At 44.3% G+C, this 63,001-nt stretch overlaps 2 protein-coding genes across 12 annotated transcripts; one reads left to right on the top strand and one right to left on the bottom strand.

Moving 5' to 3' along the window:
* Window positions 1-28,262: 28,262 nt before the first annotated feature.
* C3ar1 (complement C3a receptor 1) lies at window positions 28,263-36,383 on the top strand. The gene is made up of 2 exons (XM_076567927.1): window positions 28,263-28,458; window positions 34,599-36,383. The coding sequence occupies exon 2, from the start codon at window positions 34,607-34,609 to the stop codon at window positions 36,053-36,055; it is 1,449 nt and encodes a 482-aa protein (XP_076424042.1). The 5' UTR covers window positions 28,263-28,458; window positions 34,599-34,606; the 3' UTR covers window positions 36,056-36,383.
* A 6,470-nt stretch (window positions 36,384-42,853) lies between these two features.
* Window positions 42,854-62,205, bottom strand: Foxj2 (forkhead box J2). 11 transcript variants are annotated; one of them, XM_076567925.1, is made up of 13 exons: window positions 62,068-62,205; window positions 61,712-61,906; window positions 61,474-61,548; window positions 54,670-55,016; window positions 51,339-51,413; window positions 49,809-49,877; window positions 49,516-49,656; window positions 48,829-49,033; window positions 46,585-47,004; window positions 46,067-46,168; window positions 45,035-45,244; window positions 44,631-44,729; window positions 42,854-43,173 (listed from the first exon to the last, which is right to left on the bottom strand). In XM_076567925.1, exons 3-13 carry the CDS (start codon window positions 61,481-61,483, stop codon window positions 43,085-43,087), a joined length of 1,767 nt encoding a protein of 588 aa, XP_076424040.1. In that variant the 5' UTR covers window positions 61,484-61,548; window positions 61,712-61,906; window positions 62,068-62,205; the 3' UTR covers window positions 42,854-43,084. The 11 variants fall into 11 exon arrangements, with proteins under 11 accessions (XP_076424040.1, XP_042129986.2, XP_076424039.1 ...); XM_042274052.2 differs by having other exon boundaries at window positions 46,549-47,004; window positions 61,474-61,662; window positions 61,807-61,906; XM_076567924.1 differs by having other exon boundaries at window positions 61,474-61,662; window positions 61,807-61,906.
* Window positions 62,206-63,001: the final 796 nt, after the last annotated feature.

Raw genomic sequence — 63,001 nt, 5'->3', positions numbered from 1 at the left:
AGGAAAGACAAAGAATCTGCTGGAGAAGGACAGAGGAGCTAGCCATCTTAAGAACTGAAAGGAAGCGCTCTCAGGGTAAGAGGACTCCAGGATTGGCAGAGTCATGGGGAATTTAAACTCCCCATCTCAGGAGCAACAAAATGTACAGTTGCTAAAATGCTTGTCAAAAGCAAAGGTAGTAACTGCACCGTTTTTCAGGATAGAAACAGAACGGCTCCCGAGACAGGAAATAAATCAAGGGAAAAGACCTTTCTCAATAGAGAAAGGGGAAAGAAAGAAAATAAAAAAGGGAATCTTCTCAATAGAAAAAGGGGAAAGAAAGAAAATAAAAAAGGGAATCTTCCCAACAGAGAAGAGGGAAGTAAAGAAAAGAAAAGAAAATTTCCCTATAGAAAAGGGAGAAATGCTTAATCAAGAAAAAAAAGATTTTCCTGGTAAATGGGAGGAAAATATGGAAACTAGGCCTAAACATGAAAAGGTCCCATAAAAGAAAAACAAAGGAAAGAAAAAAAGCCTCTTTCCAGCAAAAATAGAAGAAGAAGAAAAGAAGGCTCTTTCTAACATAAGAAATTGAGAATAGCTAAAACTCTGAGCTCTTTCTGCTTGCCAGCACAGAGCAGTGGCATCTGAATTACAAAGAATTAATAGGTAGCCTCACAACTGCAGCCTGAACAAGCACAGCAAGCCCAGAGCATAGAATTTTGTTGTCAGTCTGCTTAACTTTGGTTTAAATGTTTTTTTTTTATTTTTCCCTCAGAGTGGGAATAACTCAATATTAAAGATCCCATGGGAAATGTTTTTTGTTTTTCCCTAATGATGGGAATAACTCATTTTTTGAAAAATATATTTATGTATATAGTATTCTGTCTGCATATATGCCTGCACACCATGAGAGGGCGCCAGATCTTATTACTGATGGTTGTGAGCCACCATGTGGTTGCTGGAAACTGAACTCAGGACCTCTGGGAGAGCATGGAAGAGCAGTCAGTGCTCTTAACTGCTGAGCCATCTATCTCTCCAGCCCCAGAACAACTCATTAGTAGTAGGAGAAAGAAAAAGTTTAAATAGGCTCAACTTCTGGTGAAGAACGGTTGCTGTCAGGACATGGAATGCTAAGCTGATGCTGTTGAATTTCCACAGATGTTAACCATTCAGTGCATAAAGGATGTTCTCTTCTTTAGATTGCCTAATAAACGTTTGGATGAATGTTTGATTCTCATGGTAGATAAAATGAAGGAACAGGATTCACAAGTTTCAACTTTATATTGAGTATGCTCTTCTCTGATTATCATTACTGAGAATTTGGCTCCGCTCTTCAAGTTGCTTCCGAGAAATTCTTGGTTAAAGTCTTAAAAATGTAACACCTGAAACAGATTGAGTTGTTAGCTTATTAAATAGTGTGGTTGCTAGGACAAAAAAAAAACATAGAAAATCATCTCTTACTGATAAAGAACTTACAAATTTTTTTTCCACCAAATAAAATACAGGTAAATTGTTTGACCCACACTTAAAAATTGGCAAGTTGCATTAATGTGTTACTTGGGATCTATAAAAAAGGATCTTCTATCTAAGAGTTTGTAAAAATACTCCAGAGTATTGCCTAAAGTTACCTCTTAAAATCCTATATTTATTGTCTTTAATACTTTCACAGATGGCTTATGTAAAAAAGACTATGCAGATAAAGGCTGGAGATAGAATTGCTCAGTTGTTGTTACTCCCATATTTAAAAGGCAAAGCCGCTCCAGTGAGCAGGACAGGAGGTCTGGAAGTACTGGGGGAAAGGTCAGTCATTGATGATGAAAGACCAAAATTAAAAATAAAGTTAAAAGGGATTGAGATTGAAGGATTGTTGGATTCTGATGCTGATGTATCTATAAGTTCACAAGAATCCTGGGATCCCAACTGGCCTTTACAAGAAGTCTCCATTCGATACTGATGTATCTGTAATTTCACAAGAATCCTGGGATCCCAACTGGCCTTGTCTCCATTCAATTTGTAGGCATAGTGTAGTCGGCAATACCTTATCTCAAGTAAAACAAGAATGTAGAATGGATTAAATGTCTAGGGCCGGAAGGACAGGAAGGGATATCAAGGCTTTATGTGGCTGATATAGCCATGAATTTATGGGAGAGAGATTTGTTACAACAATGGGGAGCTCAAATTAATATTCCTACAATTTCAGAAACAGTTCGTAAAATGATGTTAAAAATGGGGTATGTTCCTGGACAAGGTATTGAAAAGAATTATAAGGGAAAGTCACAAGTTATGCGGGTTGTACAAAGGCAAGATAGGGCAGGAACTGGCTGTCCAAATGTGGAGGAGGGGCCACTGCCAGTAGCCCAACTGCTCTGCCTTTAAGATGGCTAACTGAGAAGCCTGTATGGGTAGAGCAGTGGCTTTTAACTAAAGAAAACTTGCGGGCACTTGAAGAACTCGTAAAGGAACAGTTAGACACTAAGTACATCATGGAAACACATGTATTTGTAATAAAAAAAGAAATGTGGAAAAATTGAAAATGTTGACTAGTCTAAGAGCTATTAATAAGATAATTCAACCTATGGGATCTTTACAGCCTGGGATTCCTTTACCTTCTTTATTACCTAAAAAATTAGCCTATTACAGTTATTAATTTACAAGATTGCTTCTTTACTATCCCTTTACAAGAACAGGATATAGAAATTTTTGCTTTTGCAATTCCTACTTATAATAATGCTCAACCAGTAAGGAGATATCATTGAAATGTCCTTCCATAGGAAATGCTAAATAGCCCAACTTTATGTCAATATTTTGTAAATAAACCACTGAAAATGGCTCGTAAACAGTTTCCTTAGTCTATTATTTATCATTATGTAGATGGTATTTTATTGGCTGTTTCTGATACAGATACTTTTTTTTTTTTTTTTTTTTTTTTTTTTGGTTTTTCGAGACAGGGTTTCTCTGTGTAGCTTTGCGCCTTTCCTGGAGCTCACTTGGTAGCCCAGGCTGGCCTCGAACTCACAGAGATCCGCCTGGCTCTGCCTCCCGAGTGCTGGGATTAAAGGCGTGCGCCACCACCGCCCGGCCTGATACAGATACTTTAGAAAAAAAGTTTAATATGGTACAGAAAATTTTACCCTGTAGGGGATTACAAATTTCTCCTGAAAAAAAAAATAGAAAGAGAAGATTCTCTTAGCTATTTAGGCTATAAATTAAGTAAACTGAGAATTCAGCCACAAAAGGTACAAATTAGGAGAGATCAATTACATACTCTTAATGGTTTTCAAAAATTATTAGGTGATATTAACTGGTTTCAGCCTACAATTGGATTGTCTACTCAAGAATTAACTAATTTGTTTCAAATTTTGCAAGGTGACTCAGATTTAAACAGTCCAAGACAGTTAACAGCTGAGGCTGAAGAAGAATTAGCCCTGGTAGAACGAAAATTGCAAAATGCCTATGTGGATAGATTAGACCTCACAAAGAGGTATATTTTAGTAATTTTACCTTCAAATCATTCCCCTACTGGGACTCCCCTACTGGACTCATTATGAAGAGAGAGTATTATATTTTGGAATGGATTTTCTTGGCTCACAAACAGAGTAAAAAAATTTAAAACGTATAGAGAAAAAGTTTCTGAGCTAATCATAAAGGGAAGATTAAGACTTGGTCAATTGTCAGGTATGGATCCAGCTGAGATTATGGAACCCTATACCAATACTGAAATTAGGCAATTGTGGGAGATTAATGATGATTGGCAAAGAGCTTGTAGTAATTTCTTAGGAGAAATTAACAACAAATATCGAAAAAGTAAGCAAATTCAGTTTATAAAAACTGAATGGATTCTTCCTCTCATAATAAAAAAGGCACCTATTTCTGGAGCTCTTACATTCTATAATGATGCAAATAAACTAGGAATGTCTGGTTATAAGGCAGGGAACATCAGGAAGATTGTTCAAAAATCAGAGCTGTATGCCATTCTGATGGTCTTATTAGACTTTAAGGAACCCCTCAACATAATTACTGACTCTCAACATGCTGAAAGGGTTGTATTGCATATAGTGACTGCTGAATTTATTCCTGATAATTCAGAATTAACTTTATTGTTTGTACAACTACATCAGACAATCCGAGAAAGATATTGCCCATTTTACATTACCCATATTCGATCCCACACTGGGTTGCCTGGGCCACTAGCAAGAGGAAATATGGAAATTGATCAATTATTGATAGGATCTGTGTTGGAAGCCTCAGAATTTCAGAAGAAACACCATGCTAATAGTATTCTATTACTTGGGGACAAGCTAAGGAAATTATAAAAACTGCCCTTCTTGTTCTTTCTATAATCAAGTTCCTTTACCTGAAGGAACTAATCCCAAAGGTGCACAAAGGAATGAAATTTAGCAAATGGATATATTTCATTTAGTAGATTTTGAAAAATTAAAATATGTTCATCATACCATTGATGTATACTCAGGATTCCAATGGGCATCTGCCTTAAGTTCTAAAAAGGCAGATCCTATCATTACACATTTATTAGAAACAATGGCTGTAATGGGCATACCCGCACAAATTGATTGAATTGACTGATAATGCTCTAGCTTATGTTTCTAGTAAAACAAAATAATTTTTTATGAGTTATAACATAAAATCTGTTACCAGGATACCATACAATCCTACAGGACAAGCAACTGTTGAAAGATCTAATCACACTCTAAAAGAGATGCTTGCCAAAGAGAAGGGGATATGAGGACCCCCAAGGATAGACTACATAATGCCTTACTAACTTTAATATTTTTTAAAATGCTAATGAAACAGGAACAACATTGAGTTATGGAAAGAATTGCTGAATCGAGTCAGCCCACATATTATAAATGATTTAACATCAAAATAGTCCAGGGAAAGTGCTAAATTAGGGCCAAAGTTATCTTATGTTTCCACAGGAGATAATTAAATGTGGATCCCATCAAATTGATAAAAATCCCAGTATGAGCAAGAGACATCTCCAAGATGCTGCAGATGCAGGGATGCCTCTGCCAAAGTTAAGACACAGGAGACCTTTGCAACAAACAATTAACCCTCCCACCTGGGGACAGCTAAGGAGTTTGTGTGACTCACAAGCCTCTGAATGCTACAAACTTATTTGTTGACACTCTTTCTGTGGTAACAGTGCAGGTAAAAGGGATGGATCGTAATTATTGGGCTTATATCCCCAATCCTCCAATTAACTTAGCAGTAAGTTAGGAAGATATGAATATTCCTGTAACGGCTAATGAATCTTCTAAGCTACCTGGTCCTTATGACAATTGAGGTCTTGCTTAGCCAATGGAGGAGGGTAAAGTGATTGACAATTACACTGTTGGAGTACAAGGAATTCTGATTTGGATGGGAAATGGAATTCGATGCCTAAACATAACCTCTCAAGTATGGCTATCCATAGTCAATACTACCCAAGATTATCGTAATAAGTTTTATATGCTTCATGCATCTGGTTTTAAAGGACAGGAGATCAATGCTACTAATTCCATAAATGTACCATTCTGTGAGATATGGGTTACTAACAAGGAATCTGACCGAGTACATTGGCAACAGTGTAAGAGTGAGAAACCTCGAGTGCTAATTAATATCTCCAAAGGAGACGTCATAGAATGCAGCCCTACAGCTCCTCTCAAGAAAAATATTCTCACTCAGAGTTAAGTTGGAAACAGTATAATTTAAATGGAACTGTGGAAATCAATGCTTCTGTTAATGAACCTATTCGGTGGCATGAAGTTGGAATGGCAAGTCCTCTCCTACAATTTGGCGATTCAATTCTGACTCACTTGTTGAAACTGGCAAATGCCTTCCACCCTCTTAAAAATTAAATATTAAGGATGATAAGTACACTCTGTCTTTTAGACTAAATCAAAGCCATCCTTCTATGGAATGTGTACCATTTCCTTACTTGCAACTTTAAGGGCCTGTACAATGGCACCCAAATAATTACAGCAAAACTTGTGAACTCTGTACCCTTCAGTCCTGTGTTAACTCTACTATGTTTTTAAATTTGACCTTTAAAAGTTTATGCATTCTTAGAGCAAGGCCAGCAATCTGGATACCAGTGAAGTTGTCAAGGCCATGGCAAGACTGTCCTGTGATGGTCCTGGTACAGAAGCTCACAGAAAGAATATTAAAAAGAACATGTCAAATGGCTGGACTGGTGGTTGCAGTTATTATGGATATCGTTGCATTGACAGCTCCAGCAGCAACATCTGGAGTGGTGTTTCACAAAGAAATCCAAACCGCTGAATTCATTAGAGACTGGCATAGACATTCAGAAGAACTTTGGACTGGACAAAAAAAGATTGATAATGAGGTAGTAAATAAATCAGCTGGATTAAGGGAAACTGTTGTATTGTTAGGGAATCAGAAATTTTGAAGGAGCAGATAAAATTAAAATGTGATTGGAATGATTCTTCTTATTGTATCACACCTTTAAGATTTAATGAAAGCAGTATGACTGGGAAAAGGTTAAGGTGCATTTGTTAGGTCACCCTAATTCTTCTCAAATGGTTTATAATTTACAGACAGGAATTAAAGAGACTTTTGTGGAAAAGTTACCTGATATGACAGGAATGGGCATTATGGAAAGTCTTGCAGATACCATAGCCTCATTCAATCCTATGAATCAATTTAATAGATTTCTTATCCTGGCAGGTGTTGCTCTTGTTCTAGCAATAGTAACTTTATTGGCCTTACACTGTGTTTTGGTCTACTTATGTAAGATTGTAAGACAGATAGATAGAAAAAAGGCTGTGTATGCTGTGAAACTGCATAACCTTCAAGATAATTGATTTTTGTATATAGAAAGGGGGATCTGTGGCTGCATTCTCATTGGGCTATACCTGGCCTGGCTCCAGAGAGTAGCACCTAGCCCTAATCCATCTTTTGTTTAGCAGACACCTCTTGTTTCTCTTGTCACCCTATGTGTCTCTTTTCTCAGAGTCTCCCAAGGATACAAAGGCCTATGCAAAACTTGGTTCAGGAAACCTGGAAAACTCTGGTACCTGGTGAGTAGAGGAATTTGCACTTGGCATTGTATTTGTGGGAGCTTCTTTCAGGTTGTTCTGAACATATGGAAATCAACTGGCTAAACTGTAAATACAGAGAAATAAAAATGCCCTGGGCAAAGGGAAAGTGTTTCAGTCCTTAGAGACTGGATCCCCCATGCAGCAGAGAAAGGCTAGATTCATTCTAAAGGCACCTCTGAGTCTTCTTTCCACAGATCCGAGTGAACCCACATACCTGTGCTGTGACACTTTGAGACATGAGTTTAAAGCTAGTCTGAGCCACATAGATTGATGCAAAAAGGAAAAAAAATGGATCTGGGGATGCAGCTCAGTGGTAGAGCACTTGTCTGGCAAAGCCTTTGGCTCAATCCCAAGGGGAGAGGTGTGGGATTTAAATCAATATTCAACTCATTTACTTCATTCTAACGTTAAAATAGTAACCAAAAAAGAAAAAAAAGAAAGAAGAGAGAGAGAGAGAGAGAGAGAGAGAGAGAGAGACAGAGAAATCACCGAACATAGGGAAAACAGAACAGAGGTTGAACAAGAGGAATCTCTCTTTTCTCATTCTGTTCTCATAAGTAAACAAATGTCTTTTCCACAGCTTATTAGGTGCCACCATTTTGCAATTTTGTAGGTTTTGTTGGTAACTTAGCATTCCTTAGCATAAGAAGGCTTGACTGCTGGGCGGTGGTGGCGCACGCCTTTAATCCCAGCGCTCGGGAGACAGAGGCAGGCAGATCGCTGTGAGTTCGAGGCCAGCCTGGGCTACCAAGTGAGCTCCAGGAAAGGCGCAAAGCTACGCAGAGAAACCCTGTCTCGAAAAACCAAAAAAAAAAAAGAAAAAAAAAAAAAGAAAAAGAAAAAAAGAAGGCTTGACTGTGCCTCACACAGAGAATGCGTGTGTTAGATAAAATTCATTCATGGATGAACTATGGCACTGTTAGTAAAAAGTTCAGTATTTGGGCTGAAGAGACGGCTGCTGTGGGAATTCTGCCATTCAGTCCATTGACCAGTTAGATGGAGCGTTTTTGGCCTTATGGGTGTGGTTTTCTCTGAAGATACATGACCCCTTAAAAATGGTGGAGCAAGGGTCACACACTCTCGGTGGTTGAAGGAGAGTGTGGCTTGCAGTTTGATTCCATCATCCTTGGGCACAAGAGCGGGACAGCAGCAGCTGAATCAGTGGCGTCTCAGCTCTGTTCTGTGTCATGAGGGTCCCTTATAGATTTTTATTCCTTAATAAATCTTGCCTGATCTAAGACTCCAGGATCCCGAATTACATGGCTGTTGTGCGATATTTCTTTACACTACATGAAGATGTGTCTGTGTTTTGCCTCACCTACGTAAGGCACCTGATTGGTTTAATAAAGAGCTGAATGGCCAATAGCAATGTAGGAGAGAATAGCCGGGACTTCTAGGCAGAGAGAGGGACTCAGGGGTCAGAATCTGGCATGGCAGGAGACGCCAGCAAGACATGGAGGGAGTTGGACATACAGAATGGAGGAAAGGTAGATTGATAGCAATGTAGATTAATAGAAACAGGTTAATTTATGTTATAAGAGTTGGTTGGGAACAAGCATAAGCTAAAGACCAAGCTTTCATAATTAATAATAAGTCTCTGTGTCATTGTTTGGGGTCTGGCAGTCCAAGAAAGTCCTATGAGATGGACTCTCACCACATTTGGTGTCCAACGCAACCCACAAAAGGCCTGAAAAAGCTGAAAAAAGTTCTGAACACAGAGCTGGACACACGGCTTCCCAGTAACCGAAGTCTTTCATGCAGTCCTGGTGCTTGTGACATACAGAGGCACGGATCCTTTAAGGTGCCCTGCTTTGCACTACTAAATTGGGGGACTAATTAAAAACAGCTGCTGTGCAGCGCAAACTCAGCAAACTGCTAGAGGTGGGGTTGGTAAATGCAGCTCTGGAGCCAGCACCCACCTGCATGAGGTTAGGTTCTTAGGGAACGGATCGGGGAGGGGCCAGCCACCAGAACCTTGTGCTAAGTGGAAGTGGAGCTGCGTGACCTGTGGTCTAGCTGTTTAAGGTTTGGCAGTCAGAGAAAGCTGCAGGTGCAAAGAAAGTCAGGTCCAGACTGAAAAAAAACCTCTGAAAAGGTACAGTGTGCTTGAAAATGTGCTTAGATGCTAAAGAAAGGAAAGAAAATGGGTATAGACAGTCATAAATTGTTTAGAAATAATAAAGTCTTTTTTTTAAAAATATTTTTTAAAGTTTTAAAAAATATGCCATGTGGGGCTGGAGGGATGGCTCAGAGGTTAAGAGCACTGACTGCTCTTCCAGAGGTCCTGAGTTCAGTTCCCAGCAACCACATGGTGGCTCACAACCATCTGTAATGAGATCTGGTGCCCTCTTCTGTATACATAATAAATAAAAATCTTAAAAAAAAAAAAAAAAAAAAAAAAAAAAAAAAAAAAAATATGCCATGTAAGGATGGGTGTCTGGATTCTATATGGTGTTTTGATGACTTTGAACTTTGAATGCTGATGAGCAAAGGGAAAATGCTGCTAAGATACATTGGATAATTTAAAAACTGCCAAATTATACTAGCCTATATATTTTAAGGATGTCTTAACCTCAGAATGGAAGTCAGAAAGTGTGTTTCATTGGGGCGGGGGGGCGGGGAGGGGGGAGATTATGCTTTTGTTTCCAAGGGAAACAAAAAGCTATGGATTTCTTCAAAATTAATAAATATCAGATTTGACCAAGGGAGACCTCCTGAAAATCTTAGCTACAGACATGAAGGAAAAAAGAAAAACTACAAGACAGGTGATGTATATGCTGATCCCTCTACTATGGGAACAGTTCTGAGACTGGATGAGACATGATAAACCTTGTTGACTACAGAGTCCTCATGACTTATTACTACATGCCATCCTTTCATATGGTATGGATAGAGATTTATATTACAGTTTGGTTATGCACTCCAAATGGATTTATAAAGTTGACAGATGTCTTTTACCTACTCAAACATAGAACAGAAAATCATCTTTAACCAACTTGTGCATACTGTACATTCCATACTTGTGTTAATGCAGACATGTACATTATCTTTTAAAGTTTACGTGTTTTAAGAAAAAAAGGATCAGATACCAATAAAGACAAGTAGCCCAGGTGATCCAGCCTCTCAGAATTCCTCTGTTGCAGTGTCCTCAAAAATCTACATCCAAAACAACTTCAAAGCAGCTAGCTGAGATGGTCTAGCCTCACAGACTATCTAGCCAAGACTTCAGATAAGCTCTACACTTTCCCATCACACAGAGACTAGACAACAAATGATACAGCTAGCTCTCCCAGGACTTTATCATTATCAATTTTCTCAGAGTCCTCTAAAGATGCTGTTACCCGCAGACGACAGGAAGTAATTTTAAGAACAGGACACCCACATTCTCAAGCGGTGGGGTAGATGGTTTTTGGTCATTTGAAGGGTTATGGATGTTTGTCATTGTTTAGAGGGGTTGGTTGCAAGCTGTTACTGGTCATGGTCAGGGGAAAAAATAAGCAAAGTTGGTTACATTCAGGGATCTCCTTCTAAAAGGAAAAAAAGGGGGGGATATAGGAATGATAGGATAAAAGGGTAGATTGTTGAATCTACTTTTAAACTAAAAAGCAACTATTAATCTCAAATATTTTAGTGGTATGGATTTTTGTATATTGATACAAATTTTAAGGGGTTTTTTTGTTGTTAGAACATACCTGTATATGTGTTTCTGTTCTTCTTTAAGGTATTGTACCTATGAAGCTCATTTTAAAATATAATGTAAAGTTCTAGTCCTTGAAAGCTATGTAGGATAATAAGAAATGCAGGTTAGTAGTAAGTCATCTATAACAATCAAATTTGTGGCTATGTTAGATATATTTTCAAGGTCAAACAGACATATTTTAGATAAATAGATAGTCTTCAAACATTTCAGAGACCTACAGAATATAGCACTTAAAAATGTCTTGTTTTGTTTTTTCTTTCTTTTTTTTTTTTTTTTTTCCAAGACAGGGTTTCTCTGTGTAGCCCTGGCTGTCCTGGAACTCACTCTGTAGACCAGGCTGGCCTTGAACTCAGAGATCCACCTGCCTCTGCCTCACGAGTGCTGGGATTAAAGGCATGTGCCACCACTACCTGGCTTAAGATGTTTTAATAACAGGTTTTTCATGACAGTGAGACACATCTGTTCCTGGCAGCACCACTCTAGTTCAAAAAAGGATGATGGGCATCGAAGAACCTTCATATGGAGTTTGCTTTGTTAGTCATTGGGCAAGAAACTGTCCTTGCTTTGACTGTTGACAGTATGCTGTCCAAACTGGACAAGCAGGACAAACAGAAATAAACTGCTGGACTTTGCCAAGACAAAGTAGGACAATCTTTTCAAAATTCCTGCTTCACAGAAATGTCTGTCAGATATTCTAGGCCTGTAGGCTGAAGATGGATGCCCCAACATTTGAACATTCTATTTTATAGTCTTTGTGTCTTTATTCATTTGTTACATATTTCTTTTTTTTTTTAAAGATTTATTTATTTATTATGTATACAGAAGAGGGCACCAGATCTCATTACAGATGGCTGTGAGCCACCATGTGGGTTCTGGGAATTGAACTCAGGACCTCTGGAAGAGCAGTTGGTACTCTTAACCTCTGAGCCATCTCTCCAGCCCACGTATTTCTTTTTTAAAAAAAATCTTTTAATTATTTTATTTTACATTATGGGTGTTTTTTGTTTTTTGTTTCTTTGTTTTGTTTTTTGGGTTTTTTTTTTTTTTTTTTTTTTTTTTTTTTTTTTTTTTTGAGACAGGGTTTCTCTGTGTAGTTTTGGTGCCTATCCTGGATCTTACTCTGTAGATCAGGCTGGCCTTGAACTCACAGAAATCCACCTGGCTCTGCCTCCAGAGTGCTGGGATTAAAGGCGTGTGCCACCGCCACCCCACATTATGGGTGTTTTTTGAATGTATGTCTGTGCATCAGTACATGCCTGGCACCCATGGAGGCCAGAAGAGAGTATCTGATTCCCACAGAACTGGAGATACAGAAGGTTGTGAGCAGCCATGTGGGTGCTGGGAATTGAACCTGTATCTTCTGGAAGAGCAGCCAGAGCTCTTAACTGCTAAACCATTTCTCCAGCCAGCTCACTCTTCTGCTTTTAAGACACATTTGCAAGCTGGACATAATGGCACGTGCTTAGAGAGGCGCAGGTGATCTGAAGGCCAAGACCATCCTTGGCTACATAATTCAAGCCCTCCTTGGGCTACACCCAGAGCTTGTCTCAAAAAAAAAAAAAGGAAGAAAGAAAGAATAAAAGAAAGATAGGTTTGCAATTTCTTTGCACAAACTAATTTAGAGAAATAAATGAAGGAGCCAGGTGATAGTGGCACACACCTTTAATCCTAGCACTTGGGAGGCAGAGGTAGGCAGATCTCTGTGAGTTCAAGGCCAGCCTGGTCTATAAAAAGTGGGCTCCTGGACAACCAGGGCAACACAGAGAAACCTTGTCTTGAAAAACAAACAAACAAACAATAATAATAATAATAATAATAATAATAAAAAGAAAGAAAAAAGAATGAAATGAAGAAATTTCTCAGTTTCTTTACTTTCCAAATACACTCTATTAGGAACACACTAAAATGTAGGAGTGGGATCTCAGCATTCAGTCAGAAACAAGAAAAACACAAGTTCAAGGTCATGGACTAGATACTGGAGTCTCTGTCTTGATAAATCAAACAAGCAAGATGAGACACACCACTCGGGTTTTCCCAGACAACAAGCAAGGGCATGGCGGGCTTGCTGTGGACAGCTGTCGGACACATTCCTGTTTCGCAGGTGAGGAAAGGAAAGAGTTAACTGTGCAGCACACAATGTTGCGTGGTCAAGATGCACCTCCAGCCTAGCTTCTCTCCCTACCTAGGATGAGTCCTTGGAAGGTCCTCTCTGCTTCAGCCGGATCACTTTATCTGTACCACTCTGATGCCCAGCTCATCCGGGTGCTTGTGTCTACATTTAAAACATCCCCTCTTTGTTTATTTCTCTGGTCAAATAACAGAATTTTAGATTGCTATATATATGGTACCATCATCCAGTCTAGCTGTTTAATTTTACACCTGAATAATAGTAAAAAGAAAAAAATTCCAGGTCAAACATCCAGCTCAATGACAAGTAGCTATTACCATAACCAGAAGTTAAATCCCATCTCCAAATTCCTAGTCTCAGCTCTTTTCTCTGCCAAGCATCTTCTCTTCCTTGAAAACTTTCCAGTTTTGATCACTTTCCATCTTGTGCCTTGTTAATCAGACATAGCATTTGTGAGTCATCCACAGTTTTTGCACTGTTATATTTAATTTAGAAGATAGATTACTCCATATGAACTAATACATCTAATCACTCATCACACTAAAACTTGTCATATATTTGTTTTAAATTGTCAGAGAAAAAGGGCTACAGAGTCTATAATTTATTTTTTTTTTATTTTGGCTGAATGAAGTCTAATACAGCTGTCTAGCACTGACAATCTAAGATTAATTGGTAATTCATAAAAGGTTTTTAATGTGGTCCGTGTGTGTGTGTGTTCAAATTTTCATTTCTTCCTAAAACATCTGGTCTCTCTGCTCTGGAATTTATATTTAGACATTCAAAAGAGGAGAAACCAGAAGTCAACAACACAAATTCCCCAGACTTACTCACACTTAACCACTAAGCAGACAGAAGGGAGAAACGTCATCAAAAACAGGAACACTTCACTGGACATTCTCAATAATCTGCTTACTGGGGCTGGGGGTGTGGCTTGGCAGTGAAACACTTGCCTAACATGCACAAGACTGTGGGTTTCACCCCCAACACCGCAAAAACAGATATAGTAATTTCTCCCACTCGGGAGACAGAGGCAAGGGGATCTGGAATTCACAGTTATCCTTGGCTACATAGTAAGTTTGAGGCCAGCCTGGGATACGAGTTCTTATCTCAAAACAAAATGAGATTTTCCTGGAGCTGAGGACCGAACCCAGGGCCTTGTGCTTGCTAGGCAAGCGCTCTACCACTGAGCCAAATCCCGAACCCCAAGAAAAAATTTTTAAGCAGGACATAGTAGTATGCACTTAAGATTCCAGTTACTTGCCAGGCAGTGGTGGCGCTCTCCTTTAATCCCCGCACTCGGGAGGCAGAGCCAGGCAGATCTCCATGAGTTCGAGGCCACCTGGGCTACAGAGTGAGTTCCAGGATAGGCTCCAAAACTACACAGAGAAACCCTGTCTCAAAAAACCCAAAAAAAAAAGAAAAGAAAAGAAAAGAAAAGAAAAGAAAAGAAAAGAAAAGAAAAGAAAAGAAAAGAAAAGAAAAGAAAAGAAAGCATTTGGCCGGGCAGTGGTGGCACATGCCTTTAATTCCAGCACTTGGGAGGCAGAGGCAGGCAGATCTTTGTAAGTTCGAGGCCAGCCTGGTCTACAGAGCGAGATCCAGGAAAGGCGCAAAGCTACACAGAGAAACCCTGTCTCAGGAAAAAAAAAAAAAAAAAAAAGATTCCAGTTACTTATTGAGAGCTCCTGGCCAGCCTGGGAAACAGTGAGATCCAGAGTGATAATTAATAATAATAAATTAATAGTTTCTTAATGACTAAAAACATAGCCGGAAGCTCTCAAATTGTTTTAAATTGCTGCATATCTTTTTAAAAATTTATTTATCTTTGTCTTACATGTATGAGTGCTTTGCCTGCATGCATGCATGCATGTGCATCATGTGTGTACAGTGCCGTTGGAGGCCAGGAGAGGGTGATAGATGCCTGGAACAGTAGTTACAGAGATTGTGAGCTGCCATGTGGGTGCTAGAAACTGAACCTGGGTCCTCTGCAAAAGCGACTGAGTGTATATACCCACTAAGCCATGTCTCCAATCCCTCTTGCATAGTCTTTAGAAAGACATAAATCGATAAAGCTACCTCCACTCCAGAAACAATTTTAAGGAGCCATATTTATTAGCTCTTTGTATTATATTCAGACGTCATTTTCAGGCAAACATTCATATCTTAGCGGCAAAGCTGTTCCAGGGCTCTGCAGAAGGCGGAGAGGACATAAAGAAACTCAGGTTCTGTGGGACAGAGACAGATAAATTGCTACTTTACAGCATTGTGGTGTCTAGTGTCTGTCAGTGTCTACCTACCCTTAACACTTAGCTCCAGGCCTATCTCTTCAGCACATCAGCTTACTGTTTATTTCAAGGTCGATTAGTATTCCCCACATCAATGCCCCCGAAGTGTATTGTGCAGCCATAGCAGCCCTTACTGTGTTGTAGATAAGTCATCTCTCAGAGCTTCTGCACCTCCCGCGATAAAGATGGGGGTACCAAAGGCAGAGCCAGACAACACGCTCATGACAATGAAGCAATAGCTTCCTTTTGTTTTTTTGGTGGGTTTAGCTATGTGGCCTGTACTGGAGTCCATTTCACAATTCTCCTGCATCAACCTCCCAAGCATCATTTCTAAGTAGAGAAGATACTCTCATCATTGCTAGTGGGAGTGAAAACCGGTGACCCTGCCGAGGGCCGTGGAAGTATACAGCAGGTGACAGCGAGTGTCGGACAAGTCGACCCACCAGACATAGAACTCCCTGACGGGGAGCCCCACCTGGCAAAGCCGTGGGGTCACTGGCTGTGGAAACCGGCTGTTTTCTGTCTGTAACTTTCCCATGCACCACCATTATACTTCCCCATAAGAACAGCTGCGGGGTGCTTTCCACAGCCCTTTGGTGGTGTGTTTTACATCTCTGGGCACACTTGGAGTTGTGGATGGTCAGGTTATGACTTCTGTTTAAGCTGTATAATTTTGATGTATAGAAACAATTACAAGGATATTTCACATTCCTCGCGGACTGACATGGGATTCTCAGTCACAAAGACAGCCTTTTCCACAGGCAGCTAACTTTAGACTTCAGAGCAGATTCAAAGCAGGCTGGTTGACCCTAGAGACAAATACACGAGGTCATTTTTTCCAGGTGTTGCTTCTCTTATTCCAGGTCAGAGTTTGAAGCAACTTTAGACATAATTTTCTCAGTAATTCACTTTTTGCATGTAGGCCCAGCCTCAGTTCACGCTACAGGCTCAAGGTTCAGCCAACTGTTTACTTACTCTCTGGGACCCCTCACCAACTTAGAGCTACGGGCACGGGTCAGTGTGACATTACTAGCCTAAGAGAAACTACGTGACTTATCTTGTGTTGTGAGAATGGGTAGGGCCTGGAAATATAATTGTTCAGAGTTTGGCCGTGAGAGAGCAGCAGTGGCAGTGTGGAGAGAGACGGCTGTGTAGAGCTGCGTGAGAGCTGCTGCAGAATGTGAGTGAAGTGTGTGTGTGTGTGTGTGTGTGTGTGTGTGTGTGTGTGTGTGTGTGTGTGTGTGTGTGCTGGGTGAGAGATGAAGAACAAGCATGAGAGCAGTGTGAGGTAATGAGTGGGTGAAAGAGTGAGTAAACAATGTAGAAGTGTGTGTGTGTGTGTGTGTGTGTGTGTGTGTGTGTGTGTGTGTGAGTATGAGAGAAAGAACCGTGTGAAAGAGTTCCTGCTCCGGAGAGGAGCTGTGCTTAGAAACTGTGTAAAGTGCTGTATGGTGAGAGAGCTATGTGAATGAGATGTTTAACTGTGGCTGTGTGGAGATTTGTAACTGTGTGGGGACAAGGAAGATGAAGCTGTGTAGAAAAGAGATGTATGTAAAAGAAAGATATGTGGAGATATGTAGCTGACAGAAAGAGTCAGAAACCATCCTTTTTTTTGTTGTTTTTTTTTTTAATTTTTTGAGACAGGGTTTCTCTGTGTAACAATCCTGGCTATCCTGGAACTCACTTTATAGACCAGACTAGCCTTGAACTCACAGAGATCTGCCTGCCTCTGCCTTTCAAGTGCTGGGATTAAAGGCATGGGCCACCACTACCTGGCTTAAGATGACCATTCTTAAGTTGTAGTAAAAGAGAAAGTTATCATCAGAAAGCATGTTTCCTTATTTCATCAGTCATAGATAGATTAAAGCTTATTCCTAATTACCCTCAGATAAAAAAGTTTCCCATTCCTCGGTACTCTGAGGCATTCCTTTTATTGCCCTGAGTTAATCGTGGGAGCTGGTCTCTCATCCTCTGCGTGATGATATTGTAGTGAAAATTTTCATATCTTTCAAAAATTATGGGGCTAGAGAGATGGCTCAGCATTTAACAGTACCTGCTGATCTTGCAAAGGATCTGGATTTGGTTTCCAGCACCCACTTGTAACTTCAGGTCCAGAGGAGCCAACATCCTCTTCCGGCCTGAGGGCAGCAGGCGCAAATATGGTGTGCATATATACATGCCAGCAAAACACTTGCACATATAACTAAAAAAAAAATCAGTCTATCAGTCTTTAAATTTATGCATGCATACTTTCAGGTTAAGCTCTTCCAATTCTAGGAATCTGTTTTTGTTTTTTTTGTTTTTTTAAATATTGGTATAGTCATGTATGTTGATACATTCCTATAATCCCAGCACTTGGGAGCCTGACTCAGGAGGATCAGGAGTTCAAGATCATTCTCAGTTACATACAAGTTTGAGACCAGCTTGGGCCACATAAGACCCTGTCTTGGAGAGGAGAGGAGAGGAGAGGAGAGGAGAGGAGAGGAGAGGAGAGGAGAGGAGAGAAAGAGAGAGAGATTTAAAAATACTTCTTGTTTATAATTGTTTAAAATTTGATAAAAAACAGAATATTATGCCAGACAAGGCACATGCCTTTAATCCCAGTACTCCAGAGGCAGGAAGATCTCTGTGAATTTGGGGCCAGCCTGGTCTACATATCAAGTTCAAGGCCAGCCATGGTGAGATCCTATCTCAAAAACCAAGCCAAGCAGAAAGGTAGGTGGCCTCCATAACATTTGCACCACCATTGCACTGATGGGCATATCTTGCCACACTGGTCATCGTTGCAGTTCACAGCGTTCACGGCAGGGTAAAACTGTCGGTGACCTTCTCCCCACCCCACCCCACAACCTATGCAGTACCTTCCAGTACTGTGAAAGCTAGCCAGCAAGGAGGAAGCTTGCTGGTCAGTACCAACTTGATTTCTCCATGTTCTGTAACCAGCGTGGTGTCTTCAACAAGGGAGTCTTCCCATCAGGCATTGGTGAGCAACTGAGAGCAATGGCAATAGCTCACACCTGCCTGGTACTGCAAAGACGCCCAAGCACCCATAGTTGGGAGCACGTAGCCTCCGGGATTGGACCTATTGCTTTGTTAAACGGACACAGTGTCAAACTGCCCTCTAAATGCGTCCTTACCTAAAGATTAGTGCAACTTTCAGTCCTCATCAGAGAAGTTTCTTTGTGCAATTCACGAAAGTTAGTGCAGAGACTCACACTGGTCAAAGTGCAGAGAAAAAGTGACTGTGGAGCTCAGCTACAAAAGGATATTTATGTCACATCCCCTCCCAAGGCTCAGGGAGACAGGGTGGGAACATTTTAAGAGGGCAAGACCAAAACAGTGCCTTCTGGACAGACGGGACCACTGTACTCATGAGCGCACAGATGCTGTGGCTGCCTGCACGAGACCGGAACAAGATCCCGCAATCAACATTCTAGCAGGGAGTGGGAAGGAGTGCACAGGTCCCCACCCCTAACCAAGAAATTATGGACAGCTGATGGCTTCTGGGAGGTGGGGAGGAGTCAGTTTTCTTTAAGGCTGTCCCTCCTGATAGGTCAACCATACTCCAGTGGATGGCTCCACACCCAGAAATACAGTGACAGCAGAAACTGAAGTCAATGGGTTATTAAATTTAAATTAAAAAAAAACACACCTCATGAAGTTAGGAGAGGGATAGGCAGGTGGGAAAGGATCTGAGAGGAGTTAAGGAGAGGAACTGAGGTGAATGTCATCAAAATATATTGTATGAAATTCTCAAAGACTTATTAAAACAGTAAAATAAACCAAAAAGTTGAATATTCATCAATGGAAGAGTAATCATATAAAACAATATAGAGCAATTTTAAAATACCTTTACTTGGGGTTGGGCATTTAGCTCAGTGGTAGAGCGCTTGCCTAGCAAGCACAAGGCCCTGGGTTCTGTCTCAGCTCAAAAAAAATTTTTTTTTACTTTTATTTTGTGTATCCAGGTGTTTTGCTACATGTGTGTCTATGCACCAGGTGCATGAAGTGCTAACAAAAGAGAAGAGGCCACTGGGCGGTGGTGGCGCACACCTTTAGTCCCAGCACTCGGGAGGCAGAGGCAGGCGGATCTCTGTGAGTTCGAGGACAGGTTCCAAAGCTACACAGAGAAACCCTGTCTTGAAAAACCAAAGAGAGAGAGAGAGAGAGAGAGAGAGAGAGAGAGAGAGAGAGAGAGAGAGAGAGAGAGAGAAGAGGCCATCAGATCCCCTGGAACAGGAAGGAGTTGAGGAGTTGTGAGATGCCATGTGGGCACTAGGACTTGAACCCAGGTCCTCTGTGAGAGTAGCTAGTGCTCTTAACCACTGAGCCATCTCTCCAGGTTTTTAAAGTATGCTTTATCCTGGGAGAAATTGAATTTAGAAACAAGTATATTAGTCACTTTTCTATTGCTGTAATAAAAAAAAAAAAAAAAAAAAAAAAACACCATGACCAAGGCAATTTACAGAAGGAACAGTTTATTTTGGACTCATGGTTCTAGAGGGTTAGAGTCCATGACAGGATGGAGGTGGCAGGTGGCTGAAGCAGCAGCTGAGAGTTCACATTAACCACCAACAGGAGGTGGAGAAAGTAAAGCAATTACTTATATTCCATTATTAAATAAAACTCAGGAGTCAGATACCAGGGTAAAATCCTGATTGATCAGAGAAACAGCAAAGAAGAAGCAACTGGGGATCTCATCTCTCTTTCCTCAATCCAAAGGGCCCACAAATCTTTCTAAACCCCTCCCTACTAGTTCCTGTGTCTCTCTATATCCTGGGTCCTCCAAAACCTCTATGGCTAATTCTGGTCAGCTAGTAACTAGCTCCATCCTCTGATTTAAGGTAAACTGTAGCTGGAGTTTTCTCTCCGGGTCCCACAAAACCCCAGCAGTCCGACAGCCCACTTATAAAATAAACACACAGATGCTTATATTATTTACAAACTGTATGGCCGTGGCAGGCTTCTTGCTAACTGTTCTTATATCTTAAATTAACCCATTTCTATTAATCTATACGTTGCCATGTGGCTCGTGGCTTACCGGTATCTTAACATCTGCTTCTCATTAGATTAAGATAATGGTAAGTCCTGGGAGAGCTAGCTGTTGTCTAGTCTTGGTGTGATGGGAAAGTACAGGGCTTATCTGAAGTCCTGGCTGGAATAGTCTATGAGGGTAGACCATCTTAGCTAACCACCTTGAAATTGTCCTGAGCAGTTTGTAGTCCAAAGCTGATCTTTGGGTGGTGTTGGTCAGCTTAATAGCATTACTACAATCTAGATGGAATTGTCATTGTGAGGCCCCATCATCCTTTTGAAGACTTCAAAAGGTCACTGTTAGAAATGGTCACAGTTCACCCAGAAATTTAAACATTTTAAATGTCATATTCAGCAGATTTTGGAGAAGTCAAAGAACCACAATCTATTAAATACATCTGGGGTACATAAGTTCATTTCTTAGTTACCTGCTCAGACTCAAGCCTGAAATCACATACAGGAAGCTAGATAAAGTCTATTTCTAGAATTAGTTAGTACTCTACATGACCATTAATATCACAACAGAAAGTTTAAATATATATACATAAATCTTATAAATTTTCAGATAATATTTATAACTTAAGAAAAGCATTAAAGAGTCGAAATAAAACCAAAGGATTATGAGATTAGTGGCAATAGAATAGACTCTTAATTTTGGTTTTTCTTCTGTCCTGTACCCGATGGCTTTTCTAACATCAGACAGAGATTTTGGATTTTCCTTAAACAAGTAAGCTTAGGTTTAAAGAAGGAGAGAGCCATGCTCCAAATCCAAAGCCAGCTTTAGTCTTTAATTGAATTGGGACTACAAAAAGACCACTGGCTTTATATGTCTGTAGAGAACAGTAAAATTTGAAATAAATTACTTAGCCTTATCTAATTGCAGGCCATAGCCAGTTAATATCTCTTAGCAATTTTTGAAAATCATTAAGAGTTCATAATTGATCTCTCCTGATTTGTACTTTCTGTGGTTGAATTATTTTGTAAACCTATCTTATATCTTAGATAATTAATAGAATCTCCTTTTTGTATTTTTTCAGGAGATATTTGTAATCCCCAACAAGGCAAAATTCTCTTTACTTCAGCAAACATTTTTTTCCTAAGGTATCTGTGTGTGAATCAGCTCGTAAGATATCATCCATGTAATGATAAATTATAGATTGAGGGAACTGTTTACAAATTATTTCCAGTGGCTATTGTACAAAATATTGACTCAAGGTGGGACTATTTAACATTCCTTGTGGAAGGATTTTCCACTGAAATCTTTTAACAGGCTGGGAACTATTATAAGTAGGCACTGTGAAGGCAAATTTTTCTCTATCCTGTTCTTGTAAAAATAAAAAAAAACCAGTCTTTTAAATCAATCACTATAATAGACCATCCTTTAGGTAATAAAGAAGTCAAGGGAATTACAGGCTGTAAAGAGCCATTTGCTGGATCACCTTAATAATAGCTCTCAGATCTGTTATCATCCTCTATTTTCCAGATTTCTTTTTAATGATAAATGTAGGAGAATTCCAAGGTCTGGTCAATTCTTCAATATGTTGAGCATTTAGCTGCTCCTGTACCAGCTGTTATAATGCCTGTACTTTTTCTGATATCAAAGGCCATTGTTCCACCCAGACAGGTTTGTCAGTTAACCATTTTTTTTTTTTTTTTTTTTTTTTTTTTTTGGTTTTTTCGAGACAGGGTTTCTCTGTGTAGCTTTGCGCCTTTCCTGGGACTCACTTGGTAGCCCAGGCTGGCCTCGAACTCACAGAGATCCGCCTGGCTCTGCCTCCCAAGTGCTGGGATTAAAGGCGTGCGCCACCACCGCCCGGCCGTCAGTTAACCATTTTAAAGAAGGGCTGTTGGTAACCTTGAAAGACAACCAGCTGTTGTGCCCTGCTTATGTACAACCTGAATGGTCTGTGACTGCTCTTGATAATACCTTTTAAAATTTCTCTTAGAAGCATTCTTTATTTTATGGTTTGTTCCTGAGATTGGAGGAATGTTAAGCTGGGTTTTCTATCGCAGCAACAAATCATGTTCCCATAAATTGATTGCTATGTTAGCCACATATGGTTTGAATTTACCTATCTCTCCTTCTGGCCCTATACAATCAACCCATCTTGTACTTTGTTTTATCTGAGATAAAGTTCCAATCCTTAGAAGTTAAGCATTTACCTCCTGAAGAGGCCAATCTGGATGCCAAAATTTGGTGAAAATATGGTTACATCTGCACTTGTGTCTACCAAACCCTCAATTTCAATACCATTTATTTCTATTTTTAACTTTTGTCTCTTGTCATTTATGGCAGTTTGCCAAAATACTTGTTTTCTTTTCTCTCCTGAAAAGTTTGTTTTGTCTAATGAAGCTGTTCTGTCATCCAGAGCAGTGTGGTTTTAAACAACAGGCATTAAGTCTTTTATTTATTTATTTGGTTGGTTGGTTTTGGGTTTTTTTTTAATCAGGGTTTCTCTGTGTAGCTTTGGAGCCTTTCCTGGAATTCACTCTTTAGTTCAGGCTGGCCTCAAACTCCAGAGATCCTCCTGTCTCTGCTTCCCAAGTGCTGAGATCAAAAGTGTGCACCACCACCGCGTAGCTGCATTAAGTCTTTTAATTTCTCTGTGAATGGATTTCCCCAATGCAGACAGGAAATTATTTAATCAAATTTGGCATTAGGGCTTATAAGGGGCCCCTAAGGCATTTTCCAATGACAAAGGACTACCTTGTCTGTCCCTTGTTGATCTATCTGCATTCATTAGTCCTATGTCAGCCTTTGCCATACCTTCTGCATAGTACAGAAGACTGGGGCCTTCTGTTTGGATTATCTCTAGAAAAACATTGTTTCTAGGAATACCTTGCCTACAATCCCTTTTCAAATAACATTGTTTGCCACAATTAAAACATCTGACATTTTGATTTTTCTTAAAATTTTTAGAAATTTCTTCTCCTATCCAAGTATCATCCAAGTGTGAGATCCAATATTAGCAGTAGTTCGGATCCACTCATCTGTGGGGGCTCATTTTGCCTTTAGAAGCCTAATCACCCTTTTGCATTCTGAATTAGCATTTTTAAAAGCTAAAGATTCAATTCATATTTGTCTAGCTTCTGGGTCTGATATCATTCTATTTACAGCTGAAGTCAATCTTTGTAAAAAAAAAAAAAAATCAGCCGGGCGGTGGTGGCGCACGCCTTTAATCCCAGCACTCGGGAGGCAGAGCCAGGCGGATCTCTGTGAGTTCGAGGCCAGCCTGGGCTACCAAGTAAGTTCCAGGAAAGGCGCAAAGCTACACAGAGAAACCCTGTCTCGAAAAACCAAAAAAAAAAAAAAAAAAAAAAAAAAAAAAAATCAGTGAAAGCTTCTTTTGGGTCTTGTATAATTTTAGTAAATGATTTAGTCCACTTTCCCAACTCTATCCCAAGCATTCAAAGCTGCTGTCTGCATAAGGCCAAGGTGTGATCATCAAATCTAAACTGTCTTTGTAAATGAGCACACTGGCCTTCATTAAGGAGCTGGTCTTGGGAAATTTTCATACCTCTAGCCCTACTTTATTGTTCTATGAACTCAGCTTCCTCTCTTCACCATGTTTTTCATTGTAACTGAGGACCAACTTCCTATATTGCTGTAGCTTAATCTTTCCAGTCTTGTGAAATCATTCTGTTGCAAGTTGCCCATGAATTTAATTTCTGCTTCACAAAGGGTGACTGCATACTATAAGAAATGACTCCTTCTTTAAATCTTTTCAAATATATCATTTCTACAGGATCCAAGTTAACTTCTGCATATCCTTGGGGGTGCCTACCATCTGGTGGTTGTTCTTGTATGGTAACTGGATAAATTAAGGTTGGTTTTCTAATAACCCTGGGCTGCTCCTCGTCATTTTCATAATGCAGTGGTGTGATAGGTTCTTCTCTAAATTCCTCTGCCTATGTGTGAATATTTTTTTAGTTTCATAAGTAGGTCTTTCTAAGGATTGTATCTTAGTCAGTTTTTCATATTTGGAACCAATATCAAACCACTTTTTAAAAAAATAAAACATGAATTACCACACTGTTAATAATTATGATCAATATTATGTCAATCCCAGTCAAGTTGACTTCATTTAATTTTTCCAATTTCAAACCATTGTGGAACCATACAGAGACCTAACTCCCTGAATCATAACAATACTGTTCCCCATTCTTAATGTGGGAAAAACCTTAAAAAAAAAAAAAAAAGAACTAATTCCTCCCTTAGGAATTCCCAGGTGTTTCGCCAGACCTGCTGATGATGACAGCAAGGGTGTATCTGTGCGAGGGTAGCCAGCTGCAGCTGCTCCAGTTTAGCCAGGGGCTGAGTTGTGAGGCAGTATCAGCAGCAGCAGAAGACTGATCAGGTGCAAGCAGGTGTTGAGGCAGCTGGGCTGACACTGTGGCGGCCCAGGGAGGGGCTCCAGGGAAAGCCTGAAACTCGCAGGGAGAGGTAGCAACCATCTGAAAAGCTGCCAGAGGGGAACATGCAGGAGACACCCATGTGATGGGAAGTGAGGGCACAGGATCACCTGAATGACAGAGTGGGCAGCGAGCAGTAATTCCTGCAGCTACAAAGCCGAAAATCTCGTGCCCCAAGTTGGACGCCAAATAAAGCATTTATTTATATTGTTCTATTATTAAATAAAACTTAGGAGCCAGATTTTGGGGTAAAAACCCAATTGACCAGAGAAGTGGTGGAGAAGTGACCTCCCCCTCTTCTTCCTTGATCCAAAAAGGGCCCATGAATCTTTCTAAGCCCCTCCCTACTACTTCCTATGTCTCTCTTTATACCTTGGGTCCTCCAAATCCTCTGTGGCTAATTTTAGTCACCTAGTAGCTAGCTCTGCCCTCTGATTCAAGGTTAACATTGTTTGTAGTCTCAGGAGTGTCAGAGCGTGATCAAAATATCCCACAACAAGAAAGTGCACTCAAAAGAGAGTCTTTTTGAAACTTCAGAGCCCTCCCCCCAGTAGAATACCTCCTCCATCAAGGTCACACCTCTTAAATCCTCCCCAAACAGCCACTAACTGGGGACCAAGTATTCAAGTGCCTGGGACTTAAAGGGAACATCTCATTTAAACCTCCACAACATGTGAGAAGCTGAAGAAGTGGCTGAGTGGGTTCTAAGAGCACTTACTACACCATCGTGAGGACCAGAGTTTGGATGCTCACTTCATGTAAACAGCTAGGCTCAGCCTTGTGCATGCCAATAATCCTAGCCCTAGAACATCAAGGGAGAATTGAATTCTGGGGCCTGCTAGATACCCAGCCCAGATTCAGGTTCAGTGACAGACCCTGACTCACAAAGAATGAGTAGACTGTGACAGAGCCAAACACCTGATACCCAACATCTTCCTCTAGTCTCTCCAAGCACCCCCACAGGCACACACAGCTGCACACACATGCATAGGTACACACATACTTCACACACATATGTACACTCATTCTCAAATACACATACACACCCACACAAAAATTTAAAAGAAAAAATGTAAAATGGAAGTACATGTTTGCATTTGTACTTTATATAAATTTTGCTTATTATATTTGTATATATTTTAAAAAATCAGTGACACTGGGGACTTAAGAGCACACATTGCTCTTAAAGAGGACCACAGTTCAATTCCTAGTATCTATACCCATCAGCTCACAACTACCTGTAACTCCATTTCCACGGGGATCCGGTGTCCTCTTCTGGCCTCCTTGGGCACTTGCACTCACATGAACAAACACACAGACACCCACAAATTAAACTTAAGATAAATCTAGGGGCTGGAGAGATGTCTTAGCAGTTAGGAGCATGGGCTACTCTTGCAGAAGACTCAGGTTCAATCAACCATCAGCATTCACATAGTGGCTCACCGCTCTGTAACTCTAGTTATAACTATAACTAGAGTCTATGACTCCACAGGACCCACTGCCCTCTTGTATATCACCAGATATACAAGCGGTGCACTAACATGCATGCAGACAAAACAATCAAACACATAAAATAAAATTTAAATTTAAAAGGTTAAATAAAATGAATCTTTTAAAAAATTGGCGTTTAGAAACTTTAGTTTCTACTTTAATCCTTCTAATTTAATGTTTGACCATGGTAATGAATTGTCTCAACAATATATATTTTATGTGACTATATATGTACATGTATGAATATCTACATACTATAATTCTACTTTTGTATGCTTTCTGAATACCTTCATTGTTCAATGTTTCCAAATCCTGGAGGGGAAACACACACACACACACACACACACACACACACACACACACACACACACAAAATAAATAAATAAATAGATAAATAGATTGATTAATTAAGTAAGTAAGTAATGAAACTGTATACATTGTATATGAGTATGGAAGTAAATTCTGACATGTTCAGTGGAAGGTCAAGCCATAAAAATCACACATCAATTATGTTACATTTTGTTCAAAACTACTTTTTGTGCCAGGCAATGGTGGCACATGCCTTTAATCCCAGCACTCAGGGAGGCAGAGCCAGGCGATCTCTGTGAGTTCAAGACCAGCCTGGACTACCAAGTGAGTTCCAGGAAAGGCACAAAGCTACACAGAGAAACCCTGTCTCGAAAAACAAAAACAAAAACAAAAGTAATAACTTAATGGGTATTATTCAACTCTTGTCTTTGTTTTGTTTTTTTTTTTTAAGATTTTCTAACTCAGACATCCCAGATTATTTGATTACAAACAAAGAAAGGAGGCAGAGTTGCTCTCTGAATGAGCTGATCAGTGTGGACTGGAGCCTTTGTCACAGACAATGATAGTAAGAAGGCTTTGTCTGTCTGTCTGTCTGTCTGTCTGAGTAGGTATCTCACTTGTGATCCTCCTGCCTCAGCATCCCAAGCGCCTGTTTTACAGATGTGGGTCACCCTGTCTGGTTGATGGGAAAGAATTCTCTGCAGCAGGAATGCTCTAGGGACTTTATCTGCACCTGATGAAATGCAGCCTGTGCCCGCAGGCTAGGCCGCCAGGAGCCGGCCGCACTCTTACCCTGTCCTGGGGCCCAGTTCCTCCCATTCATAGCATCTGTCACCTGCTGCTGCTGGTGGGAGCCCTGTAATCTCTCCAGGGCTTGTTTATATCTCACTTCTCATTTTTTCCCAGATTGCCCCCAGATGAACATATCCACACCCATTGCAGTCCATTTTATTTCTATTTACATGCAAAGTATGTTTGTATTATAGGGGTGTGTGTGTGTGTGTGTGTGTGTGTGTGTGTGTGTGTGTGTGCGCGCGCGCAGAGATTAGAACACAGCTTAACTCATTCTGATTCTGGTATAGCATAGTTTATTATCCACATATCAAACATTAAAGAGATACTATTTCTCTTTTATGTAATTAATTAATTAATTTGATTAATTAAATGTATTTTTACAGTATTCCTCCTCAAACCCCCGACCCCAACTCAGTCATCTTTTTTTGTTAAATTTGTTCTTTAACAAACACATATGTATGCAATGTATCTTGATCATAACCACTCCCATCCACCCCTCCACCCCCCCACACACTTTCTTGTTCCTGTGCTGGGATTAAACACAGTAGGCAAGTGGTCGCCGTTGATCTACATCCCTTTAATTACTTTTTATTTTGAGATAAGATCTTGATAACATCCTCAAGTTGGCCTTAAAAATCACTCTAGAGGCTGGGAAGATATATATATATGCAGCAAAACTCTTACACATAAAATAAAATAAATAAATCTTTTAAACACCTCACTCCATGGGGCTGGAGAGATGGCTCAGAAGTTAAAAACACTTTTTGCTCTGGCAGAGGACCCTCTGTTCCCCGGCACCCACGTCAGGTTCCAGCTCCGACGGATCTAGCCTCCTCTTCTGCCTTCTGCGAGCACCCATAAACACGTGGCACACACATACATAAAAATGAATTTAAAAAGAAAAACAAAAACTTCACTCTGTAGCCCAGGCAGGCCTGGAAATTTCTCGCTTCCTGCCTCAGCATTCTGGTAGCTAGGACAACAGGCTCTGGCAGTGAACATCTGCATTCCACTCCCTCCTCTGTCCTTCTGCTTTTCTTATCTAAACCGCCTAAGTTGAAGACGTGACTCACAGAGAGGCCCTTCCTGTGCAGTCTGATAGCCGTCTAGATCCTGAGTTCCCTTTTACCACAGGGAAAGTCGGCAGCTTGTCCAATGGACTGCATGACTTTGTCTCAGCTAAGCGTGGGGAGCAGATAGGATTTGTGGGTGACCTGCAGATCAGCACTGGAGCCCTGTTTCATCTCAGTGTGTTCGGTAAGAAACCCTAGATGAACCCGATAGCTTGTGCTTTGCTTAGCCCGCTGTATACTATTCATCAACAATGTTTTGAGTTCATTATCTTCTATGTCCTCCTAGTCTTTCCCTGAGAAAGACTTTTTTATTATTAGAGAGTCTTGACCATGTAGTCTCGGCTGGCCTGGAACTCACTACACAGACCAGGCTAGCCTTCAACTCCCAGAGATGTATGTATATCCTGCCTCTGCCTCCTGAGTACTGGGATTAAAGGCGTGCACCATCATGCCCGGCTCTCGCCCTAACTTTTATTTCTCCTGTTTATTCCCATGTCTGTTTTTCTTTTTTTCTAAATACTATGCATTCTTTCTTTTAATGTGTTCATTCTGAAAATAATAATGAATATTTATGTCATTTATCCCCTTTCATAAAATGACTGTTTCTCCTGATCTCTGATTCTGTTTGTTCCCATTAGCTTTGTTCTCCAATCACTGATCACAGGTATGCACATTATGTATATGTATATGTATATGTATATGTATATACCCATATGCGGATCCCCGTCTGTCTCTCTCTCTGAATTTCAAATCTCTGAGCTCTTCCCTCGCACTGCTGTTTCTATCATTCTATAATTAGTATCTGATTTGAGAATCTGCTTTTCTTTACTCATCACAGATAAACTTTAGTCCCAGGATTTTACCTATCTTTTTAATTACTGCTGGCTAACTCAATACTAAAATCTTAAAAAATAACTAATAATCTTAAACATAAAGGTAGGGGTTTTTGTTTTTGTTTTCTCAAAATTTGGGGAAATGTGAACTGTGATCTTGCTCTGGGTGACTTTTTAAGGCCTGGCTTGCATACACTTTCAAAGCAGATCATTTGTGATATTTAAAGTATAAACTCACAGCGTAAAACTCAGTTTCTCTTATCCTGGGGTCTTGTTCTTTTCAACTTCTATTCTTTGAAGTTGCCCTGTCCACTTCATTATCAAGTTCCTCGGCTGTGTGGTCCTTGCAGTAAACAAAACATTGGCCTAATAGTCACTGGATGAAGGGCCGGCGGCTCCTCCCAGCTGTGATTGTGTGAAGGCCACACAATCCCCTGAGTTTCAGCATCAAAAACTGCAAAATGAGCAGAGATGATTTCTGTGTGTTCTCGTGTTCCTAGCAATCTCTGGCTGTTTTTCTCTCAATACCTTTGGATCCTGTGCACCAACATTGGGATGGCACAGTAGATCAGCATTCCTGCCAATCACCTTAGGAACTGGGAGGATTTGGGGATCTGAGTAGAAAAAGACAGATAGGAGGAAGGAAATCATTTCTCCCTTCTTCATTTTGTTGACTTGTTATTTTAACTTCCGCTTCTCATGTAAGACCTTGCATGCGTCAAACTTTGTTAAGCTCAGCAGAATCACTTCCAAATGTCTGAGCTTCCATTTACAAAAAAAAAAATGTAGAGTGTTCTTATATTCAGTAATAATTGGGAATTTACTGGGAGTGACATTGCTCATCTATGGAGCATAATTCCATTTGAGTTCTCATTTTAAAAACTGTATTCAAAATTAACAGCTCAGTGTTAGTCAAACTAAGCAGATCATGAAGCTGTATTTTGAAATGATATATTAAAATTATATTAAATGGTATATTTTGTTTTAGTATATAAAACCAACTTTGTACTGATTAAAAGGTAGAAAATTTTTTAAATTGGGAATTTAAAAACAAGACAGAAATTAGAAGAGACAGTATAGGATTTAAGTAAGCCATCTGGGTAAAAATGAAAAGGCTAAGAACTAAAATTTTAAAAGTAATTGAAAATGAAAAAATTAACCTGAGAAGTAATCATTCTCCTGGTCATGGTGGTGCATGCCTTGTAATCTCAATATTTGGTAGATGGAAGCAAAAGATCTCCAGTGTGAGGCCAGCCTGGGCTTTATGATCAGCCTTCATCTCGGAAAAAAACAAAAGAAAAGAAATGACCACTCACCCATATGGTAAACCCCGTGGAAAAGGCATTTGTAAACCTATGGTGGCATTACCACCACCCAGTTTAGGGCCACTGTAAGAATTACAACGTAAGATAAAATATGCCACCTCACAGCGCACATCAAAAAAGACTCAACCACACACTCAAACAGGCATATGCACGTGTGGGTGTGCACACGTGCAAGGAAGAGACTGAAGAATCTTCAAGGGATTATAAAAAAATATTTCAGATAGAATGCATTGATCTTAGCCTTGAAGAGTAAGGTTTTTTTTCCTGGAACTCACTTGGTAGCCCAGGCTGGCCTCGAACTCACAGAGATCCGCCTGCCTCTGCCTCCTGAGTGCTGGGATTAAAGGCGTGTGCCACCACCGCCCGGCATGAAGAGTAAGTATTTTAACAAATAGAAATTTAGTGTAGAGAACGGAAGAAGCCATACAAGGGGACAGTTCTAAACGGAAGTCATTAGCCCCATTTAGAAATGTTTATAAAATGGCATTAATTGGGAGGATGTCACATAGACCAGGAGGAGAGACTGCTAAGAACTGCCTGTTGTGGAAGACAGAGAAATCGGTTTGGGTTTGAGTTCTCGATGCAATTTTAGCAAAGTAATAGGAGCAGAAGACAAAATAAACCCAAACCGCAAAGAAGAGAGTTAAGAATGATAATTCAAGCCAGGGAAGATGGTGCACGCCTTTGAACCCAGCTCTCAGGAAGCAGAGGCAGGTAGATCCCTGAGTTTGAGGCTAGCCTGATCTACAGAGTGAGTTCCAGGACAGTCGGGGCTACACAAAGAAAGCCTGTCTCAAGCAAACAAGCAAAACAGAATAATAAGCCCTCAAACAAGCTGTCGGCCTTGAAAGAGAAGCTGTGTTAAAGGTAAGATCCAACACCACACCGGGTGGTGGTGGCACAGGCCTTTAACCCCAGTACTCGGGGAGGCTGAGACAGGCGGAAGTCTGTGAGTTCGAGGCCAGTCTGGTCTACAGAGCAAGTTCTAGGACAGGCTTCAAAGCTACAAAGAAACCCTGTCTTGAAAAAAACAACAACAAAAAACCCCAAACAAACCAAAAGAACCAACACCCTAACGGGTAATATGGTCACAGCTTAGATCACTGTGGAGAAACCACTTATGAAAGATATTTAGGGGCTTGAGAGATGGCTCAGGGGTTAAGAGCACTGGCTGCTCTGCCAGAGGACCTGGGTTCAATTCCCAGCAACCACATGGCAGCTCACAACTGTCTGTAACTCCAATTCCAGGGAACCCTATACCCTCTTCTGCTCCACAGGATCACGAATGCATGTGGGGTACATAAGCTCACACGACCACACACACAAACACATAAAAATAAAAGACTGACTAAATAATTAAAAACATGAAAACTTAAAAAAAAAAAAAAAAAAAAAGGTATTTAGGGAGAAAATTGGAAAATAATTGGATGAAAACTTGGTATTCCTTAAGTTAAATCTTCCTGTGCGATGTGCGGACTTAACTGAAACATTAAGTCTAGAAAGTGCTCTGCGCTGTGTCTGTAATTGCTGTCCTGCGTGGCCTTCTCTCAACCCGACACAAGCTAGAGTTATCTGGAAAGAGGAACTTCAGTTGAGAAAATGTCCCCATCAGATTGGCCTGTGGACAACTCCTTGGGCATTGTGTTGATTACCGCCCATGTGGGAGGGTCCAGCCCACTGCCTGCACTGGGCAGAGAGATGGTCCTGGGACGAATAAGGAAACAGGGTGAGCAGCCGTGAGAAGCAAGCAGTAAACAGCTTTCCTCTGGGCTGCTCAGTCACGGCCTCCAGGCCCCCCGGCCTTGGCTTCCCTCACTGGACTCTGACCTGGATTATGTAAAAAATAAACCCTTTCCTCTCCAAGTTGCTTTCGGTCAGGGTTTTATTGCAGCAATAGAAAACAGAGAAATATAGCTGTAGAGAATTTAAATGCCCTAAAGGTAGAAGCACTCCAAATGTCTATTGTTAGATTTCTAGATAAATAAAATATGCTACACACACATTGGAATATCGACAGGCTCTTACTATGCAGCCCACACGGACTTTGAACTGATGGCGATCCTTACGCCTTGTGACTGAGTGCTAGGATTAAGAGGCAGTCACCAAGAGGCATCCCTAGCCTTTAAGAGAAAATCCTGACACATCTCCTACTTGGAGGACATTGTGACAAGTGAAAGGACATTAAAAAGAGCTGGGCATTTTGACTCTTGCCTGTACTCTCACTACTTGGGAGGCTTAGGCATTTGCTGCAAGTTCGGGGATGGCCTGGGTTATGGACTGAAACCTTGTGGTTGTCACACACACACACACACACACACACACACACACACACACACACACAGGAAAGGAAGGAAGAAGGAAGGCAAGTACTACATAACTTCACTTACATGAAGTGTTCGTCAAGTTCATAGGAGCAAAGGATGGTGGTTGCCTGAATTGAGAGAGTGGTTTTTTTGTTTGTTTGTTTGTTTGTTTGTTTGTTTGTTTTGGGGGTTTTTTGGTTTTTCAAGACAGGGTTACTCCATGTAGTTTTGGTGCCAGTCCTGGATCTTGCTCTGTAGACCAGGCTGGCCTCGAACTCACAGAGATTTGCCTGCCTCTGCCTCCCAAGTGTTGGGATTATAGGCGTGTGCCACCACTGCCCAGCCTAGAGGGGTTTTTTATCTATCTATCTATCTATCTATCTATCTATCTATCTATCTATCTATCTATCTATCTATCTATCTACCTACCTACCTACATACCTATCTATCTATCTATCTATCTATCTATCTATCTATCTATCTATCTATCTATCTATCTACCTACCTACATACCTATCTATCTATCTATTCATTTTGAGACAGGGTCTGTCTATATAGCCCTGGTTGTCCTGGAACTCACTATGTAAACCAGGCTGGCCTCAAACTCACAGAGATCCACCTACCTCTGCCTCCTGAGTGCTGGAACTAAAGGCATGTGCCACCATGCCTGATGAATGATGTTTAATGAGTAGAGAATTCAGCTCTTATTAGATGAAAACATTCTGGAAATTAGTTGCATAGAAACTGACTAAGATACTTCTAAATTGTATATTTGAAGTGGTTAATTGGGATGGTAAATTTTATGCTATAAGTATATTTTATCACCATCATTTTTAAATATGCAAGATATAATTGAACCTCATTAAATTTTGTTTTTAAATTTTACATAGGCATGAAAAAGATGGGTACAAGGAAGCTTGAATATAAGCTAGCTGGAGTATGCTAGAACTGAGGCCTCCAAGTTGTTCTCTGATCTCTGCGCACACACACACACACACACAATATATATAAGTAAATAATTGAAATGACAATATGCAAAGTTCAACGTTTATATGCTGTTGTCAGTGTGGTGAAGCTTTCTAAAGTCCTCTGATGAAGCCAGGCGGTGGTGGCGCACGCCTTTAATCCCAGCACTCGGGAGGCAGAGGAAGGCAGATCTCTGTGAGTTCAAGGCCAACCTGGGCTACCAAGTGAGTTCCAGGAAAGGCGCAAAGCTACACAGAGAAACCCTGTCTCGGAAAACCAAAAAAAAAAAAAAAAAGTCCTCTGATGACTTCAGTTTAGGGAGAGTCCACCTAGAAGTCCTTGTCCATTTAGACATCTGTTCAGTGTTAGCAGCGGACACCGAGTGAAGAAAGAAGCCGTGGAAATGAGGAACATCCCAGCTCTCAGAAGTCAGACAGGAGGATCAGGGGGTCAAGTCAGTTTACTCCACAATACAGCCAGTTGGAAGCCAGCCAGCCTGGGCAACATGCAGATCCTGTGCCAAAAAGCCCAGGGGTGAGGCTGTAGCTCAGTAGAGTGCTGCCCAGCAGGTGCCGGTCCTAGGCTTGAATTTCAGCACTGGAAAACAACAACAACAACAAAAAACACAGGGGGTATAACAAAAAAAGGGGGAGGGAGGGGAGATTTGAGTTGATATGAACTCCCAAATGAAGTTACCTTTTTGATACACATTTAAATCAGCATCCTAGATTTTAAACTATCAGAGAATGATGTTGTGTGTCTATTCTGGTGAAGGAATGCAAACCAGACTCCTGAGAGCCTCTGGCAATGAGAGGCTGCATCACCACAGAAGGCCTCCTAACAGTACCTATTTTTATAGTTACTACAAGCTTTAACATTTTCTTCATCTTTTTGCAGGTTTAGCAATGGAGTCCTCCTCTGCTGACACCAATTCAACTGCCACATACTCACCACCTCTGTTTAAACCCCAAGACATTATCTCCATGGTCATCCTCATCCTCACTTGCCTACTGGGACTGCCAGGCAATGGGCTGGTGCTGTGGGTGGCTGGCCTAAAGATGAAGCGGACTGTGAACACAGTTTGGTTTCTCCATCTCACCCTGGCCGACTTCCTCTGCTGCCTCTCCTTGCCCTTCTCCCTGGCTCACCTGATTCTCCAAGGACACTGGCCCTATGGTTTGTTCCTATGCAAACTTATCCCATCCATCATCGTCCTCAACATGTTTGCCAGTGTCTTCCTGCTCACCGCCATTAGCCTGGACCGCTGTCTGATGGTGCACAAGCCAATCTGGTGCCAGAACCATCGGAATGTGAGAACGGCCTTCATCATCTGCGCATGTGTCTGGGTGGTGGCCTTTGTGATGTGTGTACCAGTATTTGTATACCGAGAGGTGATCAGTATAGATGATCGTACTCTATGTACCTATCATGTTGATTCCCATGAGCCCTTTGATTATGGGGACTACATGTACGACATAGACCTCCCAGAAAGCAATTCTACTTACAACTCCAGTGCTCAGCTAACAGGACAAATGGATGACAGGCCTTCCTCTTCACAAATAGGTGACCACCTTTGGACAGCTGTCACCAGCCTCCAGTCACAAGCATTCCAAAGATCTTCTGAAGATCCACTCCCTCTAGATTCAGCAAGACTGTCTAGTCAACCACCCCATTACAGTGTAAAAGCTCCCGGTGTGCTCATAGCCACCACACCCAGTGGGTTTCCTGTTGAAGATCACAGAACCAACACACAGAACCCCGACGCTTTTCTCTCTGCTCATATACAGATTTCCCCTCCTGCTTCTGGCAGTTATGCATCTCACCCTGAGCAGTCACAAGATTTCCAGGATGACTATTTCGCCCAGTCCACGTATAACAATCATGCACTAACACCTCTGGAGGCAATGACCATCACAAGGCTGGTGGTGGGCTTCCTGGTGCCCCTTTTTATCATGGTGGCTTGTTACAGCCTCATTGTCTTCCGAATGCGAAAAACCAACTTCACCAAGTCTCGGAGCAAAACCTTTCAGGTGGCCCTGGTGGTGGTGACTGTCTTTTTTGTCTGCTGGACACCATACCATATTGTTGGAGTCCTTTTATTGATTGATGACCTAGGAACTCCTTTGAGGCAAGCTGTGTTATCTTGGGACAACATGTCCATTGCTTTAGCATCTGCCAATAGTTGCTTCAACCCCTTCCTTTATGCCCTTTTGGGGAAAGACTTTAGGAAGAAAGCAAGACAGTCCATAAAGGGCATTCTGGAGGCAGCCTTCAGCGAGGAGCTCACACACTCTACCAGCTGTACCCAGGACAAAGCCTCTTCAAAAAGAAACAATATGAGTACAGATGTGTGAAGATGTGGAGCTGGAGACCTAAGCAGATGTTCTCAGGTGACTACCGGTAAAGGACGGCATGGTGAGCAGGGAACTTTAGACAATCTGGTGGCCCTCGGAGAGGGGTCTCTGACTATTGACATAACATCATTTGCAAACATTAAAGATGCGAATTTCCAAGTCCCATCCCAGGCTTCTTGACTCAGAATCTCTGGCCCACGGGGACTAGTGTTTTAACAGGGCCCTCTTGTTTCTGATTAACATTAAGTTTTACAGTCATTTGGCTTAGTCTGTTTCTATCCCTAAGCCGTGTGAGATCAATAACTTACCCATCTGTTTTCAATATTAATCTTTTTTCCTTAGCATCATCTAAATCATCTTTTTAGTTTGCACAGAAGGCTGCTTTTATTGTCCTGAGTGAAAGACATTCATTTATTGTACAGCTTTATGGTGGTGATGGTTTTAAATGGAGAAAAATAAAAGACACACTAAAGAAAAGGCCCATGAAAGCAAGTAGTGATGAGGTAGAGACTGGAACAGAATACAGCGCCAAATGCTTGCTACTGGAAGCGTCCTCGGATAATTCCAGGTGCCCATGATTACCCCTAAATGAGCACAGACGCACATGAACACTTTCCTACTCGTGGAGTGTTTTGGAAGCTGTGGTTTGGAGTGTTCTCTTTTCTATGTATTCCGCCTGTTCATAGAGCCATCTATGTCCCGTTTTTTTGGGTTTTTTTTTTTTTTTTTTTTTTTTTTTTTTTTTCTGTGTGTGGTTTTTTGTTTTTTCTTTTTCTTTTTTTTTTTTTGGCTTTTTGAGACAGGGTTTCTCTGTGTAGCTTTGTGCCTTTCCTGGAACTTACTTGGTAGCCCAGGCTAGCCTCGAACTTACAGAGATCCGCCTGGCTCTGCCTCCCGAGTGCTGGGATTAAAGGTGTGCGCCACCACCACCCAGCTTGTTTTTGTTTTTTCAAGACAGGGTTTCTCTGTGTAACTATGGCTGTCCTGGAACTCACTCTCTAGACCAGGCTGGCCTTGAACTCAAGAGATCCACCTGCCTCTGCCTTCCGAGTGCTGGGATTTAAAGGTGTGTGCTACCATGGCCCTCAATGTCCCATTTCTTAAACTCCTGAATTCCCTTTTTGTTTTCCGCACAGGGTCTTTCTGTCTCCTGCTGGGGATGGGGGTAAACAGCACTGTGCCTGGCCCCCCTTTATTCGTCTTCCACATTAGACTTTGGCCTCACATAGAATAAAGCAGTGTTCTAAAGATGCTTTTCTCCTCACCCCAAACTCAACGGAAGGAGAGATGAAGGGCGGAACTGTCATTCTTCACCTCACTCTGAGGTCGCTGCCCTCTGTTGGCAATACCATCAAAAGGTTTGAAACACGAGTCTAGGTATCTTGTATGACAAAAGTGCTAGGCACACTCTCTTTGGGATTTTTTTTTCCAATTAATGTTTATCTGGACCATGGTATTATAACGTAATATACGCACCCAATTGTAAAGGAATTAACGAATAATGAAATACAAAGGCCTCTTTCTCCAGTGCCCTCTTACTTCAGGAGGGCACCTTTGCAAGAATGGGAGCTGTTTATTCTGACATTTACCACGATGTGCCTAAATCTTGTGCTTACACTGCTGTTTTTCGTAGATGGAATAAAAATGTTTATTTTGAAACATGAGTATTTTATCCACTTCCATATTTTCATCAACATCCCAGTGTTGATCAGTGAATATCATATTTTCATTTGTCCACGACTGTCCTTTTCCTTTCACTTTTTGTTGCTAGATTGTGTTTGCTTTAGAACCAGGGTCTCTCTAGGTAGCACAGGCTAGCCTCAGACTCACAGGTCTCTTGCTACAGCACTAGACGGGAGCACCAGCACCTCCAGCTGACGACACAATTTTCTTGTCCATACATTTTGATAACATACTGCTTTTCTTCTGTCCTTTCAGTTTTTATATTAACACACATTAATTGTACATATAAGGTTCAATGTGATTGATCCATATATGCACACAGCATTCACGCTTCAACCCCCAGACTCTGCTTAATCATTATTCTTTCTGGTTGACTTTTTTTTTCTTTAAGACAAGATCTCAAGAATCCCAGGTGACCTCAAAATTGCTATGCAATCAAAGAGCTTCCAATCCTCCTGCCTCCACCTCCAATGCAGGGATTACAGGCATGGACCACTATGTCCAGTCTTACGGGGTGCTGGGAATCAAAACCAGGGCTTCCTGCATGCTGACTGAGCACCCTAACAGCTGAGCTACTCCCCAGCCTGCTCAGGTTGACATTTTTGGCTGTCACATATGAGACTATGTGGTACTTCTGTGTGCACTTCATCTCACTCAGAGTGTCCTCCAGTTCCATCCTTTGGACTAATAACAGGATTTCACTCATCTTATGGCTCTTAACACTGTATGGGGTATGTGTATATAGTGTATTGCCATTATCCACTCAACTGTTAACAGACACCTCCGCAGGTCTGCATCTTAGCTATCACACATAGTACTGCACTAAACTTTCAGTTTAATTTTTAAAAATGAGCAACTCCCACCATCTTCTATTCTATTCTTTTTTTTTTTTTTTTCTAATGTGCATTGGTGTTTTGGTTGCCTATATGTCTGTGTGAAAGTGTCAGATCCCCTGGAACTAGAGTTACAGACAGTTGTGAGCTGCCATGTGGTTGCTGGGAATAGAACCCAGGTCCTCTGAAGAGCAGCCAGTGCTCTTAACCGCTGAGCCACCTCTCCAGCCCCTAGTATTTCTATACTTATGTGTATATGTTCACCTGTTAAGTCATTGAAATTTCAAGCTTGACAGAAAATTGAATGTATATTAGTCTTGTAAAACATTTGTTCTGTTGTGGAGGGAAGGGTCTTAGGCTACAACTGTTTTATAAACTACTAAACAGAAAATTTTCAAATGACTAAGATTCTTTTTTGTTGCGAGGTAATTTTGGGCAGAAGACTGCAGTTTTACCTTTCCAATGTAAGCTTATATATTCCAGATGAATAAACACTTTTATCCACAAGGCTCAGGGACTCACCGATCCTTTTCATTCTGCTTTTAGATTTGATTTTATGTGTATGAGCATTTCGCCTTTATGCGTGTCTGCGAAAATACGCAGCACATGGACCCACGGCGAGTGACGGCAGCCTCGCTGTGAAGTGGTGCCAGGTTTCTGGTCCTCTAAGGCTCTGGATGTCAGATCCTGGGTTACTGTAAAGGGCAGCAGGGCAAATAATCTTGGCATAATGTGAAGACTGAAAGCATAGTAATTCTAGCAACAACTGACTTCCTCCAAGTGCTCTGCTTACTTTGGGATTGTACTCTGAAGAAATTACAATTAGATCCCCTCACTGCAGATTTACAACTCTGTAAGTATCTTTACCTGTTTTCTACTCTCACCTCTAGAAAGTCTGAAACACAGACCCAACCCCTCCCTACAGTATAGTATCCTGAATCTTTTTTAAAGTTATATAATATACATAAAAAATAGGCAATATATTTTGATCATATTTCCTCTCCTCCCCCAACTCCTTCAAGATCCTCCCCACATACCCACCCACCCAACTTCATGTTCTTTCTCTCATAAAAAGGAAAAAACAAACAAAAGACGAAAATCAAAACAGACACGCAAACTAAAAAAGGAAAATCCTAAGATGAAAACTAACAAAAAAGTCGGGCGGTGGTGGTACAGGCCTTTAATCCCAGCACTTAGGAGGCAGAGGCAGGTGGATCTCTGTGAGTTCAAGGCTAGCCTGATCTACAAAGTGAATGCCAGGACAGCCAGGACCATTGCACAGAGAAACAAAAACAAATAAACAACAACAACAGCATATATAAAAAACATGGGGTCTGTTCCGTGTTGGCCAGCTACTCCCAGCATGGGGCCTGCCCTGGAGTGTGGTTTATATACACAGCGGCACTCCACTAGAGAAAACTGGTTTCTCCTTTTCAGCAGGTATCAGATGCAAACAGACTCTTGGTCAGGGTGGGGCTTTGTGTCCACCCTTTAAACAACACGCAAACATGTTGATGGGCCTGCTCACCACCGACCGCCAACAAGATATAACTACACTTAATAGCATTTTAAAGACGAACTGTGAAATCCATGTCTAATTCTTTTTTCGTCACTCTCACAAACAGTCAGGGTCAGCTAAGCAACCCCGGTGGCAAGGATGGGCGAGGGGTGGCAGGGTGCCAGCAGGAGCCGAGCGCTTTCACATTTCTCCTCTCCCACCCTGGCAAAAAGAAATTGGAGAGGATACCAATAAGATAAGAACTGGAAACATTCCTTTTTTTTTTTTTTTTTATTAAGAAAGCATGCAAAAAAAAAAAAAATCAAGTTGTGAGCCTATACACCCTCTTCCCAGCCTGCACCAATGCAAAGCATTATGGGTGGTATAAAGAACTCACCAAACCAGAAACATGGGAGTTGAGGAGAGGAAGCCTAGGATAGGTAGATCAATACCAAATGACTTCTCCTTTTGTCCTTCTCCTCTGCTTTTTCCCTTATTCCCTCTTATAGGCAGTGACTCCTACAATTTTGCACACATCACCCAAGACAATAACAATGACTAAACTTCACGTCCAGCAACACTGGACCAACAAAATAAAGTAGTTTTCTTTCCACTTCATGGAGGGGATGGGAAACTAAGGCCCAAAGGGAATCAAGTTTGTCCTGTGCCATTTTTCAAGCCTGGGCCTGGTGGAGGAGAGCTGGAACCCCAGGAGGCCTAAGGCCAGTCTCCAGGCCCCAGCTGCTCTGGCTGCCCACCGGGGCCCTTCATGAGACTAGTTCTCAAGACATGCTGGAGCCAGGGGCATTTAGGAGTATGATCCAGCCTACCCTTCCCAACCTTGTACAGATCTGACCAGGAAGGTGTTTAGAAAGAGGAGTGTTACTCTGAAAAGGCAAGATGTTGAGGAAAACCAAAGGGGAGCTGCGTAGAATACACCTGAATGGAGGGAATAAGGAGATGTCTAATTGGGCACCCGGCGATGGCATGTGCCACCCTCGAGAGAAACACTCCCTTCCCCAGTGGGAAACATTGATCATACTTCAACCCCACCAAATGCTCTCCAGTACTATCCTCCACTGTGTTGTAGGGCATTTGTTTTTTCTTATACCCCACCCCCCTCTTTTTTCCTTACAAAGGCTTCAAAAGAAATAAAGTGCTCTTTAGTGAACTGCCCTACCTTGCCCCTTCACCTAGCCTCACTGGACCTCACCAATCTCATACATTAACCCCCTTCTGAAGAACGGAAAGGGGCGGATGAGGGGGAAATCGGGATGGGAAGCCCGGCATCTTGGAAATCATGGGTAAAGAAAAGAAAATGAACAAAAATCAGAAAGCACAAAGAGATTGGCCTTGTCTAAACTATGTACTTTGTCCATTTCAGAAAAATGGAGGTAAACTGGTCTTCCCTCTCATAAGCCAAATTTAACAAACACACTCACTAAGAACTCTGCAGCAGTAAGTCACGGCCACTTGCTGTTAATGGAGGTTACTCCTCCCCATGCCCGGGAGTCCCTTGCCTTTACTGCATCCTGTCTCCATATTAACGTCCCTCCTATGATTTTCATTGCCTGCCAGAATCAAAAGCTTCAGTCCCGCTGACAGGGATTTCAAGAGAAGCGCTCCCTGCCTGCGTAGTTAAACAAACGTTCCCTGCCCGAGTCTGCGCCAATCCCTTCCTCCTCCCCACCCTCCAGGCAGCAACACTGCAGGCAGAGTCTGCTGTGACGGGAAAGAGGCTTCCGCAGCATGTCCAGGACCTGAAAAAGCTCGGAGTGAGACTCGCTTCCTCTTGTCATTTGAGAGTGCCAGAAAATGGGACAAGAAAATAAGACAGGGGGATGATTTGGACAAACAGCTACAGGAAGACAACATCGTATTTGCTGAAGGGGAAAAGAAGATGGAAGACAGTTTACATATGCAGTAATGGCCACAGTTAATTCTCAGAAAGAACTTTTCCCAAAGCCAAATGCTTTAAATTGAAAGTGTTTCCAAGAGGCTGAACCTATGATGAACAGTGGTCCTCATGCCTTCCCATTCAAGCTAACCTGAGAGTATTAGCTAGGAGGAAGGAGGGATGCCCTGACATGGCAGGCGGAAGCCAGGGATGCCCTGACATGGCAGGCAGAAGCCAAGGATGCCTTGACATGGCAGGCGGAAGCCAGGGATGCCCTGACATGGCAGGCGGAAGCCAGGGATGCCTTGACATGGCAGGAGGAAGCCAGGGATGCCCTGACATGGCAGGAGGAAGCAGCCAGGGATGCCTTGACATGGCAGGCGGAAGCCAGGGATGCCCTGACATGGCAGGCGGAAGCCAGGGGTGCCTTGACATAGAAGGAGGAGGCCAGGGATGCCCTGACATGGCAATGCACACCCAACCTCATGCAGATTTATACCCTGTCACTTCTCCATGATTTTCTCCTCAACTCAGCTAAGTCCACCCTTCATGGGGAATGAGGACTGCCAGAAGAAGTAAAGAATGGGTGCATAAAGGAAGAGTTCAGGACACAATTAGCACCAATGAGTAAAACCTGCAAAGTCATGGCTGCTAAGCAGTGTCTTAGACCCCTCCCCTCGCTGAGGCCTATCCAGGCCAGCCTGAAACAGACAGGAAAGGAAGACAATTTAGAGCTGAACGGTGGAAGCAGCATTGAGTTTCTCAGAGAGAAAGCTGAACTCGAATTTGAAACCTTTCTCTATAGCTACCACGGCCTCATCTTGCATCTTCAAATAGGAAAGAGGAGGGCATAGCCCATGGTGAGGGGCAGAAGACTGGGCAGTATATAACCAATAATAACAATAATATAATTAGAATAATAATAAAAGAACTAGGAGGGAACCGGAGAATGAGGAAGGAAAGGGGTTATCTTCGGCAGCATCTCGCGGTGGCTTCTCTGACAGAGAACAGACAGAAGCTATATATCTATATACAGGTTTGGGGAGGATGGGCGGGGACCGTTCTTCCGCCACGGTGAGAATCCACACCAGGCCTTGGGCTGATGTCCATCTGACTCACTAAGTGATCAAGTCCCAGTCGAAGTCGTCAGCAATCTCCTCAGTGGCACCAGGAGGCGGAACGGGCGGCCGCGGAACCATGTGGTGTGCTGTCAAGAAGAAAGACAGACCAGAAAGGAAGCTGGATGAGAAGCAAGTCCATCAGTCTAGATGGGGAGTGTTCTGCCCCAAGGACACCAGGAAGGACACAGGGACAGCACCAGACCGATCAGCCTGTGGTTCTTTCTGTTACAGACTGTTCATTCAGCGACACCTCAGGAAACATACCAAAGCACATGCCATAAACTCTGACAAAATAACTCAGGAAGGTGATCTCATATGAAACAGCAGCACAGAGAGTCACAGTTGTAGGGCACGGACAAAGAAGCAGGCGTCACCCTAAACACTGGAATACTGGGGCTGGAGAGATGGCTCAGAGGTTAAGAGCACTGGCTGCTCTTCCAGAGGACCTGGGTTCAGTTCCCAGCAACCACCAGAGATCTGGTGCCCTCTTCTGGAGTGCAGGCATACATGCAGGTGGAACAGTGTGTACATACATACATACATACATACATACATACATACATAAATACATCTTTAAAACAAAACTGAACTACTTGTGATCAAATAAAATGACAACAGTGAATTTTCTGAAATACATTTAAACATGAGAAATCTGTGCATGTGTACCATCTACAGGGGTTCACTGTCTCCCCACCATCAAAGACAGTTCAATCCCATGCTGAGGAAGCAACTCAGTGGTACAGTACTTGCCCAGCATACAAGAGTTTAACCCCAACACTGCAAAAAACAAATATTAAAAAAAAAAAAAAAAAAAAAAAAAGATAGTTTGCCCCCAGATCCCTGATACTATTGGGCAGGTGATAGGAAAACAGACATTCATTTCATTTGCCTGTCTTCCATCTGGATTCCAAAGTTGGACATAAACATCCCTCACAGTTATCTTTTACTAACGTTTATAATTTTACTTCTTTTCAGTATTGCAGTTACAAGGTAATTTTTTTAATTTTTAAAAATTATTTTACTGTATGTGTCTGTGTGTTTTGCCTGCATGTACGTCTGTGCATCACATTCACGCAATGCCAGCAGAGGCCAGAAGAGGGTATCAGATCCCCAGGAACTGGAGTTGTCGACCATTGTAAGCCATGTAAGCCATGTGGACGCTGGGAATCAAACCCAGGTCCTCTGGAATAAAAGCTAGTGCTCTTGACCACTGAGCCACCTCTCCAGTCCCAGAAGTAATTTTAAAGCAATCCCAAGTTAGAGGTGTAGCTCATAAGTGAAGCCCTTGTCTAGTGTGAGTGAGGCCCTGGCTCCACTCCCAGCACTATAAAACAACACAAATTTAATGAAATAAAACGGCCTTTCTTAGTCTCACCGGATGTACACCTCCCTAGAGGGTAGCGCGTCTCATCCTCCAGCCTTGGGAACCATGCCCTCACCCATTAGCAGGTGCAGACAGAAGGCAGAGAGAGGATTCCGAAAGAAAGCAAAACACTGAGAGATGAGTGTGCTTGCCTGCCGGTGAAACCCTCCCAGCTCTTACCTGGGCGACTGTATCCTGTTGTGTCCTGGGTGGAGATTGGGTACATAGGTGCTGGGCCAGGGTAGAGATGGGAGGCTTGTGGGTGCCCATAAGAGTTCACTGCCAAAGCAAAACAGAGTTACTTGACTAGGGGACTATTGTAGTCAACAAGGCAGGAAGAAAGAACATGCTCCCTGTCCCATCAGTCAGTTTTGATCTCCCAAACCAAGGCATGGAAAGGAACAGGCCGGCTGCTTCTGTGGTTCTTCAGGACCTCCCGCAGGAGTTCATTGAGTTGACAGATGTCAATAAACCGGTCCCAGGACTCAGCCTGGTCACTGCCTGTATGGTGCTTCCTCATTTCTCTTCTCCCTTCACCCTCCACTTCCCTCCCAGTCCACTTCTCTGGCAGCTTTGTGTGGTACCTTGGTTCATGGATGGCTCCGCTTTGCCACTGGTGAGAGCACAGGCGTCAGTGATGCGGGCAGGGGCAGGTGGTCGGTGGGAGCCCCCCTGCGGGGGCATGTGACCAGTCTGGGTGAGGAAGTGGTTGAGGGAGTCACACAGGTTGGCGATGTGGTGCTGGTCGAGGGTCCAGTTCTTCTGCTCTGCCTGCCGTAGACTCTCCATCAGCTCTACGATGAGAAGACCAGCCAGGCAACCCTGAGCAGCCAGCCACCAAAGCCACCACCACACCACCCTGGGCAGCCAGGCAGCCCTGAGCAGCCAGCCACCAAGGCCACCACCACACCACCCTGGGGCACGGCTCCCTCTCATCTTGGACCACCAGCATTGTGCACTAACAACAATGACTTATACCTTTTTCCGTTTTTGCTTATGTAAGTATATATTGAAATGTGATATGACAACAAGTATCATTAAATGGGCCAGGTTTTAATTAGTTTTTACTGCTTACTTTAACCTTATTCTGTACTCACAATTTTAGAATAAAATAGACTAGAAATAAGCCTACTCATTTCACTCTAGCTAAGGATGCTTCTTGCAAAACTGAAACTACTTTGTTGTTTTTCTTAAAGGGGAATCCCAAAATGACCATCCAGAGGCCAGGAGTTCATCTTTTTACAGTTTCGCCTTTCAACTTTCCATTCTGTTTGTTCCTTGCCAAATTTTTATTTTAATTTGCATCTCCCTGATGGATAAAAGTGTTCCAAGTGACTTAATGAATTCACTATCATCTCTGTCAGGAAGCATAACTACAAAACTGTGGTCCAGGGTCTGAATCCCCAAGAGCCTTTCCTCTTCCCCATGACAAAAGATGACAGGCATAAAGCATTGTAATATCTGAACAAGGGCAAACATCTGAGTCAAATCTGAAAACACTTATATCTTTCTTGTATAACATGCAGAAGTGATGAAAGTCTTGGTCCCACGCCCATTCGGGCATCACCGGGGTCCTAGGACCCCCCTTTGCCCCGGAGTGGACCTAAAGCGCTAACCTGAGAACTGGGACTGCTCAATGCTCGACCAGTTGAGCCGGTTCACCATTTTGAAGCTTTCCTTTAAGGAGTCGATATTGGAGCACCAGTCTGGAGGAAAGGCTGTGGAGAGAGAGGCAGGTAGTGAGGTAGTGTGGAAGAGAGCAGTCCACACATGCCAGTTTCTCACAGCTACCCACCCAGCTTTACAGCGGCATTGCCAAGAGAGCTGCGGACACTCCCTCACGGGAGATTCAGGAATGGTAGAGCGGCCTGTTCTTTTAGCATCAGCAGTTCATAGGCAAATATACAAACCAATGCTAATTCATCTATGAATATGAAACGGGAAACAACGAAATCCCCAACTCAATCCTCCGTACACAGGGCTTTGTGTAGCAACTTTTATCCGATGAAGGAAGAGGGTAAGAGACTGAACCTAAAAGACCAGCTGTTAGCTTTTCCACCCACGGCTCCTCCACGCCGGCAGAACTCGGTTCACTCACCCTCCTCCCAGCTTTCTCTGTCCCCTCCGTGCTCACCAAAGCCAGAGCTGTTGATGGGCGCCTGGCTCTGCGCTTGCTGCTGCGGCGGCTGCTGGGCAGGATGGGGGTGGGCATGGTGCTGATGAGGGTGGTAGCCTCCGTGCTGCAGTGGGGGAGGATGCATGGCCATCACACCGGGGGGTCCGTAGCCTTCGGCTCCAGCTGGTTTTCCCCCTGGTGTCGTACAACCATCGGGGCTGGGGGTGTGCAGTGGAGGGGCACCCCCTACAGCGGAGGGGCCCTGAGTGGGTGCCTGGGGCTGCTGGGGCTGTGACTGCTGGGGTGGCGGCGGCTGCGGCTGCTGTTGCTGCTGCTGCTGCTGCGGTGGTGGCTGCTGCTGCTGCTGCTGAGGTGCTGGCTGCTGGTACATGTAGTAGTTGTTAGAAGGCTGCATGTCTCCCAGGAGTGAGGAAAACCCTGCGGGGGGAGGAGGAAGTAGGTAAGCGATTTGAGCTATACAGTTTCACTAAATGACATCTCTCAGGATGAGAGAGCTCGGGCAGAAGAGTTGAAAGGACAAGAGCATATTCTGTGACTGCAAGCACCCTGTGTCCCTCCTTGGAGATAACAGACCGGAAAAGCAGTTAAATAAGAGGAAAGCTTTGACCCACTGGTGACCACGGAAATGTTAATAAAAAATTTAAAAAACCTCATTGGTGACCTTTCGTGCTACTTTTAGGGGATTTAGATATAGGGCTGGAATCATTTTCAAAGGAAGTCACATAGCAGATGAAATTTAAAAATTAAATTATAACTAAAACAAAGCTATTAAGCAAGCACAGCTTGCTCCTCCTGGTTGTCTCTGCAGCCCTCTACTGTCCTGCCTGCTGGTCTTCCACGACCAGGAAATGCAGCTTGGGTGGGAAGCAGCACACAGACTAATTGATTTCCCAAGCCAACTGGGCAAGGAAGAGCCAACTTAAAGCAGTAGCCTGCAGCCTGAGGCCAAGGCAGCTCAGGACGGCTAAGAATAAGCCATCAACTCTCAACCACTAAACCATCTCTCCAATCATTAAGTTTCTTAAAACATCATGAAATACTGTTCTTAAATTTTGTTTTCTGGCTGGGTGGTGGTGACGCACGCCTTTAATCCCAGCACTCGGGAGGCAGAGCCAGGCGGATCTCTGTGAGTTCGAGGCCAGCCTGCTCTACAGAGCAAGATCCAGGACAGGCACCAAAACTATACAGAAAAACTCTGTCTAAAAAAAAAAAAAAAAAGAAGGAAGGAGAAGGGAGAGAAGGGAACAGGAAAGGAGGATGGCAGAGGAGGTCTGGGAGGAGGAAGGAGCACGTAAACAAGGTGTAACAGAGCACACCTGTAATCCCAACTCTCAGGTGGGAGAAGAAGGATTAGAAATTCAAAGTCATCCTTGGCTACATTGTCTCAAGCTCAAGGGCAGCCTGGGCTATCTGCCATTCTGTCTCAATCTAACTTACTAACTGAAAAAGAAAAGTAAGTTATTTATAATAAAAAAGCAGAAGGATTCTTGGGGAAAGAGTACTACTACTGTCCCCTAGTGGTCACACTCTGAATGACTGGCTCACGGCCATAAAATCTCTACCCCAGAAGCAGAGGTGTGGCACAGTGGGAGAGCACTCACATAATACACACACAAGACCCTGGGTCGGACCCCAGCACTGGGGCAGGGAATGTGGGGGAAATCTCTGCCTCTGGATGGCCCTCCAATTCAGCTTGTGAAGATAATAACCCAGCGGCCCCTGAATCCGCTGTCTGGCACCAAACAATTTAGTCCTGTTTCCTCTGACAAGTAACCAGTTTACATATTAACACAAGAAACCAGGGCTGGCAAGATGGCACATTCAGGTACACGCTTTTGCCACCAAACCCAAGTTTGATCCCTGGGACCTATATGGTACAAGGAGAGAACTGACTCCCACAAATTGTCCCCTGACCACATGTGCCGTGGCACGTGTACTGCGCGCGCGCACACACACACACACAAACACACAAGCGCACATGCGCTAAAATGTAATTAAAAAAAAAAAAACAGAAAATTGGAAGAGAAGAGAATGTTACCACTTATTTGACAATATAAAGAGCCTTTAATCCCGGCACTCAGGAGGCAGAGCCAGGCAGATCTTTGTAAGTTTGAGGCCAGCCTGGTCTATAGCGTGTTCCAGACCAGCCAGGACTACGCAGAGAGACCTTGTGTCACAGAAAACGAGGAAAGCAGGAAAGGAGCTCTCAGGATGTCACCTGCCCGTCCTCGCCGCACTCACCGTGCTGGGAGGAGGAGGAGGAGGACCTCTCCAGCATGGACTTGTAGAGGTTGCGGAAGGACCAGCTTAGGTCCTGAAAGTTGATCTCTGAGTAGGAGAATTTGAAGTCGTGGTTGGTGTTGTAGAGGGGAGGGGCACCGTCTGTGCTTTCTCGGCCTGGAGCCCCTGCTGCGGCCACTGCTCCGCCATCCACAGACCCTGGGCCCTACAAAAACAGGTAAGGACGGGTAAGGACGGTGAGCTCCGTCCCTTCTGAACCAGCATAACCCTCCAAAGGCCACCAGGCTCTCAGGCCTGTCCCCGTCACCCTCTCCAGCTGACCCGTGGCACGGCGTCACCTGCTCTTCCTGGCCGGCTCCCGTCTTGAATCTGGCCTCCTTACCATCACTACCCACTCCTTCTCCAGGACCCTCCTAGGGTCCTCCTGCCTCCCCCTCCCGGCGGTGGCTTTCCTGGCTCTTGCTCTTCTCACCACTTATTTTCCTGATTTGCTCAAAATTCTGCCATCCCTTTGTCTCCTCCGTCGGCTCCCTCTCCTCCCTTCTGGCTGGGTTTCCCTCTTTTGCGTTTTTCTTCTTTCCCAATCTACCTGCCTAGCATATCCCGGGTCCTTAGCATGTAGCTGTGAAGAGAGCGGTATCCGAACCTACTCAACCATGCAGCGGTTGCCCCGGGCCTGCGTCCTACCTGGCTGTAGCTGGCCATGGAGGAGGGGCTCTGCAGTGACATCTGAGGATTCCCCTCATGAGGCAGCGAGGTTTCTCCACTCCCTGGAACACCTCCCCGGGGGCTTTTGCTGGCCTCCTGTTCTGGGGAGTCTTGGGACAGCTGAGAATTATGAAAGGAGAGAAAGCTATACGCAGAGGTGAACACCCACCCGAAGCCCATGAAAACGTCTCCCCTTTGCCGGTGTTAACCCACATTTACCACAGACATGACTAAAACCCAAGAAAGGGTGTCCCCAAGGGGAGAGAACTTACGTCATCATCTGGAGGGTGTCTTCTCTTCCGGGAAATGTCCGGGCAGGTGTCAATTGTCCAGTAAGAGCCCTGGAAGGAGAAGCCAACCCCACGGAGAAGAAAAGCATTACCTACAGACGTTCCCGTTGGAAACAAGTGCTCAGGAAGTTTCTTACAGCAGTCACGCTGAAAACGGGCGGGCGAGGCTGGGAATGCGACCCGGTGTAGAATGGTGGCCTAGCTCGGACAACGCCTCAGATTGGACTCCCCAGTACAGACCAGAAGAGAGGAAGAGGGAAGTGAGACCAAGCCGGAGAGAAGCCAAGGCAAGGAGGAGAAGGGAAGAAGCGGGCTGGGCGTCCAGACAGAGTCCTCGGGAGCCGGGAACCCGTGAGGAATGATCTGTCCCCAAGGTCACTCCCCAGTCCGAACACTAGCCTCAAAGGTCCCAACCGGGCAGACGAGCAATGGTAACTATGTTGAGAGCTGGAAATGGCCAGAAAGCCCTTTCTCCCTTACGACCTGAGGCAAAAGTCCAGTGGGCCTTAGCATCTGTCAAATGGGGAGAATGATGCCCCGCCCCCCTTGGAAGGCAAAACCTGAAGACTCTGCATAGAAAACCTTCCAAAAATTAGTGAGCAAACTGGGTATGCTGGCACACACCTAAAATCCCAGCACTCAGGAGGGACTAAGGCAGGAGGATGGCGAGTTCAAGACCAGCCTGGGCTACATAGCAAGACCTTGTCTCAAAAAAAAAAAAGAAAGAAAAGAAAAGAATGGGGGGGTGGGAGGAGGGAGGATGGGGGAATCTGTGGCTGATATGTGAAATTAAGTTAATTGTAAAATAAAAATATTACTAAAAAAAAAAAAAGCAGTGACTAAGCCAACATTTTACATGTAGGAACAAGAGCCACTACAGAGTGAGACTAACTCAAAAACAATAAGAGAGGCTGGCCACAGTGGTGCATGCCTTTGCTGTTTGTTTGTTGTTTTCTAAAACAGAGTCTCTCTATTAGGCCCTGGCTGTCCTGAAACTCTCTATGTAGACCAGGCTGGCCTTGTACTCAGAGACATCCACCTGTCTCTGCCTCCTGAGTGCTGAGATAACAGTGTGCCTCACCACGCCCATCTTGGTATATGCCTTTAATCTCACCACTCAAATCTCTGAGTTGGGGGCTAGCCAGGTCTACATATTAAGTTCCAGGCCTACACGGTGAGACTCTGTCTCAAAAGATAGGAAGAAAGAAAGAAAATAAGGAAGAAATGAGGGAGGGAAGGAGGGAGAAAAAGGAAGGAAGAGGAAAGAGAACCTCAAAATTAACTCTATCATAAACATCCCTATTAAAAACAAAAAGACTTCATCGTCTTCCTTAGTCACCCATTCTCGTGAGGAATCAGAAGCTTGGCAACCATGTTCTTCCTTTGAGGAAAAACAGAGATGCTTTGAAAATTAACACGGTTTCCTCCTCTAGGTAATTAGAACAGCCACAGGACTCTGAGTGTAAACTACCTCACTCTCCTTCCTTCTCCTTTGATTCCCCAGCGTCTCACCTTCCCAGGGTCATCCCGAGGTCTGGGCACCTTCCGGAAGCACTTGTTAAGAGAAAGGTTGTGTCGAATGGAATTCTGGGGAAGCAAAGAAGCAAGTTAGGTCGAGCATTGGGCAAACCACAGTATTTTCCAAAGGACACAGAAGAGCACACAGTGAAGTTCCAGGGCACATTCAGCACCTCCTCACTGTATTGCTGGAGGGAGCGACACACAGAAAGCGGAGGGTGTGAAAGGAAATCACCGAGTTAACTGGCCAGGGGCATGGCGACCAGGTGCTCCTGAGAGTTTATAGTTCTTCAGCCTTCCTACCAAAGTGACAACAGGTTATAAATGCCTCAAGCCAGGAGGGTCGCTGAGGTCAAGCCTAGCTTCATGATAGCGAGTTTCAGGACAGCCGGAGTTACATAGTAAGACCCTGTCTCAGAAAACGAACAGCAAAAATAGCCAGACATGGTGGCCCACACCTGTAAGCCCTGCACTCAGGAGACACAGGCAGGAAATTGGCCGCAAATTGGATGCCAGCCTGGTCTACAGTCACATAAGTTCTAGGGCAACCAGAACTGCATGAAAAGACCATCTCTCAAAAAATAAGCCAAGCGTAGGTGCATGCCTTTAATAAGCCCAGCTCTCAGGAGGAAGAGACCAGTGAATCTTTGTGAGTTTGATACTACTCTGGTTTACACAGTGAGTTCCAGGACAACTAGAACTGCAGGATGAGACCATGGGAGGTGGGGGGCTGACAGGCTGATGGTTCACCCTGGGGACCTGGTCCCTGAAACCCACATTCAGATGGAAGGGAAAGAATCAATCCTACAAAGTTATCTTCTGACTTCCACATCACAGCACACACACGCACACACCATGCACAAATACACACAATAATAATAATAAATTATAAGTAGGAGCTGGGGAGATGGTTCAGTGGATAAAATGTATAACACCCAAGCAAGAGACCTAAATTACCTAAGTTCAAATCTCCAAAATTCACATTAACTAGGCATAGCCAAGCACACCTGCAATCTCAGAGGTTTTAGGATTAGATGTGAAGTGGAGACATAAGAATCCCTGGAAGGAACCAGGCGGGGGGAGGGGGGAAGGTGGCTCACACCTTTAATTCCAGGACTGGGAGGCAGAGGCAGGCAGATCTTTGAGTTCAAGGCCAGCCTAGTCTACAGAGTGAGTTCCAGGCAGCCAGGTATACACAGAGAAACCCTGTCTTGAGAAAAAAAAAAGAAAAAGAAAAAAGAAAGAAAGAAAAAAACAAACAACAACAATAAAAAAGGCCAAAAAAAGAACACCTGGAAGATCACACTAGCCCGCCTGGCATAAAGCAGTGAACAATAGGGACCCTGCCTGAAACCAGCGGGAAGATGAGGATCATACACCAGGCTGTCCTCTAACCTCCATAGCCACACATGGTATGCATGTACTCACACTCTGCACACACGTCATAAACACACACACACCAACAAATAAGCACCTCAAATTCATATCTACCTCACTTCTCAATTCCCTCTGAAAAGCAAAAGAGCAGCATTTTTATACTGCTTATATATATGATGACAAGACCAAAATCATTCAGTGGGGAGATGGCCCCCTGAGCAAAGCTCACAAGTGTGAGGACTGATCCCCAGGACCCACATAAAGCCGGGAGCAGTAGGGTGCTCTGTAATACCCCCGCAGCTACACAGGGAACACTGTGTTGTCCTACAGCAAATGGGAGGCAGAGACAGTGCTCACGGTCACAGGCCTGCTACACATCACACAGTGTTAACAACCAAGAGACCCTGCCTCCAAGACAGAAGGCAAGGACCAGCACCCAAGGTTGTCTGCTGACCTCCACATGTGCTGTGGCACCCAACACCATGGCCCTCTAGTACCCTCACTAACACACAAAAACATGTATACACACACACACACACACACACACACACACACACACACACACAAAAAAAAAAAAAAAAAAAAAAAACAGCACAGATCAGCTCCGTTTCCTCAGTAACACTCAGAATGACCACATCTGGAGAAGAGGCAAGGCCGGAGTACGCACGTTGGGTACGTTTAGAGCTGCAGCCTAGCGGGGACACATTTACCAGGGGAAGATCGAATGCTTCCAACAGCCTCAGCTCATCATCTGGTTTGTAAGCCGGCTGGTGATTTATAGAGTGAGAAATCCACATTTAATTCCCACTTCTACTCGACAGCTGGCAAATGAGCTGCTGCTCCAAACGATTACAAGAAAGCCTGGCGTGGTGGCGCATGCCTGTCACCCGGTATTGGGAGGTCAAAACAGGAGAATCAGGAGTTCAAGGTCAGCTACAGCTACATCATGAGTTCCAGGCCAGGCCAGCCTGAGCCACAGTCACAAAATAAATAAATCCTTGAGGGCTTTTCTTGTCTTTGTTTGGGTTCTTCCTCCTCCTCCTCCTCCACCTTCTCTTCTTCCTCCTTCTTTTTCTTCTTTATGAGTTGGGGGTGGGTCTCACTATGTAGCCCTGGCTGGACTGGAACTTGCCATGTAGACCAGACTGATCTTGAACCCAGAGATCCACTCACCTATGCTTCCAAAGTGCTGGGATTAAAGATATATGTGACTAGGGCTAGAGAGATAGCTCAGAAGTTAAGAGCATTGGCTGCTCTTCCAGAGGTCCTGGGTTCAATTCCCAGCACCCACATGGTGGCTCACAACCATCTGTAATGAGATCTGGCGCCCTCTTCTGGCCTGCAGGTGTATATGCAGACAGAACACTGCATACATAATAAATAAATGGGTTTTTTTTTTTTTAAGGTATATGTGACTAAACCTGGCTTAAAAACATATAGTTTAACATCAACCTTCTTTCCATTATTTCTGTCTAACAACCTCGCTGCTTGCTTAGTGAACCTGCTATTGGTAAAGGACCTGGTTATTCTCTTTTTCTTACTATATACAATATTTCATGAAGACAAGGAAGCTACAGAAATTTGAGTTTCCTACCCAAGGAGGAGTCATGCCTTGCCTTGCTCAATGACTTGAACATTGCAGGGTGACAAGAAATCAAAGACTGCCCTTTGGGGGAACCAGAGAGTAAGAGGGTGTGGTCACCAACAGCACCTGAGATGGCATAACTACACTGACTGGCTGGCATCACCAGTGTTCCCATGATAAAGCTCGTGAAGAAGTTGATTAATGCTAAAGTAAATCAAAGCAGAGGCAGAAGAGAGGAGACCTTGAGTTTAGACATCCCTGAGACAGGTCGGAACGAGCCAGACCGGGTCACAGGAAGACACAAAAGTGGAGAGGAAGGCTGCTAGCAGCTAAGTACAAACCGGGCCACAGAAACAGTCCCACCTTCCAGCCAATGCCAGCGTTCTTGTAGTAGGGGAAGTTATCGCAGATCCAGCGGTAGATCTCACTGAGGGTCATCTTCTTGGCTGGAGAAGAGTTGATGGCGTAGGTGATGAGGGTGGCGTAGCTGTACCGCGGCTTGCCGTCTTGGTGGACTGCTGCCTCATCTTTGCTGAGGGTGGCGTTAGGATCCGTGGGAGAGCCTGGGGAACACTTTCGGCTGCCCCCTGGAGGCCCAGCCTGAGAAGCGCTCCCAAGCTTCTCAATACTAGCTCGGAGGGTCAGCTGGGGCAGCCAGTCTATGGAGGTGAGGCTGCTCTCTAGGTCGGAGGCCATTGTACTTCTGGGTTCTGCAGGGAAGAGGATAAAGTGGGGAGGAAAGCAGATCAATTTCCCGTTTACTGGGGCAAGAGCTACTCCACGTCCAATCTATACGGCAAGCAGTTTCTTCCCACTTTAATGCCCACTGGAGAACCGCTCCTGAGATGACCCATGATCCCAAGTGCAAGTACCACCAGCCACCCACCGGATGACAGAGTGCTTCAGACCCCACATCTTATTGGAGAGTGTGACCACAAGGCCTCTCCCTTCACGCAGGATCAGATCAACACCCCACAAAAACTGAACTATTCCCTCAATTCTCCTTATAGCCCCACAACACAGTATTTTTAAACTCTATATAAGAATAAGTTAGAAGAAAAAAATCCACCCCACTTAGACAGCAGGTAAAATTAGCTGAAGTCCATTCTCCAATTACACGACACTTGTATGTTTATATATAGCATCCACAAGTACACAGCAATTGCACATATAAGACAGTCTGAGCAAACACAAGCATGCACCAGTGAAGCATACATCACCACTCCCAAAGATGCTTTGTACCGAACAAGAGCACTCAGCCTTGTGCCACACACACGTCCAACGTAAGGTATATTAGACATATCCCAAGGGCAGGTTCTAACAACTGAGGGGTGGGGGGTCTGGGTGCACAGGTCTGTAAGCTCAGAGGCCGAGGCAACAGGATCACAAGTTCAAGGCCCGCCTGGGCTACACAGTGAGTTCACAGGCAGCCTAGGCAATTTAGTGAGACCCTATCTCAACATAAAAAGTTCAAAAGACAGGGGCAAGAGATGGCTCAGTTTAGAGCACTTGTCGTTCATGCAGAGGATTTGAGTTCCGTTCTCAACACTCACAACCATCTATAAACTCCCATTCCAGAGAATCCAACACCCTCTTCTAGGCTCCTAGAGCATGAGGCACACACACACGTTACACATACATACATAAAAATAAAATAACTTTAAAAAAGAAATTAAAAAACAAAAGGGGGCTGAAGGTGTAGCTCTTGCTTGAGACCCTGGGTTCGGTCCCCGGCACCATAATAAATAAATAAATAAATACATAAATAAATAAATAACCAAATAATGACACCCTGCAACAGCAAGATACAAGATTCACACATGGGCAGTGAGCAGCGCGCACACAGAGGTCACAACATGTACGCGGCATACATTACCAAACAAAGTCACACAGAAGAAACAGATCCTGAGTACACAGCTACCCTCACACCTTTAAAGCTGCCCCTAGCAGGCTCCCGCCCACAGACACGAGCACCAGGAAGAAGTCATCAGCAAGGACCTCCCACCTCCAGGCCTGCTGGGCTTCACCAAGCCAGGGAGACACCCAGCTGTGTGCACACCGGTAACAATCAGATAGCCTGGCTAAAAATAGCCTCCGTGGGGCTAAGAGATGGCTCCCCTTCCCCGCCCTTCCCCTCCCTCCTTCCTTCCCAGCCAGGCACGCAGACGGGCTGCACCTCCATGCAAACTCCTAGAGCTACGATTCCGCCCACGCCTGATGTTTGCCGGTCCTGCCGCCAACCAAACCGCCTAGGCGCTCACCACCAGGGAGGTGTAGCTAGTGGCATGTTGGTGGAGGAAGGTGAAAGATGGGGGAAGCTGTATTGCAGGGTCCACAAAGGCTGACAGGAACCTCTGCGTAGCCGTGCGGCACTTCCTTGGCAGAGCCGAGGCCAGCGAGCCCCAAGCACTGGCTGTCTAACAGGTCTGTGCCTGCACAGATGCCAGATGCCAGGGAGCATGCCTTGCTCAGGCGCAGCAGGACAGCGCTCTGCACCAGCCAAGGCTACCCCGCAGAACTTAGAACGCTGGTGAGAACCCTGTTCTGCGGGTGATGGATGTCTCTCTCAGTCCGTAGCCAAAAGGTGCCCAACCAGATGAGTCACGGGTGAGGATGCGCAGACTCACTCTTGGCAGGCCCGAACTCTGTCTCAAGCAGGACCCCTCTCTTCACCCCAGCACACCACGTACCTTTCTGGCCCTGTTGCATCCCAAGCTGAGGTTTCGCCATAGACACTTGCCCTCTCCCTACAGGTCAGACTTCTCATTCACTCCCCTCCTGACCAGGTCCCACCCTTGAAATCAACCTGTGCTCACATGTTACCTGGCCCAGAGCTCCCAACCGGCAACACGCCTAGTCCACAAAGCTGAAGGAAACATCTTCTGTGCCTCAAGGGGCTAGGCAGCAAGAGACCTACCTGCACCCCAAGAGTTGCTGGAGCAGAGAAAAGCAATGGGGCTGTGTTAACCTGTGTTAATGGTAACCTGTACCAAGAAAGCCTTCCCATTCAGCCTTAGCTTTCTCCTCACCAGCGCCAACCTTCTCACCCTAATATCGCCACCTTGCCCCAAACCCTGGAGACTTGGAAAACAATAGGGACATGTCATCACTCCAGGAAGCCACACACCTTCTAACCTTTTGCTGTGTCCAAACATCCCAGCCTCTGAACTGCAGCAGGGAGCTTGGGCAGTGTCTGTTCCTTAGCTGAGTTCTCTAAGATCAACGGTGACATGCCAATTAGCAAATTCTCAAAGACCAAGTTCATCCCTAGAAAGATAGTACCCTGCTCCCTAGTCAATCAGCCACTGGCCTCCTCCACCCAGGGTGTGTGTGTGTGTGTGTGTGTGTGTGTGTGAAGTCTGTTGTCCACACTGGTCTCAAACTCCTGGACTCAAGCAATCCTCCTGTGTTGCCTTCCCTGGGTCTACAGGGCATCAGTCCAGCCTAGTCCCTATTATCTCCTGCTAAATAAGCCTGGAAAATCTCATCTTTAGGGCCAGAAAATTTCAGTTATTTCCTCTGAAATGCTCTCAACCCCAACCTGGAGCACGAGGGTGGATTTGAAGTATGTAGAGGCCTTACATTTGACACATGCCAACCACCAGGGATTCCTGAAAGGGAGACACTACCTGCCTCTTCTAGCTCTTTCCAGCTGTCCTGCGCCCTTCCACACAGTAGGACCCTGGGGTTAGATGCCTTTCTCCACTACCCTCCCAGGCAGCCCTCCGTCCAAATGCAAACCTCAGCTCTGGGTACATTCCAGCATAGCTCCACAAAGCTCACAGGGCCTGGTCCTCCTGGTCTCCCGGCACTCTGCTAGCCTGGCTCACTTCCTTACTCCCTCACTTCCCCATTCATAAAGGGTAGTGAAGACTGACTGAGCTTCCTCCATCCTATTCCCAACCCCAACACTGACTCACTAAGTGCCCCTAGCCACCCCTCGCACCCTGATGAAGTCTCGATGCCTCAGTTTCCCCCTCCAGTAAAAGAAATGAAGTCATAGCCCCTACCGAGGCTGCATCCCTGGAGGGACAGGAACGAAGCTAATGAGCTCGTAGCTGCCACACATTCCACACTCCCCAAAATAATGGCACAAGGCTAATGTCCAGGCTATTATTAGAAAAGCTAACAAGAGGTGGCTCCATTTCTCAGGCCAGCCAACCTAGTTACCCAGACCTCTCTCCAGGTGGGCCTCGTGCCACTGGGCTCAGGCAGAACCTGAGTCAGGCCACATTCTTCTCCTCGGCATGCTGGAAGACTGAAAGGAAATACACACAGAATCTGGGAAAGGCGGCCAAAGGGCAGGCTCCATCACATCCACGGGACAGCTAACGAAGACTACAGTGCTGGGAAAAGGCCGAACACCAAACAAAGGCAAACAGAAAGGCTTCTTGGGGAATGAACGGCCGGAGGTATGGGACCCGAAAGAGCCACAAGAACCTGCGCTGTGTACTGCCCAATTTACCCAAACAGCTAGTAACTGTTCTCCATGAGGTACCCAAGTCAGGTACCCAGGAGGGATAACTTCCTGGCCTGTACGTAATGCCAAAGCTAACAGGGCAGTGATAGAGTGTATCCTGTGATCAGCCACATTGCCCGGGTTCTAAGCCCAGCTCTGATGGACAAGTCGTTTAACATCTCTGTATCTTAATTTCTAGCTCTGTAAAATAAAATTAAAAATTCTAAAAAGTTAGATACAGTGACTCAAGCTTGTATGTACTCCTAGCACTCTGGGAGGATGAAGCAGGAGGATTGCCATGAGTTTGAGCCAGCCTGAGCTGCATAGTAAGCTCAAGGTCAGCCACGGCTACATAGAGACACTGTCACACACACACACACACACACACACACACACACACACACAAATCTAAACTTTTTTTTTAATTTTTTTTTTTTTGTTTGTTTCTCAAGATGGGGTTTCTCTGGGTAACCCTGGCTATACAGACTACACAGATGTCCTGGAACTAACTCTGTCCAGGATGTCCTCAAACTCAGATATCCGCCCGCCTCTGCCTCTAGTGCTGGGATTAAAGGTGTGTCCCACCACCCAGCTTAAAATTCCTTTAAATAAAAATTAACTGTTCCTAAAGAGTTGTTGTGAAGATTGTCTAATATTTCTTAATATGCTTAAAGCACTTAGTAAGTGAACCTTTATTTTTGAATAAAGAAAAAAAAAAGAGTATCAGTAGGCTTGTATGCATGGCTCAGTGTGTTTAACATGCACATGCTGCCCAAAGTTCAGCACCAAGCACCGAAGTGTTTTTCTGTTTTGTTTTGGTCTTGGTGGCGCACACCATTAATCCCAGCACTTGGGAGGCAGAGGCAAGCAGATCTTTGTGAGTTCGACGCCAGCCTGGTCTACAGAGCGAGATCCAGGAAAGGCACAAAGCTACACAGAGAAACCCTGTCTTGAAAAACCAAAAAAAAAAAAAAAAAAAGAACACTAGCTGTTTTTCCAGAGGACCTGAATTTAATTCCCAGCACCCACATGGTGGCTCACATCTATCTGTAACTGTAGTCCCCATGGGATGATTCCCTCCTCTGGTGTGCATACTTGCAGAGAAAATAGTATATATATATATATATATATATATATATATATATATATATATGATACATAATGTCATTTTAAAAAAGAAAAGAGAATGTCAAAAATTATAGCAGATCATAGAGGCAGCATTAAAAATATCAAAGGTGCAAGGTATCAAATCTCAAAGTCTGTCAGGACATCTGAATTTCAAACGTTTCCTTCGAGTTCATATCAACCCAGTACTGATTAATATAGGATCCGGGAAACCTCCCAGGATGAAGGGATGGGGGAAATATCATCCCGTCTTTCGAGGGGATTTAGATGCAAGATACAGTCTGGAAAACAGAACCCTCCAAATCACAGTTAATCCGACCCGCCCCACAGTGATTCCTATCCCAGCAGGGCCAGCTGAATGAGTGGGTCCGCCTGGGGCAGCTACAGGACAGTGCACACTGAGCCACTCAGAAGTGGCACTCCAGCATCTGGCAAAGAGCTGTGTAAGAAACAGGCCACGGCTACACCAGAGACATCCGCTTTTCAAAAGTGGGAGAGGCAGTCCTAGACATGGAAGTAAAGGATCCCCATCTTTTTAAAGACTGGGGGTAACCACAATGAAGCTCTCCTACCTGTCCCGGAAGAAACAGGCCCAAACAGAGAAAGGGCTGCCCGCTGCCAGGGATGACGGCCTGACTGCCAAGAGGAGACCATGAGAATTCCCACTGGTGGGGGAGGGGGGCGGCTAAGCTTTCCTCCCACTGGTCATCTGCACCCTCACCTCTCCTAGGTCCTGGCAGAGGGTCACCTGCTTCTACATGCCTGCCAGAAATGATTCTAAGGGCTCAGAGAGCAGTCTGAGAACACCAGTGTACCCTTCTCCATGTACATACTCACAACACAGACACTAAGCCACATTCATTTCCACTGAGAAACGTGTACTTCATTCTGCGGCACGGCCATCAAACCCGTGGACCACAGCTCTGTTTCACACACCACCACCACCACGGCCATCAAACCCGTGGACCACAGCTCTGTTTCACACACCACCACCACCACCACCACAGAAACCTCCAGGATCAAGCGGACGGCAGAGACTTGAGCAGCCTGTCCATGGCCCACCTAGGGAGGCAGACACTGAAACCCACGGGGAGGAAACCCCATACAGAAGATGAGGCATGGTCCAATGACCAGGCCGGAGAGCAGGCCGGCAGGTAGTGACCTCGGGTTAAAACTCAGAGCTCCACTACAGACAGAGCCCTGGCTCAACCAGGAAAATTCCTCGGTGCCTTTTCTCCTGCTTTTTCTAAAGAGTCTGGATTTTGATGATTCCTTAAGGTAGGATGAAAATTTTCACCACAAGGTTCCTGGGACCCAGAACTAAACAAGAGGACAGGAAGAGAGATGATGAGACCAGTAGATGTTTTCCTGGAAGCAAACTCTAAAACACTCCACGGAGGTCCGACCTCCCCGGTGGTCAACTCAAGCAGACGAGGTGTGGGGGAAACTGGGAAACACTGTCTGCCTCCTAGCCCCAGTCTCATTTTTCCTGGCAGGCCACTTGTAGGGGACTAAGGCAGAGCCAGTGTCTAGAAAGACTTCAGCCCACCAGAGTGCACTACCCTAGACAGTGTTTTTCTCACCTCGGGACATGTGGATTCACATTTCCCCTTGGATGGCAGATATCCAGCCTGAAGCAGGGATGTCAGAAGGGCCTCCTGGTAGCCAAGATAGAGAGAGTGGGTGGGGACAGACTGACAGACAGGCAAACTGTCAGTGTATCAGACTGGAAGGAAGACCTCTGCTGGCCATTAAGCTGACGAAGGCATGCCCTAGACAAGACACAAGATGCCCCCATGACTTTCCAGCAGGTCCACTCACCGGAGGACAAGACCGGAAGGCGGAGAGTGCGGTGGGATTCTGGCTGTGCCGTGTCCTGCATTACTAACAGTAACCATGGCGTCCTGAAAACGCACCTGTTGTCTGTTCTCAGTACAGAGCATCCACTTCTCTAGGAACTGCAAATGACCCATCCCTTTGGTCTCCAAAATCTAAAAAGCCCGTTTCTCAGAGTCTCTGCAACAACATGTGGGTTTCAGTTGCAGAAGCTCCATCAGAAGACATTTCCCAGGAGACTCTGCCTTCCACAGGAATGAACCCCAAGATCCACCATTTCAGCTCCCCATACCTACTGGTGCGTAAAGACCACAGAGAGAAAGATGCAAGAAAGCACTAACCTGCCTCCAAGGTTCCCCCGGCCGCCACCGGAGGAAACCACCTGGTACAGAAGTTTGAGGTTGCAGGGATTCCCCTCTTCACAGGTGGGTGACAGGTCTCATCCTCTGTGACTCTTCCGGTGCCTGGCGGAGCCTCCCAAGCTGGAGCGGGGCACTGAGTCCCCCAAGGAAGAGGAGCCGAAGGAGGAGGAGGGGGAGAGGGAGGACCTACCTGGGGAAGGTGGCACACCCCCCACACCCTGCCTGCTACCCTAGGGAGGAGGGGAGGAGCCTCTCCCAACCAGGAGTTGTCTCCTCCCCTTTGGGGGAATCCCCCTCCCCCCCAAACTGGATCTTTCAGGGGCTGAGGGCTCTTTCTGTCTGCTGGAGATCTGAGCTGAGGGGCTCTGCCCGGGTCCACTGTCTAGGTGCACGGAAGTTGGGGGGCGAGAGGTCTTCCACTTCTCCAGCAAACTGGAACGGACTGCTGGCGGTTCCCTGGAGGGTCCTGGCTTGTGCGTGTCAGGACGCCTCTCCGCGGTGAGTACTGGGTGGGATGCGGGGTGCCTACTCCACAGGCACGGCTCCCTTTCTCTCTGCCTCCAAAGTCCCGAACTGTCTGGAGTGCGTTGAGGAGTCGGGGCGGTCTCCCTCCGGGTCCTTCAGGTCCCACTGCCCTTCCCGACTTCTGGGGGTCTCCTCCAGAGCCAGCGTGGGAGGGACAGCGCGTGCCCTGCGGCGATCTCTCCTGGCTGTCCCGGGAGTGCGGAGGGTCCTCCTTCCCACGGGAGAAGGAGCAGGTCCCGGCGCCCGGTGCCCCGAGGGTGGGGTCCACGCACTCCGGCTCGCGCCCGGCCGGCCTGGGCAGCAGAGTCCCGGAGGCCGCGGTCCCGGCTCCCGTCACCCGCTGCCGGGCGGCAGCGCCTCCCCAGTCGCGTCCCCCGTCCGCCGCGCT

This window comes from Peromyscus maniculatus, chromosome 3, assembly GCF_049852395.1.
Source record: "Peromyscus maniculatus bairdii isolate BWxNUB_F1_BW_parent chromosome 3, HU_Pman_BW_mat_3.1, whole genome shotgun sequence".
In the NCBI taxonomy this organism is placed as follows: Eukaryota; Metazoa; Chordata; class Mammalia; order Rodentia; family Cricetidae; genus Peromyscus; species Peromyscus maniculatus.
This window is presented reverse-complemented; position numbering and strand designations above follow the sequence as displayed.

Coding starts and splice junctions, on each gene's coding strand:
- C3ar1 (XM_076567927.1), top strand. CDS start 34,607: ATGGAGTCCTCCTCTGCTGACACCAATTCAACTGCCACATACTCACCA.
- Foxj2 (XM_076567920.1), bottom strand. CDS start 57,313: ATGGGAAGGCTTTCTTGGTACAGGTTACCATTAACACAGGTTAACACA. Junction 49,657..49,808: donor GACACCCTCCAGATGATGAC/GTAAGTTCTCTC, acceptor CATAATTCTCAG/CTGTCCCAAGACTCCCCAGA. Junction 47,005..48,828: donor CTCCTCCTCCTCCCAGCACG/GTGAGTGCGGCG, acceptor CTCCCCCCGCAG/GGTTTTCCTCACTCCTGGGA.